Raw genomic sequence first — 72,089 nt, 5'->3', positions numbered from 1 at the left:
TTATTATAATATGGCATTGGGTATGTTTTTTGAACAAATGAAGGATTGGTTGTTTGATGGTCTTCCTCTGCCTGTTTGAATAATAAGTTATATACTTCAAATCTCAGCTCTGATGCCACCTTATGCTGGAAAGCTTCACTATGCTCTCCTCCTCTTGGGGTTAATATTTTTCTCATAGTACCTTCAGCCACAATGAACTAATGATTTCAGAGAGGAAACAGCCACTGGATGTATTCAGGTTTGGAACCTAAAGAACAAAATCACCATAATTTTAAAAAGCCCAACAAATGGGTGATGGGCACTGAGGGGGGCACTTGATGGGATGAGCACTGGGTGTTATTCTGTATGTTGGCAAATTGAACACCAATAAAAAATAAATTTATTATTAAAAAAAGGAAAAAAAAAAGGCCAACAACTGGATTGTTGCAGTAATGATCAGTCATGTTAATATGTGCATCATTCCCAAGATTTGTCACTTATACTACCACCATACTGCAAGGACAAATTATTAAAATAGATCAAAGTCCAATGTTTTATGTTTTATTTTTATGTTATTTCAAATTTGCAGGAAATCACTGATTAAAATAATAATAGTATAATTAAAACTCATATACCTTTTGCCTAGGTTCTCCAATATCTTTATATCCATTTACATTATCATTTCTCTCTCTATTTATCTCTCATCAGTTACACAGCTTATTATATTGTTTGTAAATATTTTATTATGTATTTCTTAAGAATATGAATATTCTTCCAACGAATCACAGTGGAAACTTCAGAAAATGTAACATGGATACAACACAATTATTCAAATATTTTGAATGCAGAAGTGTAAAAATGAAGAGCCTTTCAGTACAAGGAAATGATTCCTCCAAAAGACTGAATAGGTGATAACGCAGCATGGTGTGACAATCTGAGGAAAAACATTGGGAGAGCATACAAAAGTTTTCATTTGTAGAGTGAAGGGAAAAAAAACATTAGTACAAATGCTTTTTACTTTAGAGTTTCCTGAAAGACAGATCCCACATTCAACATTTTTTTTAGACCCCTTGTGACATCCTTATTTCTAAGACTATAAATTAAAGGATTTAAAACAGGGGTGAGTATGGTGTAAAAGACAGATACAATCATGTCCTTCTCAGGGGTGTGATAGGAGGTGGGGAGCATGTAGGTGTAGACAGAAGCACCATAGAAGGAGATAACCACCATCATGTGGGAAGAACAAGTGGCAAAAGCCTTCTTCCGTCCCTCTGCTGAGTTCATCCTGTGGATGGTAAAGAGGATGAAAGAATAGGAGCTTAAAATGACTGTCACAGTGATGAAGAGCATGAGGACACAGCACAGGTACATGAGTGTCTCATAGAGGGAAGTGTCTGAGCAGGAGAGCTTCATTACAGCAGGAACCTCACAGAAGAAATGGTGAATCTCTCGGGATCTGCAGAAGGGGAAGGTCATGGTGACGGGAGTGAGCATAAATCCATCTACAGATCCCAAAATCCAGGAGGAAGACACCAAGAGAAGACACACTCTATGGTTCATGAGGATAGGATAACGGAGTGGATGGCAGATGGCCACATAGCGGTCATAGGCCATGGCAGCTAGAAGAAAAAATTCTGAACCTCCTAGTGTCAAATAGAAAAACATCTGCATCCCACATTCAGGGGCTGAGATCTTATTCACACCCATGACCTGGTCCATGAGCATCTTGGGCACAGTGACAGAAATGTACATCACGTCCATGAGAGACAACTGGGTGATAAAAAAGTACATGGGGGTGTGGAGGTGAGCATCACAGTGTATCAGAAGGATCAGGATGGTGTTTCCAGAGAGGGCCATCAGGAAAGCCACGAAAATGACCACACAAAGGACAGCTGGGTGTTTGGATTGACTGAAGAGTCCCACTAGTTCAAAATCTGATCGTACAGTATAGTTGGCCATCCAAGTAGTGTTCTCCATTGGTTTTTACCTGGTTCACCAAGGAGAACCTTGGAGTTAATAGATTACTCATGAGATATGACCACCTGAAGTAAATGTTAGTGAGCTTGTATGTGTGTAGGGTGTGTGTGTGCATATATATGCTTGTGTGTATATGTTTGCATACATTATATAGTGTATATGCCACTATAATAGTGAATGAAGTTCTGCTCCTTTTTATAACAGACCCACCAGGGTATTATAGTAAATGAAATAAGTCAGACTGAGAAAGACAAATATACATAATTTCACTCATATGGAATCTAAAAACACAAATGAATAAATAACAAAAATAAAAACAGTATGAGACCTAGAAATATAGAGAAGAAATTGATGGTTACCAAGGAGGAGTGCTATGGGGTGATGGGCAGAATGGGTGACAGGGAATGGGATGTACAGTCTTCCAGTTATTGAATTAATAAATCACAGGAATAAAAGACACAGCATAAGGAATATAGCCAATAATATTGCCATAGAATTGTATGGTAACATATGGAAGCTACACTTGTTGTAGGCATAGCATAACATATAACTTCTTGAATATCTATGTTGTATACCTAAAACTACTGTAACATTCTTTGTCAAGTACATTTAAAAATTTTTTAACTATTGCTAATCTACAATAAGGTTGCCTCAGTTCAAAGTCATGAAGTTTCCTGATGATAGTATTTATCAATGAGTATGGAAATTTTCAGAATTGCTCCCATATAAAAACACATGCAAAAACATGAATCATTGAAAAAAAAGAAAAGAAAATCTCTTATTTATTGACCTTTTTGGTTATGAAAGTCAAAATTGAATCAGCTTTTCTGGTGTAAGGATCTAATTGGTTCTTAAAAAATCCTAGAGATACATTCTATTTAAGAAAGATTTAGAAAATAGTTGAAACATAGCTTTGGAGGATATTTATACCAAAAATTTCAACCCCCATTGTATGTACAATCAAGCCAGATTGTGATGCTCTGTGGTTGTTCAGAGTGATCCATGCACCCGTAGCAGCAGATCAGGGTCTTCACCAATGACTAACACCTTAGATATCCCAAGGCCATTGATTTAGGAGCTCTAACTTTGAGGTTGTACTGTGTGGGTTCAGATTATCCTCTATCCACAATTCTTTTGTCCACTTTACAGAAAAACAGGATAAGAAGGTTAGATCTCAGGTGTGTTCAGGATATTATATTTTAAATGATATAAAATAATGAAAGTGCTTGGAACATTACCAGTTACACATGAATAAGCACATATATTCTTAAAGAGTTAATATCTATAGTCACACAAAATCTATAAGAGATGGAAAGCATGGTTTGTGTTTTATAATATAAGATGGATTACTTCAGTTTGCCAGTTTTAGTATTTATTCATACACATAAGAATTGAGATTTGATCATTTCTGCAGTCCCAGACTTTATACACACACACACATATATATATGTGAATATATAAATACAAATAAATATACACGATATATTTATTATTTTTACCCAGTTAAGTAGATCTTTATGGAAAATCCTATCTTAGGTCTATCTAGTACATGCTTCTCCAACTTCATCTACTTAAATCTACCATTTGTTCTAAATCTCAGGAAGAAGAATCTAGGTATTAACAAGATCATTGCCATTTACAAGGCAAGGCTCAATTTCCTTGAAAAAAAATGCTTACTATAGACAATAAAGTAGATTATGTTTGTAAAAACAACGGAGTTGCAAGGAGTAACACTGAAGAACACTGAGCTTGTCTTGGCTATAATAGAACCCTCCCCTCCAATCTCACTACAGAAAGCCTGAAAGTATATGTGTTAAATGCTGATAACAAAAGAAAAATTAAACTGATTGTGCTAAAGGAGGTCACGGTCCATCTAGTCAAGCAAAAATACTGTGCCTGTGTGATTAGAGTAGAAAATTAAACTAGCTCAAAATAAATAAGAAAGCACAGCAGAAGTAAAACATATCTGCTCTTTCTGCAAAGGATAACTTCTTTTCTATTTTCACTTCTAGAGAACAAACATTTACAACTTCTCAATTACTGACATATTAAATGCTAAATTGTAAAACTCCTTAACAACAAAACAAGAAACATTGGCTCTTCTCTCTAGGAAGAATTTAGGAATGGTTATGATACAGGGATATTTCAGGAATAAATTCTGACTTTCAAAACACTCTATGCTCTTGTCATGATTCCAAAGACTATTACAATATTCAGCTTATTAATAGTCCCAAGTTCTGGGCTGCTAAAGTAGTGGACAATACCAAAGATTAATTTGATGTCTTAATATAAATCTGGTACACATTGCATCGAAAGATGTAATCTTATTCTCATTTTCCACCCCCACTGCCAGTGCCACTGGCCCATGAAAGCTGACCTTTGTGCAAAAGTTTAAAACACCCTAATTAAAATCAAAACATACCTGTTGTCCCAGTTAATGTTTGTGGCCAAATGAAGCAAATCTCTGCTGCTTTTGGGTAAATGGGAATCAGTGTGATCAAGCCCCTCTGAGCAGCTTACCTAGCACACCAGGCAGACAATTGAATGCTGTTTATATCATGCAAAGTAGCTGGCCACCTGCTCATTCTTATTTTCGCTAACCAGTTGATAGAGTTTGACGTAAACAGAACAGTGAATATTTAAATTGGAGAATTATTAATAGTGGTGGTAGGGGCACCTGAATGGTCTGTGGTAGAACAAGTGACCCTTGATCTTGGGGTTGTAAGAACCCCATATTGGGCATAGAATTTACTTTTGTTTTAAACAGTGGTGGTACAATATCAACTCTTTACCTGAAGCTGACAACATCCCAGAAATTGTTCTATTGTTCTATATCATTATATATTTTACCTTCCCCAGGTGTCAATGAAGTATTTAATTATCTTATCTTCTCCTTTTTACAAAATAAGTAATTCAAATTCCCAGGGGAAGCATTGTAACATAAGATTTTTTTTTTTAATTTTTTTTTTTCATTTATTTATGATAGTCACACAGAGAGAGAGAGAGAGAGGCAGAGACATAGGCAGAGGGAGAAGCAGGCTCCATGCACCGGGAGCCTGATGTGGGATTCGATCCCGGGTCTCCAGGATCGTGCCCTGGGCCAAAGGCAGGCGCTAAACCGCTGCGCCACCCAGGGATCCCCATTGTAACATAAGATTAACGAAAGAGCAAACTCTTGGAAACAAAGCAAAACAAAACAAAAACAGGGGAACCTGAGTGGCTCAGTCAGTTACGCGTCTGCCTTCAGCTCAGGTCATGCTCTTGGGGTCCTGGGATTGAGCCCCAACTTAGGCTCCCTGCTCAGACAAGAGTCTGCTTCTCCCTCTCCGTGTGGCCCTCCCCCTACTCGTGCCCTCTCTTGCTCTCAAATAAATAAAATCGTAAACAAACAAACAAACAAACAAAAAATCCACACCATTGGTGTAACTGCCTCACATCATACAACTCACCTGAAGGAGGATTTCTGTCACAGTCTCAAATCATGTGATGGAACCCAAAGCCTATAATGTTGCCTTACCTCTCTAGACACTATCTTCCCTCCACAGTCTACAATTTAGGTATTATCACCCACTGTCACTTGCATCTAAGAAACATCAATATAATTGAGACATTTGTTTCAGTTTTCGAACTACCAGAAATAATGCCCACACAAAGTAAAATCAGCCTCATTTCTTCTATAAAATTTCAGCTTCAATAAAACAAGCCTATTACTCAATAACGTGGGAGGGATGCGTATTCTCTTGTCCGTACATAAATGGAAATCAAAAAGCCATTTCCAGGGCAGCCCAGGTGGCTCAGTGGTTTAGCGCCACCTTCAGCCCAGGGCATGACCCTGGAGACCCGTTTCGTGCCCCCTGCATGGGGCCTGCTTCTCCCTCTGCCTGTGTCTCTGCCTCCCTCTGTGTCTCTCATGAATAAATAAATAAAATCTAAAAAAAAAGCCATTTCCTAGTATGCTTCAGTAAATTATTGCTACCTGAAAGATTCAATCAAAAACGGACAATTAAGACTACACTGATCTTGAGCACTAGAAATGTATGGAATTGTTGAACCATCGTAACATAAACCTGAAACAAATATAATGCTGTATGTCAATGATACTTGATTTTTTTAAAAATCACATTTGTTTTTCTTCATAAAAATAGATGACAGGAAAATTAGGGAAATATGGTCAAGAATTAATAGCATGTATCAAAAGGAGAACAAGTCAAATCATCAATTACCCTTTTGCTCCTGCAATTCTTTCTATAGGATTTAACTCAGCATGAGATGACACTGCAGCCCTTATCCATCTGGGTAATGGAGTATGACTGTGGTTGACTGTATAAACAGGACAGTGACATCATCCTGGTTTCACTATGTCCATTATGGGAGTTGATGAGGTTTGCCATTGATAAATTCCTTCTGGGACTTTAAAAAAAAAATGCAATTAAGAGACTTAACAACAACAACAAGGTAATAGGTATCTCTTTCACACTGTTCTGCTTCTCTCCTCATGTCTTTTTAAAATGTTTTCTTATTAACTGGAAATCTTGACCAATAGTAACAGTAATCTCAAATTTCACCATCATCAATAAATCTCATCTGCAAGATGTCGGTTTTATATGTGGTCTTAGCCTTTTTCACATTATAAAATATGTTCTTTACAAAGTGTATATCTATCCTCATTTAACTTTCAAAAATATTGCCTGAAGTATTAATGTACTTATCTGTTTCTTATCTGGAAGAAAAGAGAGTTGCATCTGCAACTCAAAAACTAATGTGTTGAGGATAGCACCCCTATCAGGGCTGGAATTGAGAATAAAATTGAAGGGATTTCCTTAACATTTTATCTCAATCACTCTTCATTAGATTACTGAAAAGTATAGATTATACATTTTCTTGTTACTCCATTGTAATCAGTGTTGCTTTAGTATTGCCTTTTAGGGAAATTGTTTATAATTTAAAAGTTGAGTGCTGGGCACTGGGTGGCTCAGTGGTTGAGCATCTGCCTTTGGCTCAGGTCATGGTCCTGGGGTCCTAGGATCGAGTCCTGCATCGGGTTCCCTGGCAAGGAGCCTGCTTCTCCCTCTGCCTATGTCTCTGCCTCTGTATGTGTCTCTCATGAGTAGATGGATAAAATCTTTTTTAAAAAAGTTGAGTGTTAATAATAAAAAATATGAAACATAAACCATTAAGAAGAAAGTTTAATCAATGTATTGTTTACCTAAAATTAAAATAACATTATATGCCAGTTATATTTCAATTATACAAAAGAATTCTTCTGAAACTTTTTCTATATATGTGTTCTGGACTACACTGATCACTGTCTCATGCTATCTTTTTTTTTTTTTTTAATGCAATACATCTACGAAGAAATGTAATTGATCAACTCTAGATTCAAAACAAAGGAACAAATTCCTGGGTATAGTACTTTCATTATCACAAGTACCTTATTTGCTGAGCTGATCTTTGCTGTTTTTAAAGAATATAAAATTATCCATTGAACAAAGGAAAGCTCATTTCTCAATACATTGACCTACTTTTCCCTCAATTTTCTTCATTTTAAAATGTTAATGAATACTTTTTTATTAATATATAGCCTTGAGGGCAGCCCCGGTGGCGCAGGGGTTTAGCGCCGCCTGCAGCCCAGGGTGTGATCCTGGAGACCCTGGATCGAGTCCCACGTCGGGCTCTCTGCATAGAGCCTGCTTCTGTCTCTGCCTGTGTCTCTGCCTCTCTCTCTCTCTCTCTCTGTCTCTATGAATAAATAAATAAAATCTTAAAAAATAAATAAATAAATAAATTTTAAAAAAATATATAGCCTTGATAGAACAATTGAATCATTACTCAAAATAATGACTTTTTTGTCTCTTCAGCTAAGTGTAGAATTTACATACAATGCTTATTTTAGGGACACCTGGGTGGCTCAGCGGTTAAGTGTCTGCCTTTAGCCAAGGGCTTGATCCTGGAGACCTAGGATCTAGTCCCACATTGCACAGCCTGCATGGACCCTGCCTCTCCCTCTGCCTCTGCCTATGTCTCTGCCTTTCTCTCTGTGTGTCTCTCATGAATAAATAAATAAATTTTTTTAAAAAAAATAATGCTTATTTCATTTTTTTTATTTTTTAAAAATTTATTTTTTATTGGTGTTCAATTTGCCAACATATAGAATAACACCCTGTGCTCATCCCGACAAGTACCCAACTCAGTGCCCGTCACCCAGTCACACCCACCCCCAGCCCACCTCCCCTTCCACCCCGCCGAATCGTTTCCCAGAGTTAGAAGTCTCTCATGTTCTGTCTCCCTTTCTGATACTTCCCACTCATTTTTTCTCCTTTCCCCTTATTCCCTTTCACTATTTTTTATATTCTCCAAATGAATGAGACCATATAATGTTTGTCCTTCTCCGATTGTCTTATTTCACTCAGATAATACCCTCCAGTTCCATCCACGTTGAAGCAAATGGTGGGTATTTGTCGTTTCTAATGGCTGAGGAATATTCCATTGTATACATAGACCACATCTTCTTTATCCATTCATCTTCCGATGGACACTGAGGCTCCTTCCACAGTTTGGCTATTGTGGACATTGCTGCTAGAAACATCGGGGTGCAGGTGTTCCGGCGTTTCATTGCATCTGTATCTTATTTTAATATAAATTCATTTTGCCAACATGTAGTATAACACACAGTATTCATCGCATCAAGTGCCCGCCTCATTGCCCATCACCCAATTACCCTATCCCTCCACCCTCCTCCCCTCCTGCAACCTTTTGTTTGTTTCCCAGAGTTAGGAGTCTCTCATTGTTTGTCTCCCTCTCCAATTTTTCCCACTAAGTTCCCCTCCTTTCCCTTATAATCCCTTTTTTCACTATTTCTTATATTCCACGTTTGAGAGAAACAATATGATGATTATCCTTCTCTGATTGACTTACTTCACTCAGCATAATATCCTCCAGGTCCATCCATGTTGAAGCAAATGGTGGGTATTTGTCATTTCTAATGGCTGAGGAATATTGCATTGTATACATAGACCACATCTTCTTTATCCATTCATCTGTCATGGACACCAAGGTTCCTTCCACAGTTTGGCTATTGTGGACATTGCTGCTAGAAACATCGGGGTGCAGGTGTTCAGGCGTTTCACTACATCCGTATCTTTGTGGTAAATCCCCAGAAGTGCAATTGCTGGGTTGTAGAGTAGCTCTATTTTGAACAACTTTTTTCTTTTAATTTCGAACTTCTTTAGGAACCTCCACACAGTTTTCCAGAGTGGCTGCACCAGTTCACATTCCCACCAACAGTGCAAAAGGGTTCCCCTTTCTCCACATCCTCTCCAACATTTGTGGTTTCCTGTCTTGTTAATTTTCCCCATTCTCAGTGGTGTGAGGTGGTATCTCATTGTGGTTTTGATTTGTATTTCCCTGATGGCAAGTGATGCGGAGCATTTTCTCATGTGCTTGTTGGCCGTGTCTATGTCTTCCTCTGTGAGATTTCTGTTCATGTCTTTTGCCCATTTCATAATTGGATTGTTTGTTTCTTTGCTGTTGAGTTTAATAAGTTCTTTATAGATCTAGGATACTAGCCCTTTATTTGATACGTCATTTGAAAATATCTTGTCCCATTCTGTAGGTTGCCTTTTAGGGTTTTTTTTTTTTTTATTGTTTACTTTGCTATGCAGAAGCTTTTAATCCTGATGAAGTCCAATAGTTCATTTTTGCTTTTGTTTCCCTTGCCTTCATAGATGTATCTTGCAAGAAGTTACTGTGGCCAAGTTCAAAAAGGGTGTTGCCTGTGTTCTCCTCTAGGCTTTTGATGGAATCTTGTTTCACATTTAGATCTTCCATCCATTTTGAGTTTATCTTTGTGTGTGGTGTGAGAGAATGATCCAGTTTCATTCTTCTGCACATGGCTGACCAATTTTCCCAGCACCATTAATTGAAGAGACTGTCCTTTTACCAATGGATATTCTTCCCTATTTTATCAAAGATTTGTTGACAAATAGTTGAGGGCCCATTTCTGGGTTCTCAATTCTGTACCATTGATCTACGTGTCTGTCTGGTTTTCTGCCAGTACCACACTATCTTGATGATCACAGCTTTGTAGTACAACCTGAAATCTGCCATTGTGATGCCCCCAGCTCTGCTTTTCTTTTTCCATGTTCCCCTGGCTATTCACAGTGTTTTCTGATTCCACACAAATTGTATAATTTTTGTTTCAACTCTCTGAAGAAAGTGCATGGTATTTTGATAGGAATTATATTGAATATGTAAATTGCCCTGGGTAGCATAGACATTTCACAATATTTATTCTTCCAATCCATGGGCATGGAATATTTTTCCATCTCTTTACCTCTTCCTCAATTTCTTTCAGAAGTATTCCATAGTTATTAGAGTACAGATCCTTTACCTCTTTCGTTAGGTTTATTCCTAGGTATCTTATGCTTTTGGGTGCAATTGTAAATGGGATTGATTCCTTAATTTCTCTTTCTTCAGTCTCATTGTTCGTGTATAGAAATGCCACTGATTTCTGGACATTGATTTTGTAACCTGACACATTGCTGAATTCAGTATGAGCTCTACCAAACTTGGGATGCAGTTTTAGGTTTTCAATATTCAGTATCATGTCATCTGTGAAGAGGGAGAGTTTGACTTCTTCTTTGCCAATTTGAAAGCCTTTTATTTCTTTTTGTTGTCTGATTGCTGAGGCTAGGACTTCTAGTACTACGTTGAATAACAGTGGTGAGAGTGGACATCCCTGTCATGTTCCTGATTTTAGGGGAAAGGCTCTCAGTTTTTCCCTATTGAGAATGCTATTTGCTCTGGGCATTTCATAATGGCTTTTATAATACTGAGGAATGTTCCCTCTATCCCTACACTCTGAAGAGTTTTGATCAGGAATGGATGCTGTATTTTGTCAAATGCTTTCTCTGCATCTATTTGAGAGGATCATATGGTACTTGTCTTTTCTTTTATTTTATTCTATCATATTGATTGTCTTACGAGTGTTGAACCACCATTACACCCCAGGGATAAATCCCAGTACGTCATTGAGAAAAATACTCTTAATGTATTGTTGGATCCTATTGGCTAGTATCTTGGTGCAAATTTTTGCATCCGTGTTCACCAGAGATATTGTCAATAATTCTCCTTTCTGGTGGTGTTTTTGAATGGTTTTGGGATCAAGGTAATGCTGGCCTCATAGAAGGAGTCTAAAAGTATTCCCTCCCTTTCTATCCTTTGAAACAGCTGTAGTAGAATAAGTTTTATTTCTTCTTTAAACATTTAATAGAATTCCCCTGGGAAGCCCTCTGGACCTGGATTTTTGTATCTTTTGAGGTTTTTAATGACTGCTCCATTTCCTTCTGGTTATTGGCCTGTTCAGGTTTTCTATGTCTTCCTATTTCAGTATTGGTAATTTGTAGGTTTCAAGGATGATATCCTTTTCTTCCAGATTGCCTAATTTGTTGACATATACTTGCTCACGATAAGTTTTTAAAATCATTAGTATTTCCTTGATATTGATTGTGATCTCTCCTCTTTCATTCATGATTTTATTAATTTGAGTCTTTTCTCTTTTCTTTTTAATAAGACTGGCTAAGTGTTTATTTATTTCATTAATTCTTTCAAAGAACCAGCTCCTGGTATTGGCACTCTCTTCTATACTTCTTCTGGTCGCTATTCTATTGAGTTCTACTATTTATTATCTCTATTCTTCTGCATGGTTTAGGTTTATTTGATGTTCTTTCTCCAGTTCCTTTAGGAGTAAGGTTAACTTGTGTATTTGAGTTTTTTTCAATTTGCTGATGGAGGCTTCTATTGCGATGTATTTTCCTCTTAGGGCTGCTTTTGCTGTATCCCAAAGGTTTTGAATAGTTGGACTTTCATTTTCATTAGTGTCCATGAATTCTTTTAGTTCTTTTCTAATTTCCTGCTTGACCCATTCATCTTTTAGTAGGATGCTCTTTAATCTCCATGTGTTTGAGTTTCTTCCAAATTTCTTCTTGTGATTAAGTTCTGGTTTCAAAGATTTGTGCTGTGAAAATATGCAGGGGACAATCCCAATCTTTTGCTATCAGTTGAGACTTGATTTGTGACCCAGTGTGTAGTCTATTCTGGAGAAAGTTCTATGTGCATTTGAGAAAAATGTGTATTCAGTTGCATTCAGATCAAATGTTCTGTATAAATCTATGAAATCCATTTGGTCCAGTGTATTATTCAAGGCCCTTGTTTCTTTGGTGATGTTCTGCTTAGATCTTTCATTTGCTGTAGGTGCTATGTTGAAGTCTTCAACAATTACTGTATTATTATCTATGTATCTCTTTAATTTGGTTTTTTTAAATAATAAATTTATTTTTTCTTGGTGTTCAATTTCCCAACAGACAGAATAACACCCAGTGCATATCACGTCAATGCCCCCGCCAGTGCCCGTCACCCATTCACCTCCTCCCTCTAACCCTCCTCCCCTTGCACCACCCCTAGTTCATTTCCTAAGGTTAGGAGTCCTTATCTTCTGTCTCCCGTTCTGATACTTCCTACCCATTTCTCTCCCTTCCCATCTATTCCTTTCACGATAATTTATATTCCCCAAATGAATGAGAACATATAATGTTTGTCCTTCTCCGGTTGACTTATTTCACTAAGCCTAATACCCTCCAGTTCCATCCATGTTGAAGGAAATGGTGGGTATTTGTCATTTCTAATGGCTGAGGAATATTCCATTGTATACATAGACCACATCTTCTTTATTCATTCATCTTGCGATGGACACCGAGACTCCTTCCACAGTTTGGCTATTGTGGACATTGCTGCTAGAAACATCAGGGTGCAGGTGTCCTGGCGTTTCATTGCATCTGCATCCTTGGGGTAAATCCCCAGCAGTGCAATTGCTGGATCGTAGGGCAGATCTATTTTTAACTCTTGAGGAACCTCCACACAGTTTTCCAGAGTGGCTGCAACATTTCACATTCCCACCAACAGTGTAAGAGGGTTCCCTTTTCTCCACATCCTCTCCAACATTTGTGGTTTCCTGCCTTGCTAATGTTCCCCATTCTCACTGGTGTGAGGTGGTATCTCATTGTGGTTTTGATTTGTATTTCCCTGATAGCCACTGATGGGGAGCATTTTATCATGTGTGTGTTGGCCATGTCTATGTCTTCCTCTGTGAGATTCCTCTTCATGTCTTTTGCCCATTTCATGATTGGATTGTTTGTTTCTTTGCTGTTGAGTTTAATAAGTTCTTTATATATCTCGGAAACTGCTCCTTTATCTGATAAGTCATTTGCAAATATCTTCTCCCATTCTGCAGGTTGTCTTTGAGTTTTGTTGACTGTATCCTTTGCTGTGCAAAAGCTTCTTATCTTGATGAAGTCCCAATAGTTCATTTTTTATTTTGTTCCTTTTCCCTTTGTGGATGTATCTTGCAAGGAGTTACTGTGGCCGAGTTCCAAAAGGGTGTTGCCTGTGTTCTCCTCTAGGATTTTGATGGAATCTTGTCTCACATTTAGATCTTTCATCCATTTTGAGTTTATCTTTGTGTATGGTGAAAGAGAGTGGTCTAGTTTCATTCTTCTACATGTGGATGTCCAATTTTGCCAGCACCATTTCTTGAAGAGACTGTCTTTCATCCAATGGATAGTCTTTCCTCCTTTATCGAATATTAGTTGACCATACAGTTGAGGGTCCACTTCTGGATTCTCTATTCTGTTCCATTGATCTATGTGTCTGTTTTTGTGCCCACACCACACTCTCTTGATGACCACAGCTTTGTAGTACAACATGAACTCTGGCATTCTGATGCCCCCACCTGCGGTTTTCTTTTTTAAAATTCCCCTGGCTATTCAGGGTCTTTTCTGAATCTACACAAATCTTAAAATAATTTGTTCCAACTCTCTGAAGAAAGTCCATGGTATTTTAATTGGGTTTGCATTAAAAGTGTAAATTGCCCTGGGTAACATTGACATTTTCACAATATTAATTCTTCCAATCCATGAGCATGGAATATTTTTCCATCTCTTTGTGTCTTCCTCAATTTCTTTCAGAAGTGTTCTATAGTTTTTGGGGTATAGATACTTTACCTCTTTAGTTAGGTTTATTCCTAGGTATCTTATGCTTTTGGGTGCAATTGTAAATGGGATGGACTCCTTAATTTCTCTTTCTTCAGGCTCATTGTTAGTGTCTAGAGATGCCACTGACTTCTAGGCATTGATTTTGTATCCTGCCACGCTGCCAAATTGCTGTATGAGTTCTAGCAATCTTGGGGTGGAGGCTTTTAGGTTTTCTATGTAGAGTATCACGTCATTGGTGAAGAGGGAGAGTTTGACTTCTTCTTTGCCAATTTGAATGCCTTTAATGTCTTTTTGTTGTCTGATTGCTGAGGCTAGGACTTCCAGAACTATGTTGAATAGCAGTGGTGAGAGTGGACATCCCTTTCTTGTTCCTGATCTTAGGGGAAAGGCTCCCAGTGCTTCCCCATTGAGAATTATATTTGCTGTGGGCTTTTCGTAGATGGCTTTTAAGATGTTGAGGAATGTTCCCTCTATCCCTACACTCTGAAGAGTTTTGATCAGGAATGGATGCTGTATTTTGTCAAATGCTTTCTCTGCATCTAATGAGAGGATCCTATCTCTTGTTGATATGATGAATCACATTGATTGTTTTACGAGTGTTGAACCAGCCTTGCATCCCGGGGATAAATCCTACTTGGTCATGGTGAATAAATTTCTTAATGTACTATTGGATCCTATTGGCTAGTATCTTGTTGAGAATCTTTGCATCCATGTTCATCAGGGATATTGATATAATTCTCCTTTTTGGTGGGGTCTTTGTCTGGTTTTGGAATTAAGGTGATGCTGGCCTCATAGAACAAATTTGGAAGTACTCCAACTCTTTCTATCTTTACAAACAGCTTTAGTAGAATAGGTATGGGTTCTTCTTTAAACGTTTGATAGAATTCCCCTGGGAAGCAATCTGGCCCTAGACTTTTGTGTCTTAGGAGGTTGTTGATGACTGCTTCAATTTCCTCCCTGGTTATTGGCCTGTTCCGGTTTTCTATTTCTTACTGTTCCAGTTTTGGTAGTTTGTTTTGGTATTTCCTTGGTGTTGGTAGGGATCTCTCCTTTCTCATTCATGATTTTATTAATTTGAGTCTTCGCTCCCTTCTTTTTAATAATGTTGGATACAGGTTTATCTATCTTATTAATTCTTTCAAAGAACCAACTCCTGGTTTTGTTGATCTGTTCCACAGTTCTTCTGGTCTCGATTTCGTTCAGTTCTGCTTGAATCTTTAGTAACTCTCTTCTTCTGCTGGGTGCAGGATCTATTTGCTGTTTTTTCTCTAGCTCTTTTAGGTGTAAGGTTAGCTTTTGTATTTGAGTTCTTTCCAGTTTTTGGATGGATGCTTGTATTGCAATGTATTTCCCCCTCAGGACTGCTTTTGCTGCATCCCAAAGATTTTGAATGGTTGTATCTTCATTCTCATTAGTTTCCATGAATCTTTTAAAATCTTCCTTAATTTACTGGTTGACTCTTTCATCTTTTCTCAGGATGGTCCTTAACCTCCATGTGTTTGAAGTCCTTCCAAACTTCTTGTTGTGATTTATGTCTAATTTCAAGGCATTATGGTCTGAGAATACGCAGGGGACGATCCCAATCTTTTGGTATTGTTTCATACCCGATATGTGACCCAGTATATGGTCTATTCTGGAGAAAGTTCCATGTGCACTTGAGAAGAATGTGTATTCAGTTGAGTTTGGATGTAAAGTTCTGTAGATATCTGTGAAATCCATCTCGTCCAGGGTATCATTTAAAGCTCTCGTTTCTTTGGAGATGTTGTGTTTAGAAGACCTATAGAGTGTAGAAAGCGCTAGATTGAAGTCACCAAGTATAAGTGTATTATTATCTAAGTACGTCTTAACTGTGGTTATTGATATATTTGGCAGCTCCCACATTCGGGGCATATATATTGAGGATTGTTAAGTACTCTTGTTGGATAGATCCTTTAAGTATGAGATAGTATCCCTCTTTATCTCTCACTACAGACTTCGGGGTAAATTTTAGTTCATCTGATATAAGGATGGCTACCCCTGCTTTCTTTTGAGGACCATTTGAATGGTACTTGGTTCTCCAACCTTTTATTTTCAGGCTGTAGGTGTCCTTCTGTCTAAAATGAGTCTCTTGTAGACAGCAAATAGATGGGTCCTGCTTTTATATCCAGTCTGAAACCCTGTGCCTATTGATGAGGTCATTAAGCCCATTCACGTTCAGAGTTACTATTGAAAGATGAGTTTAGTGTCATCATTTTGTCTATTCAGTCCTTATTTTTGTGGGTTGTTCCACTGGACTTCTTCTTAAAGGGGAATTTTAAGAGTCCCCCTTAAAATTTCTTGCAGAGCTGGTTTGGAGGTCACATATTCTTTCAGCTCCTGCCTGTCTTGGAAGCTCTTTATCTCTCCTTCCATTCTGAATGAGAACCTTACTGGATAAAGTATTCTCGGTTGCTTGTTTTTCTCATTTAGAACCCTGAATATATCCTGCCAGCCCTTTCTGGCCTGTCAAGTTTCTGTGGAGAGGTCTGCTGTTACCCTAATACTCCTCCCCATAAAAGTCAAGGATTTCTTGTCTCTTGATTCTTTAAGGATCTTCTCTTTATCTTTGGAATTTGCAAGTTTAACTATTAAATGTCGAGGTGTTGAACGGTTTTTCTTGATTTTAGGGGGGGATCTCTCTATCTCCTGGATCTGAATGCTTGTTTCCCTTCCCAGATTAGGAAAGTTTTCAGCTATGATTTGTTCAAATACATATTCTGGACCTCTGTCCCTTCGGCGCCCTCGGGAACCCCAATTAAACGTAGGTTTTTCTTCCTCAGGCTGTCATTTATTTCCCTTAACTTATCTTCATGGTCTTTTAATTGTTTGTCTCTTTTTTCCTCAGTTTCCCTCTTTGCCATCAACTTGTCTTCTATGTCACTCACTCGTTCTTCCACGTTGTTAACTCTCATCATTAGGACTTCTAGTTTGGATTGCATCTTATTCAATTGATTTTTAATTTCTGCCTGATTAGATCTAAATTCTGCAGTCATGAAGTCTCTTGAGTCTTTATTCTTTTTTCTAGAACCACAAGTAGCTTTATAATAGTGCTTCTGAATTGGCTTTCTGACATTGAATTGTAATCCAAATTTTATAACTCTGTGGGAGAGAGGACTGTTTCTGATTCTTTCTTTAGAGGTGAGGTTTTCCTTCTAGTCATTTTGGTCAGTGCAGAGTGGCCAAAAACAAGTTGTATTGGGAAAAGGAGAAAAAGAGAGAGAAAGAAGGAAAGAAAAGCGAAAAAGAAAAAAGAAAAAAGGAAGAAAAAAGAGAAAGAAAAAGAAAGAAAGGAAAAAATGGTGTGGGGAAAGCAAACAGAAATCAAAAAGAAAAAAAAAACACGGAGGAGTATCTTCTGATCTGTATACTTTAAGTCCCTTGATTTCCCCTGGTACTTGTCCGTCTAGCTGGTCTTCTGGGGGAGGGGCCTGTTGTGTTGATTTTCAGGTTTTAGCACCTGGGGGAGCTGCTCTGCCCCCTGCCTGGTGCAGGGCTCAGTGGGGGTTGTTTACCCCGTGAGGCCCCAGGAGGAACAACTGCAGAGGCTGCAGCAGCTTGGAGCCCTGGAGTCAGCTCCCACAGAACTACAGAGCTCTCAGGCTGCAGGGCCTGGAGGCTCCGGGGTGGCGCTGATCTGCTCAGCTCGGGGCAGGAGCGTCCTTGCTGTCCTGGGCCCTTCTGGCCTCTGCCTGTCCCGGGAGGAGGCCGGATCCTGGGCTGTGTCCCGGCGCCCTGTGCTCCGGGGTCTGCGCTGTTGGATCATGCTCCCGCCCAGCAGCCCCCTCCGGGGAGCCACCGCCCGAGCCCCTCCGAGCTGCTCCCGGGTCCAGCGGTGCCTGAGCTGCAGCCCTTTAGAGAGCTCCGCACACTCTCCCCGAGGCGCAGGTGTCTGTTAGTGTCCCAGGGAGCCTGAGGGCATCCCCGCCCTCCTGGGATCCTGCTCCAACTCCCTGCCAGCACCTTTCCACCCGGGAAGTTTGGTGAAGCTCCTGCTTCTCCGGGAGGGGGTTTTCCTGTCCTAGGGACACTCGCCCCGGCCTTATCCCGACTCCTAGTGGGGCCCCTCCCCGCTGGAGGCCTTTTGTTTCTTTATTTCTTTTTTCCCTGTCTTCCTACTTTGATAGAAGCTTGAACTCTTCTCTCTGTAGCATTCCAGCTGTTCTCTCTTCAAATCTCAGGCCTAATTCATAGATTTTCAGGATGATTTGAAGGTTATCTAGGTAATTTGGTGGGGACAGGTGTCTTGGGGACCCTACTCTTCCACCATCTTGCTCCCCCTCCTTAATTTGGTTTTTAATTGATTGATATAGTTGGCTGCTCCAACATTAGGGGCATAAATATTTATAATTGTTAAGTCTTCCTCTTGGATAAACCCTTTGAGAATGATATAGTGTCCCTCTGCATCTCTTATGAAATTCTTCGGAATAAAGTCTAATTTATCTGATATGAGGATTGCTACCCTGCTTTCTTTGAAGACCATTTGTATTGTAAATGCCTCTGCACCCCCTCATTTTCAGTATGGAGGTGTCTTTATGTCTAAAATGAGTCTCTTATAGACTGCATATAGATGGGTTTGGGGTTTCTTTTTTTTAGTGTGGTACCCTGTGACTTTGGATGGGATCATTTAGCCCATTCATTCTCAGAGTAACTGTTAAAAGATACGAATTTAGACAGAGTCAAAATGGCAGAGGAGTAAGGTCTTCAACTCACCTTGTCCCCCCAAATTACCTAGATAGCTTTAAAATCTTCCTGAACACCTACAAATTTGACCTGAGATTTAAAGAGAATAGCTGGAATGCTTCAGAGAGAAGGGTTTTCACTTCTAACAAGGTGGAAAAAAAATAAAAAAGAATCAAATGGGGGAAGGGCCCCTCAAGGATCCAGTCTAAGGGGGTGGCAAGAGCCTCCAGGATAAGAAAGCCCAGGCTCAGAGAAGTGGTAACTTTAAAAATCCATAACGGATTCTTCTAAGACAGAAAGGCACTCAGCAGGGAACTTGGGCAGAACTACAGGAGCCTCCAGTCTCCCAGAGTCACTAACAGAGGAAGTGCGCCCAGGGGAGAATGCAACACTGAATGTGGGCCAAGCTCAGTAAAGGGCCAGAGAGTGCACCTGGCGGGGAGAAGCTGGTTGGTCAGGTGGAGCTCCGGGTGGAGGGGGCTGCAGCCTGCTGCCTTCCGGAGCTGCAGCCCCAGGAGTGGGATTCCAGTAGCACAGGCCCCAGTTCCCAGGGTGCCGGGGGACACAGCCCAGTACCCTGTGCTCCTTCCAGGACAGGCGGAGGTGGAGAGGGCACAGGACAGTGAGGAATTTTCATTGTCTGCTCTCTGACCTTGTCAAAATCAGCTAGGGTAAAATTTACTCAGGTCGTGGTTGATATTTTTGACTTAGCCCACTCACACATCCACTCTGCACAGAGCAAAGTGACTAGAAGAAGAATTCACCACAAAAGAATCAGAAATAGTACTCTCTGCCACAGAGTTACAGAATATAGATTAAAATTCAATATCAGAAAGCCAAATCAGAAGCACAATTATAAAGCTACTGGTGGCTATGGAAAAAAGCATAAAGGGTTTTACAGATTTCGTTACTGCAGAATTTAGATCTAATCAGGACAAGATTAAAAAAAAAAAAACTAAAACGAAATTAAATGAGATGCAATCCAAACTTGAAGTCCTAACGACTAGGGTTAATGAGGTGGAAGAAAGATGAGTGACATAGAAGACAAGTTGATGGCAAGGAAGGAAGCTGAGAAAAAAAGAGAAAAGTAAGAAAACATGAGGAAAGGTTAAGGGAAAAAAAATGATAGCCTCAGAAGGAAAAATCTACCTATAATTTGGTTCCAAAAACGTCAAAAGGGCCAGAGGGTCAGAAAGTATAATGAACAAATCATATCTGAGAAATTCCCTAATTTGGGAGGGAAACAGGCATTCAGATCCAGGGTATAGAGAGGCCACCCGCCAAAATCAATAAAAACTGTTCAACACCTCGAGATTTAAGAGTGAAACTTGCAAATTCCAAAGATAAAGAGAAAGTCCTTAAAGCAGCAAGAGACAAGAGATCCCTAACTTATATGGGGAGAAATATCAGATTAACAGCCGACATCTTCACAAAGACCTGGCAGGCCAGAAAGGGCTAGCATGATATATTCAGGGTACTAAATGAGAAGAACATCAGCCAAGAAAACTTTATCCAGAAAGGCTATCATTCAGAATAGAAGGAGAGATCTTTATCTCTCCTCAGAGCTTCCAAGATAGACAGAAATGAAAGAATATGAACAAACTCTGTAAGGAATATTAAGGGGGTTTCAGACTACATAAAAAAGCAAGACCCATCTATTTGCAGTCTACAAGACACTAATTCTAGACCTAAGGACACCTATAGCCTGAAAATGAAAGGTTGGAGGCTCATTTACCATTCAAATGGTCCTCTAAAGAAAGCTGGGGCTAGCAATCCTCATACCAGATAAATTGAAGTTTATCCCAAAAACTGTAGTAAGATATGAAGAGGGACACTATATCTTACTCAAAGGGTCTATCCACAAGAAGACCTAATAATCATGAATATTTCTGCCCCTAATGTGGGAGCTGCCAAGTATATCAATCAATTAAAAACCAAAGTAAAGACATACTTAGATAATAAAACACTAATAGTATGAGACTTCACCACGGCACTTTCTGCAAATGACAGCTCTTCTAAGCAGAACATCAGCAAAGAAACAAGGGCTTTAAATGATACACTGGACCAGATGGATTTCACAGATATATACAAAACTTTGCATCTGAATACAACTGAATACACATTCTCCTCAAGTGCACATGGAACTTTCTCCAGATTGATGACATAGTGAGTCACAAATCAAGTCTCTAAAGACCCCAAAAGATTGGGATTGTCCCCTGCATATTCTCAGACCACAATGCTTTGAAACTAGAACTCAATCACATGAAGAATTTTGGAAGAAACTCACACGCATGGGGTAAAAGCGCATCCTACTAAAAGTTGAATGGGTCAACTAGGAAATTAAAGAATTAAAAAGATTCATGGAAACTAATGAGAGTGAAGATACAGCCATTCAAAATCTTTGGGACACAGCAAAAGCAGTACTAAGAGGGAAATACATTGCAATACAAGCATCCATCAAAAAATTGGAAAAAAACTCTCAAATACTGAAGCTAACCTCGCACCTAAAGCAACTGGAGAAAGAACAGCAAATAAAACTTACACCAAGCAGAAGAATAGAGATAATAAAGATTCGAGCAGAACTCAATGAAATAGAGACCAGAAGAACTGTGGAACAGATTAACAAAACCAAGAGTTGGTTCTTTGACAGAATTAATAAGATAGATAAACCATTAGCAACCTTATTTAAAAAAAAAAAGAGAGAGAAAAGATTCTAATTAATAAAATCATGAATGAAAGAAGAGAGATCACAACAAATACCAAGAAAATACAACCAATTTTAAAAACGTATTCTAAGCAGCTACACGCCAATAAATTAGGCAATCTAGAAGAAATGGATGCATTTCTGGAAAAACACAAATTACCAAAACTGGAATAGAAAGAAATAGAAAACCTTAACAGGCCAGTAACCAGGGAGGAAATTGAAGCAGTCATCAAAAACCTCCCAAGACACAAAAGGCCAGGGCCAGATGGCTTCCCAGGGCAATTCTATCAAATGTTTAAAGAAGAAACCACACCTAATCTACTAAAGCTGCTTGGAAAGATAGAAAGAGTTGGAGTACTTTGAAACTCATTCTATGAGGCCAGCATCACCTTCATTCCAAAGCCAGACAAAGACCCCACTAAAAAGGAGAAATATAGACCAATATCCCTGATGAACATGGATGCAAAAATTCTCAACAACATACAAGCAAGTAGGATCCAATAGTACCTTAATTTATTAACCATGACCAACTGGGATTTATTCCTGGGATACAAGGTTGGTTCAACATTTGTAAAACAATCAATGTGATAGATCACATCAACAAGAGAATAAACAAGAACCACAGGATCCGCTCAATAGATGCAGAGAAAGCATTTGACAAAATACAGCATCCATTCCTGATCAAAACTCTTCAGAGTGTAGGGACAGAGGTAACATTCCTCAGCATCTTAAAAGCCATCTACAAGAAGCCCATGGGGAAAACCCGAGAGCCTTTCCTCTAAAATCAGGAACATGACAGGGATGTCCACTCTCACCACTGCTATTCAACATAGTACTAGAAGTCCTGGCCTCAGCAATCAGACAGCAAAAGGTAAAAATATGCATTCAAACTGGCAAAGAATAACTCAACCTCTCCCTATTCACAGATAACATGATAATGAATATAGAAAACCCAAAACTGCATCCCAGTTTTGGTAGAACTCACTCAGCAATTTGGCAGTGTGGCAGGATACAAAATCAATACCCAGAAATCAGTGGCATTTCTATACACTAACAATGAGACTGAAGAAAGAGAGATTAAGGAATCAACCCCATTTACATTTGCACCCAAAACATAAGATACCTAGGAATAAACCTAACCAAAGAGGTAAATTATATATACCCTAAAAACTACAAACCACTTCTGAAGGAAATGGAGGAAGACACAAAGAGATGGAAAAATATTCCATGCTCATGGATTGGAAAAATTAATATTGTGAAAATGTCTATGCTACCCAGGGTAATTTACACATTCAATGCAATCCCAATCAAAATACCATAGACTTTCTTCAGGAAGTTGGACCAAATAATCTTAAGATTTGTATGTAATTGGAAAAGACCCTGAATAACCCTTAAAAAAGAAATGGACTATTAAAAAGGGGGCTATTAAAAAATAAATCCAGAACCGGGGGCATCACAATGCCGGATTTCAAGTTGTACTACAAAGCTATGATCATCAAGACAGTATGGTACTGGCATAAAAACAGACACATAGATCAGTGGAATGGAAATGAGTCCCCAGAAATGGCCCTCAACTCTATGGTCAACTAATATTCAACAAAGGAGGAAAGACTACCCACTGGAAGAAGGACAGTCTCTTCAATAAATGGTGCTGGGAAAATTGGACAGCCACGTGCAGAAGAATGAAACTAGACCACTCTCTTTCACCATACACAAAGATAAACTCAAAATGGATGAAAGATCTAAATGTGAGACATGTTTCCATCAAAATCCTAGAGGAGAACACAGGCAACACCCTTTTTAACTTGGTCACAGCAACTTCTTGCAAGATACATTCATGAAGGCAAGGGAAACAGAAGCAAAAATGAACTATTGGAACTTAATTAGGATAAAAATCTTCTGCAGAGCAAAAGAAACAGTCAGCAAAACTAAGAGACAACCTACAGAATGGGAGAAGATATTTGCAAATGACGTATCAGATAAAGGGCTAGTTTCCAAGATCTATAAAGAACTTATTAAACTCAACAGCAAAAAAACATACAATCCAATCATAAAATGGGCAAAAGATATGAAGAGAAATCTCACAGAGGAAGACATAGACATGGCCAACATGCACGTGAGAAAATGCTCCCCATCACTGGCCATCAGGGAAATACAAATCAAAACCACAATGAGATACCACCTCACACCAGTGAGAATGGGGAAAATTAACAAGGCAGGAAACCACAAATGTTGGAGAGGATGCGGAGAAAAGGGAACCCTCTTACACTGTTGGTAGGAATGTGAACTGGTGCAGCCACTCTGGAAAACTCTGTGGAGGTTCCTCAAAGAGTTAAAAATAGATCTGCCCAATGACCCAGCAGTTGCATTTGGGGATTTACCCCAAATATAAATGAAAGTGAAATTCATCCCAAAGTGAAATGCCAGAATACCTGTACCCCAATGTTTATGGCAGCAATGTCCACAATAGCGAAACTGTGGAAGGAGCCTCGGTGTCCAACAAAAGGTGAATAGATAAAGAAACTGTGGTCTATATATACAATAGAATATTACTCAGCCATTAGAAATGACAAATACCCACCTTTCGCTTCTACGTGGATGGAACTGGAGGGTATTATGCTGAGTGAAATAAGTCAATCGGAGAAGGACAATCATAATATGGTTTCACTTATACGGGGAACATAAAAAATGGTGAAAGGGATTATAGGGGAAAGGAGAGAAATAAGCGGGAAATATCAGAGAGGGTGATAGAACATGAGAGACTCCTAACTCAGGGAAAGTAACAAGGGGTAGTGGAAGGGGAGGTGCGAGGGGGGATGGGGTGACAGGGTGATTGGCACTGAGGGGGGCACATTGTTAAATGCACAAATAAAAAAGTTAAAATATAGCTTTGTAATTATTCTTAAAAAAACAATAGAAAATATGAATTTAGTGTCTTGTATTACCTATACAGTCCCTGTTTCTGTAGGTTGTTTCTTTCAGTTCCCTTCCTCTCTTACTGGTTCCCACCTTATGTTTCATGCAGACCTGGTTTTGTGGTCACATATTCTTTCAGTTCCCATCTATTTAAAGCTCTTTATCTCTCCTTTTTTAAGGATTTTTATTTATTTATTCATGAGAGACACACAAAGAGAGAGAGAAGCTGAGACTCAGGTAGAGGGAGAAGCAGGCTCCATGCAGGGAGCCCAATGCGGGACTTGATCTCGGGTGTCCAGGATCACACACCTGGGCTGCCCTTTATATCTCCTTCTATTCTGAATGACAGCTTCCCTGGATAAAATATTCTTGATTGCATGTTTTTCTTATTTAGTATCATGGCAGCCCTTTTGGCCTGTGGATCTCTGTGGACAGGTCTGCTGTCGATCTGATGTTTCTTCCCATATGAGTTACGTTCTTGTCTCGAGCTACTTTAAGTATTTTACCTTTGAAATTTGCAATCTTCACTATTATATGTTTGGGTGTTGATTGGTTTTTGTTGACTGGGTGAAGGGAGGGTCCTCTCTATCTGTTGAATATGAATGCCTTTTTCCTTCCCCAGATAAGGGAAATACTCAGCTATGATTCATCAAACATATTTTGTGGTCCTCTCTCTGTCTCTCTACCTCTTCTGGAATCCCAATATTATGAATATTATTCCTTTCCAACCTATCATTGATTTCCCTAAGCCTTTCTTCATGGGTTCTTAATTATTTTTCTCTTTTTTCCTGATCTTCCTTCCTTTCCATCAACTTGTCTTCTATGTCACACACTCTCTCCTCCTTCTAATTAACCCTAGCAGTTAGAACATCCAGTTTAGACTGCATCTTAGTTAAAGTATTTTTAATTTCAGCCTGATTAGGTTTTTATTCTGCAGTAAGAATCTTTAGAGTCCTTTATGCTTTTTCCAAAGCCACCAGTAATTTTATAATTGTACTTCTGAATTGTATCTCTGATATGTTATTTAAATCACAATCAAATAGTTCTGTGGCACAGAGTGTTACTTCTGGTTCTCTTTTGTGGTGAATTCTTCCTTCTAGTCATTTTGTCCAGTGCAGAATAGCTGTATGAGCTGGCTGAGTCAAAAATATCAACCACAACCTAAGCAAAATACACCTTGGACAATTCCAAAGAGGTCAGAGACCAGAAAATAAAAGAAAAAGAAAAATAGAACAAAATAAAACAAAAGGGCCATGATAGTGAAAAACAAAATTTAAAAAAATAGGTATAAAAAGAAAACGGTGGGGATGAAGTGGTGGTGGAGACAGAATATAGTCTCACAGAATAGACCTAGAGGGTGATCCTCTAGGTTCTGGGTGTATGTTGTTCTGTATGTTAGATGATGTTAAATTACAAATTTATATAAATCAGGACAACTTTATATAGAGACCCTTGACCACAAAAACAGAAACAAGTTAGTAGAGGGGGGCAGAGAGAACATAGTCTCACAGAATGAACCAACATGGTGTTCCACTTGGTTCTGGGTGTATTTGGTCTGTGTGTTACAAGGTATGAACTTCCACCATTATATAACAAAACAAGACAGAAAAAAACAAAAACCCATAACTTGTATATCTACCAAAGTTAAATTCAATACATTGAAAGGAATCCAAAAATGAAGAATATATCTAAGACTAGTGATTGTAGAAATATGAAGATCAAAAAGGAAAAAACTTAAAAATGAAGAGTTGGTAAAATGTTGTAGTTAAGGCAGGAAAAGAGAAAATATATTGCAAATTTTTAACATGAAAGGCATACAAACCATATGGAAAAAAATTCAAGTTCTATATACTACTTTCCCTCAGTCCTGGAGGGACTGTGCTGCTTGGTCAGTAAACTTGCTCTTCCCTTGTTCTTTCAGCTGGTCTTCTGGGGGAGGGGTCTTAGGTGATCTTAGGCACCTGTGCCTGGGCGGAGATGCCCTGCCCCTTGCCAAGTGGCTGGGTGAGTATGAAGCTGTTTGTCCTGTGAGGCCTTTGTTCTCTAGAGGCTGCACCTTTCCCAGGTGAAAGGCAAAAAGAAAAAAACAAAACAATGGCAGCAGCCCGATCTCCAGCCCCCAAGTCAAGAGTTCCCCACATGTACCAAACTGCCATCTCCCAGTGCACACTGACCTAGATCCTCCTGGAGGCAGGCGCAGAGGCACTGATCTGCACAAACTTCAGGAAGCCCAGAGGCAGGACATTCCTCACTCTCTCGTGCCCTCCCCCGTTCCACCTGTTTCAAAAGGAATGGAGGACAGCCTGCCTCTGTCTATTGCCCAGCTCTAGGGTAAAGGGAGCTCCAGTGCGGGCCTGTGTAAGCAGCCAGCTTCTCCCTGATGCCCTAGGCGGTTTGTGGTGTTCCAGCCCTTTACTGCGATCTGACCATGGTTTGTGGTGAGCTTTCTCCCAGGCTCCCCTATTCTTACTGTGTTTCCAGGAATATTGAGACTGCACTGCCCTTCCTTCAATTCTGCCCTATATCCCCACTAAGCACTTTTCAGCCAGAGAAGACTCTTTCAGGTGCAGATTTCTACAATTCCCAATTGACTGTTGCACTGCTTTCCTTCAGCAGCTTTCCATGGCTCCTTCCTCTTTCTCTGGCTCCCTGCTGTTCCTCTTCTTCACCTAGTTGTTCAGAACTGTTTGATTTTTTTTGGCTCTGTTTTAGGGGTGAGGCAAGCATAGGGCCCCCCTTGTACTCTGCCATCTGAACTCCTCCCTGACAGTAATGGTCTTATGAAGAAGCAGTCCTGTAGTGCTCATCACTTTGGGTCCCATATTAACTATAACTTGATGTTTCAGGTTTATCTCCTATATGTGATGTGTGTGCGCTGATGTTGTGACTGAGCCACTTTTTCTTTCAAACTACTTGATGGCAATGGCTCCCTTTGACTTTTGTGGGCAGTGCTTGGTGTCTGTGGTGTTAGTGGGCCATTCTGGGGATACCTTAGGCTTGAATTGAGCCAGACCAGGCATTTGTCATAGATGCAGAAACATCAAACTAGAGGGCACAACCTGCAGTCAGACTAGTCTGTCCTGAGCCCACAGCAGGAGCCACCCTCTGACTAGTGTGTGTAGTTGCCAATCCCTCTCATAGGGTCAGGCATCACTTTGGAGTGCTACTGGCCACAATCAATGCTGCTTACACAATGCCAGGCCTGCAATACCACCCTGGATGGGTTCTGGCCAAGAGTCCTAGAGAGATTAGATCCCCTGAAGTACAGTTTAAAGGGCCTTTGGGGTGCCATGTCAGGTTGATGGTGCTCACAAATGTTGTGAACCACACGTTCACCACTGTGGAGGGGCCATGCATTGTCCCTCAGGCTGAGGCAGACCATCTGTAGTGGTAGATTCCTGAAAGCATTGCATGGGTGGGTAGTGCAGGGGAGAGGTATTGCTAACAAGCCTGTATGCAGCTAATCATCTGTGAGAGGGACCCTTCAGTGCCAGGAGTAAAGTGGCCTGTCCAGAGTGGTGGTTTTACAGAAACACAATACAGTATAGGGACTGGTGAGGCAGGGCTGCAGTACTAGCATGCTAGGTAGCAAATATTGGCACTTTGTTGGTGGGTGACGAAGGGAAATGGTGCCTGCCAACATTTTTGTTCCTGGAGGAGATCTCCAGTGATTTCTGTCACTCAGGGACACACTCTGAGTTTCCTTCCTGTTTACCCCAGGCACCTCTTAAACTACTGCTTCCATGCTGTATCTCTGGGAGCCCAGCCCACTGATTTTTTTTATCCCAGATTTTAAGACCTACCAGTTGTTAAATCACAAAATTTGACCTGTCAGTTTTTAGTTTTAAAGTCAAAGATTACGGGTACTCATCTTCCTCATACAAGCTTACCAGTGCAGGTATTTGTTTCTCTTGCCTCCCCATGCCTGTGGCATCCTCCCTCCCTGAGACAGGCCCTGAGTCCATTTAGCTCCCTACCATTTCTCCACCTTTCTTACCCTCTTTAATGTGATTATTTCACTAAATTTAGTTGTGGAGTTTATCCTGCCAAGCTTTCTGTTGTTTTCTGAGGTTTTTACTCTGATGTGTTATCTAGTTGTATCACTGGGATGAAGTGAGCTTTGAGTCCTATGCCACCATCTTACCCAGAAATCTTAATTCTCTTCTTAATTTAAATAATTTTAGGGACGCCTGGGTGGTTCAGTGCTTGAGCGTCTGCCTTCAGCTCAGGGCCTTATCACAGGGTCCTGGGATTGAGTCCTGCATCGGACTTTTCCTTCTGCTTATGTCTCTGCCTCACTCTCTCTGTCTCTCATGAATAAATAAATAAAATCTTTAAATAATAATAATAATAATAATAATTAATAATAATAATAAATTTTAGAACAACTCTGTGAGGTATAACTCAAGCAGTTCAACCAAGGAAATTTAAAAATAAATGAATATTCAGGCAAAGTAGTTATTGCAAATAACTACTGACTTATAGAAGGAAGAATTTCGTTAGGTTTCTAATTAAAAATTAATGACTCAAGATACTGATGTGTGTTATAGAGCTGCAGCTTTCTGTGTGGTTAACAAACTGCTCCATCTGATCCCTTTAATTCCATTTATTATTCATCCTTTCCTTCACTGTGCATGAAATACCTAATATTATAGGCACTGTTTGGGGGAGAAACAAAAAAGCTATATAAGCCGGATTTCTACTAAAGAGTTGCTATATTTGGCATCTGCAGCTTTTATTTTTGTGATTTCTTTTTTTTAATTTTTTAATTATTTTTTTATTTTTGTGATTTCTTATAAAAATAACTTCTCTGCATGCAAGTTAATACATTCAATGCCTTAGACATAACTTTAGGGTTCTAAGGATGACCAGCAGGCATACTGCTAGCCTCCTGTATTACACCAGCTCTATACTAAAAGTTCCCTCCTGTAATACAAAGGTCTGCACCCTGAATGCCCTATGCCTTGCACCAGGTGTGCACCCCAAGGGTCCTGCCTTGAACTAGATATGCACCCCCTAGTGCCATCCTCCATTGCATAAGATCAATATTTCTCCAAGTACCTTCATCCCCATGTACAAAATCTATACCTCCTGACTTACACCAGCTCTGCACCTTCAGCTACTCTCCCTAAGGAAGCTAGTAGAATCCCTCTGTTCTGATGTCCCTAGTGGTGCTGCCTATGAAGCTCCCTTGTACAAGGAACATTTGAATAATTTGAAGTGTTTTAGTGAGAGGAGAGATGCTAATTTAGGTAAATGACAGTAGAAGATATTAAACGAGATTTCAGGTTTTCAGAGAACTTAAACTATATTAGTGCCATTAACAATATGAATATAGACGTTAGTTAGCATGAATTCTTACTTTCATCAATTCTCAATGAGCCACTATGTCTACAAGCCTTAGTGAATGGCTTCATTCAACACTCCCACTGAGTTACAGACTTAATGTGCATTTTTTATTTTAGCTTTCCATCAGCCCCTTAGGTGATTCCTTTTATAGTCTCAAGTTTGGGAGAAATAAGTAAAAGTTAAAGAGCATAAATCTCTTGTCTATTTATACAATTAATGAACGATAACCTCCCCAAGTCTGTTTCACATTTCACTTTAGACTGTGGCTAACATTCATCTTGACCTTTCTGAGATTTAAATATTTGATTCTTCATCATTTCCAGACTATATTTAGAAAAAAATGCTTAAATTAAACTTCACAGAATCAAACATGAGATGCTGATTTCATCCTTGTGGGGCTCTTTGGGAAAAAAGCATGTAATTCTTCTTCAGACCATGACATTTACCTATTTCTTGAATGTCCCTAGATGGGAAAGCCCTCTTCATAATTCTGTTTCATGTAGAGCTGCACCTGCACATGGCCCTGTACTTCTTTATCAGCTAGCTTTCCCCATGGACCTCATGTACATTTCCATACCATGTTGAACATTCTAGTGAGCCAAGTCACAGAAGATCTACAATTTCTCCCTCAGGCTGTGGTATCCAGGTGTTCTACTCGAAACTTGCTGAAGCCAAGTTTTTCCTTCTTGTTGCCATGGACTATGACACATACATTTCTATATGCAGACCTCTCCATCATCCACTACTGATAAACAAGAGAGTCTGTAAATGTATGGTGTTCAGATGCTAGTTCCCAGAAATGATTGATAGTTTGTTGCTTACTCTCATCCCCCTGAGTTTCCCTTTTTGTCAGTACAGAAAAGTCCTAAGCTTTATCTATGAGGCTTCCACCTTGCTGACACTCTCCCACTGTGATGTTCCTTTACATGATGTTCATGTATCTGTGTTGTGTTCTCATGCTTCTCATCATTGTCGTGGTACTCTCAAGTTAATATACTCTCATCTTGTGCCTCACTCACAAAATGAATGTGCTCCAGGAAGCACAGTTTCTAACCTGCTCCTCTCACATGATTCTAGTGATACCCTTCTTTGGTTCAGCTCTCTATATCTACATACTCCCTCCCTGTTTCCTACTATATGGCCAAGGAGGACATAATATAATTAGTTTTTTACATCATCATCACCCTTTGACTGAACCACTTCCCTCACAGTCTTATCAACAATGATGTCACAATGGGGTCTGAAGAACTTGATGTAATCAGGGATGAGCCTAAAAAAAAGTTGCTAATGGAAATGCTTGGGAATAGCCATCTCTCTCTCCCTATTTCTATTATCTCTCTTTTCTCTATTTCTTTTCTCATTTGTCTACTGGTTCCAGCCCCCAGACTGTGAATTCATCAGTATTTTTCCTCTTTCTCATGCATGTGGCATTTCTCCTACACACTGCTTAGTCCTCCTAATGTATCTAATTATATTCTATTGATACATAATTAACATACAATGTTATATTAGTTTCAGATGTACAATATAATGACTCATCAGTTGTATACGCTTCTCAGTGTTCATCAAGATAACAGACATGGAGAGAAATTGATGGTAGTACAAAAGTAGGGAACTTTAACTCTTCACTTACAACAATGGATAGATTATTCAGAAATAAAATAAATAAGAAAACAGTCTTTGAACAGCATATTGGCCCAGATGGGCATAACAGAGACACAGAACATTCTGTCCAACACTAACAGAATACACATTCTTTTCAAATTCACGTGGAATACTCTACAGAATAGATCACATATTAGGCCATAAAATAAGACTCAATAAATTTAAGATGATTGAAATCAAACCATGTATCTTTTCAACCACAACGCTGTGAGTCTAGAAAAAAATCACAACAAAAACCTAGAGAAAGCTCAAAATGAGGTTAAACAACCTGATATTAAACAAACAATGGGTCAAAGAAACAATCACAAAGAAATAAAAAATACATAGAAAAAGGAGAAACAAAGCCCAAAGTGAGTAGAAGAAAGGAAATAATGAGGATCAGAGCAGAATTAAATAATGTAGAGACTAAAAACCAAATAGAAAAAAAAACATTGAAACCAACAGTAGGTTCAATAAAAAGATAAGCCAAACTGATAACTCTTAGCCAAACTCATTAAGACAACTACAAAAAGAGGACCCTAATATATAACATCAGAAATTATCATAAATAATAACTACCAGAGAAATACAACGTATTATAAAAGAATAATATGAAAAAATATATGCCAACAAACTGGACAACCACTGGATGGTTGAATGGATGAATTCCTAGAAACATACAATCTTCCAATACTGAACCAGGAAGAAATAGAAATTCTGAGCAGCTGATTAAAAGTAAAGAAATTGAATTGGTAATCAAAAACTACCAAAAAATGAATGTCCAGGACCAGCGGATTCAAGAGTGAATTCTACCAGACATTTCAAGAGGAGTTAATACCCATTCTTATGAAAATATTCCAAAAAGTATAAGAGGAAGAAAAGCTTACAAATGCAATCTAGAAAGTCAGCAGTTTACAGATAACAAAACCAAAGGCACTACACACAAAAAAACCTACAGATCAGTAACTCTGATGAACAAAGATACAAAAATATAAGGAAAGCACATACAATAATACATTAAGAGATAATTCTTTTGGACTCATTCCTGGAATGTAAAGGTGGTTCAATATCACATATCAATCATTGTCACACACCATATAAACAAAATGAAGAGTAAAAATCATATGACACATCAATTGATGTAGAAAAAACTATTTGACAAACTGTAACATTCATCATGATAAAAACTCTTAATAAAATGAGGTTAGAGGAGGAGGCCTGGGTGGCTCAGTGGTTGGATGCCTGCCTTTGACCCAGGTCATGATCCTGGAGTCCCAGGATGGAGTCCCACATTGAGCTTCCTGTATGGAGCCTGCTTCTCTCTCTCTGCCTATGTCTCTGCCATTCTCTCTCTCTCTCTCTCTCTCTCTCTCCTCTTTCTCATGAATAATAAATAAAACATTATTAAAAATAAAATGCAGTTAGAGGGAATATGCTTCAATATAATAAAGGTTATATATGAAAATCCATAGCTATCATCATACTCAATGGTGAAAAACTGAAAGCTTTCTTTCTAAGGTCAGGAACAATACAAGATTGTCCACTCTTGCCACTTTCAGTCAACATAGTACTAGAAGTCCTAGCCACAGCAAACAGAAAAGAAAAAGAAATAAAAATATAACCATACTGGTAAAGAAATTAAAGTGTCACTATTTACAGATTACATGATAGTGTACATAGAAAATCTTAAATATTCCACACACACAAAAATAATAGAAGTATTAAACTAATTCAGTGAACTTGCAGGGTATAAAATTAATATCCCAAAATTGGTAGAATTTCTATGCAATAACAATAAAGTAGCAGAAAGAGAAATTTTTTTTGTTTTCAAGAATTTTTTTAATAATAAATTTATTTTTTATTGGTGTTCAATTTGCCAACATACAGAATAACGCTCAGTGCTCATCCCGTCAAGTGCCCCCCTCAGTGCCCGTCACCCATTCACCCCCACCTCCTGCCCTCCTCCCCTTCCACCACCCCTAGTTCGTTTCCCAGAGTTAGGAGAGAAAGAGAATTTTTTTAAAAACAACATACATTCCCAATGACCAATGATATCAAATAGAATAAAATATCTAAGAGTAAACTTAATCAAAGACATGAAAGACCTGTTCTCTGAAAACTATTTTTAAAAAAACGGTTGAAATAAATTGAAGATGACACACACAAATGAAAAGATATCCCATGCTCATGGAATTAATTAATTGGAAGAATTAATTGGAAAAAAAAGAAAAAAAGAATTAATTGGAAGAATTAATATTGCCAAAATGTCCATAATAACCAATATACAGATTCAATCCAATTGCTTTCAAAAAACCAACTACAGCATATAATTTTAAAATTTGTATGGAACCAGAGAAGACCACATGAAGCTAAAACAATCTTGAGAAAGAAGAAAGCTGGGGATACCACAATTCCAGATTTCAAGATATACTACAAATCTGTAGTATTCAAAATAATGAGGAAATGAAACAAAAATAGACACATATCAATGGAACATGATAGAGACAAGAAATAAACCCACACATCTATAATCAATCTATGAAGAAGTAGACAAGAATATACAATGGGGTAAAATTAGTATTTTCGACAAATGGTGCTGGTAAATCAAAATAGCTATATATAAAAGAATGAAACTGAACTACTTTCTAACACGATACACAAAAATAAACACAAAATGGATTAAAGACTTAAGTGAGAGATGTGAAACCATAAAAATCCTGGAAGATAAAATAGGCAGTAAGTTCTCTGACATTAGACATAGTAATTTTTTCTACATATGTCTTCTGAAATAAGGGAAACAAAGGCAAAAATAAACTATGGGGATTACATCAAAATAAAAAGTTTTGAACAGTAAAAGAAATAATCAACAAAGTAAAAACACAACCAATTGAATGGGAAAATAGATTGGTAAATGATATATTTGATAAGGGGTTCATGTCCAAAATATATAAATATTTCATACAATACCATAAAGCCAAATATTTCCATAAAGAAATGAGCAGAGTAGCTGAATATACACATTTTTTCAAAGAAGTCATACAGATGGTCCTTAAATATATGAAAAGATGTTTACAATCATTTATGATCAGGGAAATGCAAATCAAAAGTATAGTGACATATCACCTCATACGTGTTAGAATGGCTAAAATAAAAAATACAAGAAACAACAGGTATTGTTGAGGACGTAGAAAAAAAAAAGGAATACTTGTGCACTGTTGGTGGGAAAGCAAACTGGTGTAGCCACTTTGGAAAACATTATGGAGATTCCTCAAAAAGTTAAAACTACAACTACCATTCATCCAGCAATCACACTACTGGGTATTTACCCAAGTATACATAAACAAATGTAATTCAAAATACATAAAAAATACAAAATACATAAACAAATGTAATTCAAAGGGATACATGCACCCGAATGTGTACTGTAGCATTATTTGCAATTGCCAAGATATGGAAGTAGCCTAAAATCCACTGACATGTAAATGAATAAGAAGATTATATAACTATATAATGAAATACTATTCAGCCATAAAAAAGGATGAAATCTTACCATTTGTAGTGACATGATGGAGCTAGAGAGGATTATGTATGCAAATAAGTCACAGAAAGACAAATATCATATGATTTCACTCATATTTCAGAAACAAAACAATCGGGGGGGGAGGGGCAAAAGAGAGCAAACTAAGAAACAGATTCTTAACTATAGAAGAAAATCTGATGGTTACGGGAGAGTAGTGGGGATGGGTTAAATAGATGATAGGGATTAAGGACAGGACTTGTTGTGATGAGCACCAGGTCTTATATGGAAGAGCTGGATCATTATATTGTGTACCTGAAACTAATATTGCACTGTATGTTAACTAACTGGAATTTAAATAAAACAATGTTTTTTAAAAAAGATATAGAGCACTGGGTATTGTATGTTAGCAATGAATCACTAAATTCTACATATGAAACTAATATTACACTGTAGGTTAACTATCAAGAATTTATATAAAATCTAGAAACTACAAAAAATAAAGTACATAGTGTCTAAGAATTAATTTGCAATTTTAAAAAAGAAACATAAAATTTAAACAGAGTGATTGCTAATAAAGTCAGAGTCGGTAATCAAAATTTTCCAATGAACTAATTAAAGATCAAAAGGCTTTCATGGTGAATTCTACCAAACAACAAAGAATACCAATCCTTATCAAAAAGTCTCTAAAACATAAAAGAGGAGGGAACACTCCCAAATTCATTTTAGGAGAACGTTATCTTGATACCAAAGCAGGTAAGGACACCACATGAAAAGAAAACTACAGAGGACCTGTAATTTGAAAATTACAAATAACCTAAAAATAATTCATTTTTGCTAATTTGAGGGTGGCTCAATCCGTTAAGTGTCTGACTCTTGATTTCAGCTCAGGTCATGATGTCAGGGTGATGAGATGGAGCCCTGCGTTAGGCTCCACACTCAGTGCAGAGCTTACTGGAGATTCTGTCCCCATCCTCCTCTACTCCTCCACCACTGCTCTCTCTCTCTCTCTCTCTCTCTCTCCCTCCCTCTCTCATAAATAAATAAATAAATAAATAAATAAATAAATAAATAACCCCAGAAAATGATAGCCCAATACCCCTGAAAACATAAGTTCAAAAATTCTAAATGAAATATTAGCAAAACTATTACAACACTAAGTAGAAGATATGTTAGAAAAATCACTGAAGACACATTAGAAGAATCATACACTTTGATTGTGTGGGATTTGTTCCAGAGATAAGAGATGGTTGAACTGCAAACCAATGTGGTAAGCCATATTAGCAAAATGAAGGATAAAAATCAGATGATCATCTCAATAGTTGCAGAGAAAGCATTAGACAAAATTCAACATCCATTTATGATAAAATATAACAACAAAATGAGTATTGAGGAAATATGTCTCAACATAATAAAGTCTGCCTATGTCAAGACCACAGCCAACATTGTATAGAGAGGTGAAAAGATGAGAACTTTCCTCTAAAATTAGGAACAAGACAAGGATGCTCTCATTCAAAGCTTTTATTCAACATAGGATTAGAAATATGAGCCAGAGGAACTAGCCAGGACGGAGAAATAAAAGTTGTCCAGATTTTTAAGGAAGAAACAAAATAGTCACTATTAGCAGACAGCATGAGGTTATATATAAACACCCTGAAGACTACACTAAATATCTTATAAAAATAATACAGGAATTCATAAAGTGGCAGGATATAAAATAAAATACTGAAATACAGCTCTCTATCCTAATATGCTAACAGAAAGAGAACCTAAGAAAAAGATACATTTAGAATTGCATCAAAAAGGATAAAATACCAAGGAAAAAGTTTAAACAAACAGTTGAAGCACGTGTACACCAAAAACTATACAACTATATTTGTGAATTAATGTTGTTAAAATCTCCATAGCAACCTATACATTCTTTATTTTCTTACATGTTTAAAAGAAATATTTTTTATTTTTTTAATTGGAGTTCAATTTGCCAACAAATAGCATGACACCCATTGTTCATCCCGCCAAGTGCCACCCTTAGTGCCCATCACCCAGTCACCCAAAACCCCCACCCACTTCCCTTCCTGTAACCCCTAGTTCATTTCCCAGAGTTAGGTGCCTCTCATGTTTTCTAACACTCACCGATTTTTTCACTCATTTTCTCTCTCTTCCATTTATTCCCTTTCACTGATTTTTATATTCCCCAAATGAATGAGACCATATAATGTTTGTCCTTCCCCGATTGACTTACTTCACTCAGCATAATACCCTTCAGGTCCCTCCACGGTGAAGCAAATAGTGGGTATTTGTCATTTCTAATAGCTGAGTAATATTCCATGGTATACATAGACCACATCTTTATCCATTCATCTTTCGATGGACACCGAGGCTCCTTCCACAGTTTGGCTATTGTGGACATTGCTGCTGTAAACATTGGGGTGCAGCTGTCCCAGCATTTCACTGAATCTATATCTTTGGGGTAAATCCCCAGCAGTACAATTGCTGGGTCATACGGCAGATCTCTTTTAACACTTTGAGGAACCTCCACACAGTTTTCCAGAGTGGCTGCACCAGTTCACATTCCCACCAACAGTGCAAGTCGGTTGCCCTTTCTCCACATTGTCTCCAACATTTGTTGTTTCCTGCCTTGTTAATTTTCCCCATTCTCACTGGTGTGAGGTGGTATCTCATTGTGGTTTTGATCTGTATTTCCCTGATGGCCAGTGATGCAGAGCATTTTCTCATGTGCTTGTTGGCCACGTGTATGTCTTCCTCTGTGAGATTTCTGTTCATGTCTTTTGCTCATTTCTTGATTAGATTATTTGTTTCTTTGGTGTTGAGTTTAAGAAGTTCTTTATAGATCTTGGATACTAGCCCTTTATCTGATAGGTCATTGGCAAATATCTTCTCCGATTCTGTGGGTTGTCTTTTAGTTTTGTTGACTGTATCTTTTGCTGTGCAGAAATTTCCTATCTTGACGAAGTCCAATAATTCATTTTTGCTTTTGTTTCTCTTGCCTTCATGGATATATCTTGTAGAAAGTTACTGTGGCCGAGTTCAAAAAGGGTTTGCCTGTGTTCTCCTCTAGGGTTTTGATGGAATCTTGTCTCACATTTAGATCTTTCATCCATTTTGAGTTTATCTTTGTGTATGGTGACAGAGAGTGGTCTAGTTTCATTCTTCTGCATGTGGATGTCCAATTTTCCCAGGACCATTTATTGAAGAGACTGTCTTTTTTCCATTAGATAGTCTTTCCTCCTTTGTTGAATATTAGTTAACCATACAGTTGAGGGTCCTGGATTGAGTTCTGGATTCTCTATTCTGTTCCATTCTCTATTCTGTTCCATTGATCTATGTGTCTGTTTTTGTGCCAGTACCCCACTGTCCTGATGACCACAGCTCTGTAGTACAACCTGAAATCTGGCATTGTGATGCTCCTATGATTTTCTTTTTTAATATTCCCCTGGCTTTTTGGGGTCATTTCTGATTCCACACAAATGTTAAGATAATTTGTTCAAATTCTCTGAAGAAAGTCCATGTTATTTTGACAGGGATTGCATTAAATGTGTAAATTGCCCTGGGTAACATTGACATTTTCACAATATTAATTCTGCCAATCCATGAGCATGGAATATTTTTCCATCTCTTTATGTCTTCCTCCATTGCTTTCAGAAGTGTTCTGTAGTTTTTAGGGTATAAATCCTTTACCTCTTTGGTTAGGTTTATTCCTAGGTATCTTATGCTTTTGGGTGCAATTGTAAATGGGATGGACTCCTTAATTTCTCTTTCTTCAGTCTCATTGTTCGTGTATAGGAATGCCATTGATTTCTGGGCATTGATTTTGTATCCTGCCATGCTGCCAAATTGCTGTATGAGTTCTTGCAATCTTGGGGTGGAGGCTTTTGAGGTTTCTATGTAGAGTATCATGTCATCGGCGAAGAGGGAGAGTTTGACTTCTTCTTTGCCAATTTGAATGCCTTTAATGTCTTTTTGTTGTCTGATTGCTGAGGCTAGGACTTCCAGTACTATGTTGAATAGCAGTGGTGGGAGTGGACATCCCTACCATGTTCCTGATCTTAGGGGAAAGGCTCCCAGTGTTTCCCCATTGAGAATGATATTTGCTGTGGGCTTTTCGTAGATGGCTTTTAAGATGCTGAGGAATGTTCCCTCTATTCCTACACTCTGAAGAGTTTTGATCAGGAATGGATGCTGTATTTTGTAAATAGTTTCTCTGCATCTATTGAGAGGATCCTTTGCTTCTTGTTTTTTCTCTTGCTGATATGATCAATCACATTGATTGTTTTACAAGTGTTGAACCAGCCTTGCATCCTGGAGATCAATCCCACTTGGTCATGGTGAATAATCTTCTTAATGTATTGTTGGATCCTATTGGCTAGTATCTTGTTGAGAATTTTTGCATCCATGTTCATCAGGGATACTGCTCTATAATTCTCCTTTTTGGTGAGGTCTTTGTCTGGTTTGGAATTAAGGTGATGCTGGCCTCATAGAATGAATTTGGAAGTACTCCATCTCTTTCTATCTTTACAAACAGCTTTAGTAGAATAGGTATGGTTTCTTCTTTAAATGTTTGATAGAATTCTCCTGGGAAGCCATCTGGCCCTGGACTTTTGTGTCTTGGGAGGTTTTTGATGATTGCCTCAATTTCCTCCTTGGTTATTGGCCTGTTCAGGTTTTCTATTTCTTCCTGTTCCAGTTTTGGTAGTTTGTGGCTTTCCAGGAATGTATCCATTTCTTCTAGATTGCCTAATTTATTGGCAATAGCTGCTCATAATGTTTTGAAAATCGTTTTTATTTCCTTGGTATTGGTCGTGATCTCTCCTTTTTCGTTCGTGATTTTATTAGTTTGAGTCTTTTCCCTTTTGTTTTCATAAGGCTGGCTAATAGTTTATCTATCTTACTAATTCTTTCAAAGAACCAACTCCTGGTTTTGTTGATCTGTTCCACAGTTCTTGTGGTCTCTATTTCATTGAGTTCTGCTAGAATTTTTATTAACCCTCTTCTTCTGTTTGGGGTAGGTTTTATTTGCTGTTCTTTCTCCAGTTCCTTTAGGTGTGAGGTGAGATTTTTATTTGAGTTTTTTCCAATTATTTGAGTGAGTCTTGTATTGTATTGTATTTCCCCCTCAGGACTGCTTTTGCTGTATCCCACAGATTGTGAATGGTTGTATCTTCATTCTCATTAGTTTCCATGAATATTTTTCATTCTTCCCTGATTTCCTGGTTGACCCTTTCATCTTTTAGCAGGATGGTCTTTAACCTCCACATTTTTGTATTTCTTCCAAATTTCTTCTTCTGATGTAGTTCTAGTTCAAAGCATTATGGTCTGAAAATATGCAGGGGACAATCTCAGTCTTTTGGTGTCAGTTCAGACCTGATTTGTGACCCGGTATGTGGTCTATTCTCAAGAAAGTTCCATAGGCTCTTGAGAAGAATTTGTATTCAGTTGCGTTTGGATGTAAAGTTCTATAAATATGCGTGATATCCACCTGGTCCAGTGTATCATATAAAGCTCCTGTTTCTCAGGAGATGGTTGCTTAGAGTATCTGTCATTTGTAGAAAGCGCCATGTTGAAGTCTCCCAGTGTAAGTATATTATTATCTAAGTATGTCTTAACTTTGGTTAATTGATTGATACACTTGGCAGCTGTCACATTAGGGGCATAAACATTCATGATTTTTATGTCCTCTTTTTGAATAGATCCTTTAAGTATGATATAGTGTCCCTTTTCATCTCTTACTACAGTCTTGGGGATAAACTTTAATTTATCTGATGGCTACCCCTGCTTTCTTTTGAGGACCATTTGAATGGTAAATGGTTCTCCAACCTTTCATTTTCAGGCTGTACATGTCCTTAGGTCTCAAATGAGTCTCTTGTAGACAGCAAATAAATGCTCCGCATCAGTTGCCATCAGGGAGATACAAATCAAACCAGAATGAGATACCACCTCACAGCAGTGAGAATGGTGAATATTAACAAGACAGGAAACAATAAATGTCAGAGAGGTTGTGGAGAAAGGGGAATCCTCTTGCACTGTTGGTGGGAATGTGAACTGGTACAGCCACTCTGGAAAAGTGTGTGGAGATTCCTCAAAGAGTTAAAAATAGAACTGCCCTATGACCCAGCAATTGCGCTGCTGGGGATTTACCCCAAAGATACAGATGCAGTGAAACGCCGGAACACTTGCACCCCAATATTTATGGCAGCAATGTCCACAATAGCCAAACTGTGCAAGGAGTCTCGGTGTCCATTGAAAGATGAATGAATAAAGGAGATATGATATATATATATATGGAATATTACTCAGCCTATAAATGACAAATACCCACCATTTGCTTCAACATGGATGGAGCTGGAGGGTATTATGCTGAAGGAAATAAGTCAATCAGAAAAGGACAAACATTATATGGTCTCATTCTTTTAGGGAATATAAAAAATAGTGAAATTGAATAAAGGGGAAAGGAGGGAAAATGAGTGGGAAATATCAGTGAGGGTGATAGAACATGAGAGACACCTAACCCTGGGAAACAAACAAGGCGTGGTGGAAAGGGAGGTGGGCAGAGGGTTGGGTGACTGGGTGACGGGCACTGAGGGCGGCACTTGACAGGATGAGCACTGGGTGTTATGCTATATGTTGGCAAATTGAACTCCAATAAAAAATACAAAAAACAAACAAACAAAAAAAGCATCTCAAAGGCCTCGGTGGGTGCTGACACATGTGATTTCTGCTCAGTGCTCTGAATGTCAGAGTAAAGAAGTTCAATGAAGTGTGGGTAAATGGCAGCAGTAACTAGGACTCTCTTAAGGTAGCTAAACCCCGGTCATCAAATTAGTGATGGGAATGAATTGGTGAATGAGATTCCCACTGTCCCTACCTACTGTCAAGCGGAACCACATCCAAAGGAATGGGCTTGGTGGAATCAGTGGGGAAAGAAGACCCTGTTGACCTTGACTCCTCTCTGGCAAGATGAAGAGACATGAGGGGTGTAGAATAAGTGGGAGGCCTCTGTTGCTCCTCTGTCCCTGTGAGGGGGCACAGGTCCGCTGGCCTTGCCGGCTGCTGGTGAAATACCACTACTCTTACTGTTTTTTCACTGACACATGAGGCGAGGTGTAGGAAGGGAGAAAACTTAGGCAGCTCAGCTCCACTTGCTCCGGGGACAGTGACAGGTGGGGAGTTTGACTGGGGCCGTACACCTGTCAAACGGTAACTGCACGTGTCCTAAGGTGACCTCACAGAGGACAGAAACCTCCCATGCAGCAGAACAGCAAAAGCTCGCTGGATCTTGATTTTCAGTTCGAACACAGACTGTGAAAGTGCGGCCTCACAATCCTTCTGACCTTTTGGGTTTTAAGCAGGAGGTGTCAGAAAAGTTACCACGGTGGTAACTGGCTTGTGGTGGCCAAGAGTTCACAGCAGCCTCAATTTTTGATCCTTCAGTGTGGGCTCTTCCTATCATTGTGAAGCAGAATTCACCAAGGGTTGGGTTGTTTGTTCACTAATAGAGAACGTGAGCTGGGCTTCGATCATGGTGAGACAGGTTAGTTTTACCCTACTGATGATGTGTTGTTGCCATGGAAATCATGTTCAGTACAGTGGAACCACAGGCTCAGACATTTGGTGTATGTGCTTGGCTGAGGAGACAAGGGGCGGAACCTGTCATCTATAGGATTAGGACTAAAAAGGCCTCTAAGTCTGAATCCCACCCAGGCGGAACCAGACAGCAGCACCGAGGTGCCTTGGTTGGCCTCTGAGAGTCAGTTCTCCTCCGTCCTCGCTGGCAGACCTTCCCCGGGGCCTCTGGACTGGGTCCCGGAGGAGAGCCCTTCCACGTCCAAAAAGGGGTACCGTGAGACAGGGGGCCGCCCCCTCACCCTTCACCTCACATACCTTCATGGGGAACTTGGTGCTAAACTATCCATAGACATCTGCTTCTGGGTCGGGGTTTCCAACGCAGCAGAGCAGCTTCCTGGCTGGGATGTACTGAACGTCAGTCCTGGACACGGGGCTCTGTTGGCCGGCTGCCCCTAGCCAGGTGGGGCAGGGGCTGCAGCCTTCCCATCTGTAGCTCCAACTTCCTCTCCTGGGGCCACTCCCCGGGAGCATCCGGTGCTCCACACCTGTGAGCAGCAGGCAGGTCTCTCCCTTACGCGCCCCAGGCTGGCTGGGTGGAGGCCCCCGTCCGGTCCTCAAGGCGGGGTGATGCTCAAGGCGGGGTGAAGCCGGTTGATCCTACCGCGAGAGGGGGGCCCCTTGCCCCTGGAACTGGGACAGAGAAGGGGGGAGTGTGTGGGCCTTGGTCAACAGCTGCGTGGGCATCTTGGGGGGCGGGGTTGGCCGCGTGGGCCCTTTCCCAGAGGCGACACGAGGCCGGAGGGCAGCCGGCTCTGGTGCGTGTGCCCGGGAGCGGGTCGTCCCACCGTCCTTCCCTCTAGGAGCGCGGGGCCGGGGAGGCGGGGGCTGGGCGCACGCCCTTGAGCTCTTTCCTCCCACCCAGTGGACCGGGTGGGCCCGTAGCCCGGCCAGCCCCTCGAGCCGGGCCTGGGCTCGGAGCCCCCCTCCCCCCCCCAGGAGACTAGCGCCCGGTTGGCGTGAGGCCCGGTGCCCCTCGGTGCGCCCCAGCCTGGGCTCGGAGCCCCCCCCCACCCCGAGGAGACTAGCGCCCGGTTGGCGTGAGGCCCGGTGCCCCTCGGTGCGCCCCAGCCTGGGCTCGGAGCCCCCCCCCACCCCGAGGAGACTAGCGCCCGGTTGGCGTGAGGCCCGGTGCCCCTCGGTGCGCCCCAGCCTGGGCTCGGAGCCCCCCCCACCCCCAGGAGACTAGCGCCGGGTTGGCGTGAGGCCCGGTGCCCCTCGGTGCGCCCCAGCCTGGGCTCGGAGCCCCCCACCCCGAGGAGACTAGCGCCCGGTTGGCGTGAGGCCCGGTGCCCCTCGGTGCGCCCCAGCCTGGGCTCGGAGCCCCCCACCCCGAGGAGACTAGCGCCCGGTTGGCGTGAGGCCCGGTGCCCCTCGGTGCGCCCCAGCCTGGACTCGGAGCCCCCCCCCACCCCGAGGAGACTAGCGCCCGGTTGGCGTGAGGCCCGGTGCCCCTCGGTGCGCCCCAGCCTGGGCTCGGAGCCCCCCACCCCCAGGAGACTAGCGCCCGGTTGGCGTGAGGCCCGGTGCCCCTCGGTGCGCCCCAGCCTGGGCTCGGAGCCCCCCACCCCCAGGAGACTAGCGCCCGGTTGGCGTGAGGCCCGGTGCCCCTCGGTGCGCCCCAGCCTGGGCTCGGAGCCCCCCTCCCCCGAGGAGACTAGCGCCCGGTTGGCGTGAGGCCCGGTGCCCCTCGGTGCGCCCCAGCCTGGGCTCGGAGCCCCCCTCCCCCGAGGAGACTAGCGCCCGGTTGGCGTGAGGCCCGGTGCCCCTCGGTCTGCCCCAGCCTGGGCTCGGAGCCCCCCACCCCGAGGAGACTAGCGCCCGGTTGGCGTGAGGCCCGGTGCCCCTCGGTGCGCCCCAGCCTGGGCCTGCGGAGAGACAGGAGCTGCAGGTTTACGGGGCCGCCGCCGCCGCTGCCATCTCAGCTCCACTCCCTTCCGGAGAGCACGGGGTTCGCCTGGACAGGTTGACTGACACCCGTCGGTGTCCCCTCCTCCGCCGTCGCGGCCTGACCTGGGTCCCCGTGGGCAATGGAGCGTGTCCCGGAGCCCGCAGGCGCGAACCCGGGCCTTCGCGTCGGGCGTTCTCTGCCACGTCCCCTGGAGCGACGGGCCCCGCCTGAGCCTTGCAGGGAAGCCTGTGGAGGGCCCGACGGCCGGCATCGTGGGGTTCCGGTCCTGGGAGCCTATTTTCTCGTCAGGCCTTCCGAGGCCCGCTGCAGAGGTGGGGACCTGCCCGGCCTCGGGGGAAGGCACGGGTAGGGCACCACGGCGCTCCCGGCTCGTTCCCGGTGAGGTCCAGCCGTGGCGGGGGGCGCCTCTGCAGTGGTGCCCACCCCCTCGGGTCCCAAACCGGGGTCCAGGTGGCATGGGGCAGCCCTGAGGGCCCGGAAAAGGGCTTCTGCAAGGTGCCTCTGCAGAGCTTCGATGATTTGTCTACGTCTCAATTCAGAGAGGACTGGCAGACCAGCGGACCTGCGAACCGGGAGGACCTACCCTGCCCGCTCCACCTCCTGCAAGTCCACCCCCCAAAACCCCTGTAGGTCCCGCTGCCCCGACGCTCCACTCCGGGGGGTGGACCAGACGGCCCTGGGGGATGGCGGCAGGGGGCAGGGTCGCCGGGGCAGTGCTTGGGGCCAGTGGCCAGGCCACCCTCCCAGGAGGTAGCAGTGATCTGTGGCTAGTTCCTGGCAGCTGGTGCGGCTATTTTCTTGCCTGAAATGAGCACTTTTGGTTGCTTTCGTGGACACAGGGGTGACGTATATGGCTTTCAAGCCAATTCAAGGTTATTGGTTTATTTTAAAAAGACGTGTTTTTAGAGCTATTGATGCCATACATAATACAGATCACCAGCTTTATCCTCCCCACCCCCACCCCCAGTTGAAAAATCTCTTGGTTTTCCAGTCTCTCTGCCTTACAAGCCCTTGGGGTGGGCGCTGGGATGTGCTGTGCTCCCGTCACCATCCGTGAGTGTGTAATGGTGGTGATCGAAATCTACCCCTCCATCACCTTTGTAAAAAGAAACTGCATGTGCTGTCTGCACCCTGGACAGGCACAAAAAAGAAAACCATATCTACTTATGCCCCTGTTCCGCGCCCAAACAATGGAGGGTCCGGGCCCAAGTGAGGGGCCTACTGGGCTTTGATACTACCTCAATGGATTAGTTAAGTTATACCTGTTGTGTCAGTGTTCACCAAGGTTACTTAAAAGGGTCAATTTTGTCTTTCTTATATTGTTATCATTGTTAAGAGCAAATAGGTAAAATAAAGAAAAAGGCTTTTAGGTAAACCTTTAAAATAGCTTCCAAAATCTCTGGTGACCTGAAAGTTTGCAGTTGTGCTAGATTCATTGATAAGTTGGGTTGAATTCATTGGATGTCTAGGTGTTTTCCACATAAGATAAACTATCAAAGCATTAATTACTAAAATACCCAAGATGGGGTTTTTTCTTTCTTTCTTTTCTTCGTTTTCCCCCACCTTCCTTATTTTTTCCTTTTTTTCTTTTTGTCTTTTGTCTTATTCAGGAAAACTACAGATACTTGAGTGTGTTAGTAAACATGTTCCATGTTTTCTTAAAAATTGTATTATAAACATAACACACACACACACACACAGTGTTTCTAAAAACTATGACATGTATTCATATATTTTCCAATCTAAAGAATTCTGGTACAATAGATAGTGCTCCATTGGGTCACTACTGACTTTTCACCAGAGACTGAGGTTTCTAAGAGTTCAGATTCTGCCACATGCAACTGCTGGAATACGTTAAGGAAAACAACTCCGTGTGTGAGAAGATAGGAGGTGTATAAAAGAGGTACGAGGAATGAGAATACATTTTTTGTTGAGGGAGAAAAAAATAATTTTGTCCTGAAATTAGACTAGCTATTTAGAGAAAGAAAACTTAGGACTGACTCTGAATGAAAAAGGAACTTGGAAGAAGGAGTTTCTGAAGGAGGATTTTGGAAAATAATTTTATGCATGGTCCGGACGGACTGAGATTGGGAGAAGTGAGTTTTCCAAGTACATTGGGATAAGATTGAGATTTGGCTTTTCTCTCTGTGAAAACAACAAGGCTTTCTCGCATCGCAAGTCAATTCTTGACAAAAAATTGTAGACAGAAGAGATAAAACAATTTTTTTTTCTTTACTTGCTGAGAGAAATAAGGTTTTTATATTCCTTTTTATCTGGTCTTTAACTACTTAAGAAAGCGAAAACTTCTCAATATTCAAGGAGCTACATTTCGGTGACCTCTCTATAGCCACCTCTCATGGCTATCTTGGTGACACAGATCCAGAAGTTTTAAGTTTTGTAATGATCCATTATCCTATGTAGGCCTTGAAACCTTCTGATATGTTTGGTTTTTGGTTGCTTGCTTGGCTGGTCGGTTGGCTGGCTGGCCGGCTGGCTGGTTTTTTCCATTCCTTCATTCACTTATTTTCAACAGATTCCTGGGAAGTCCAACCCTAAATAGAGTCTCTTGACTAAGTCATGTAGTTTATTTAGTATGTTAAGTCACATGGGAAGCATTGTCCAACAAATCATGATAAGCCTTCTTAGATGATCTTAGATGTCCGAATGGCAGCTGTTACAAAAATTAAATGAAATCCCTACAGTTTTCATAGGTCCTGGCATAGTCTCATCACTCAATGTCACATTGTCACAATGATGCGTGTTACCAAAAATAATCAAATATTCTTATCAGCTGCATGGTCATGAACTCTCCTCATGTCTTTAACCTGGTCCAGTTTTGACTTCTGCATCCTTCATGGTTTTCATTCTGATGTTCTTGCAAAAATATGGTTTGGCTTCAAGAAGATTCACGAAAAGGACTTTTGACAAATACCAGTTTCTGGTCACCTTCAGATAACAAAAATAAAGTATGAATTTCCAGGACTCTTAGAAAAGCTGTATTTCAACAGAACAGAAAGTAATAACACGGAACTGAATGAATTCAGGAAAACGAGGATTGGTTGGTTTGTTGGCTTGTTTCTCTTTACAGAAAATGATGGCCCTTTTTAATAACTTTCCTTCAAAACATGGTTGATCCCCTTGTGGTTGCTCTTCCATATTGAAGGAAACTTTTTCTCTTCAGATATCTATAACTTACAAAAATTTGATAAAAATGTTCTTTTGTAAACAAGTTAAAATATGTATCTTTTCTCCTTACCTGTAACCCCCTAAGATCCAGAAACTCTCAGTGAGCATTCTTTCTTTTATGTCCATTGTAAATCATCTGTATGAGTTAGGTGTGAATCCGTTCTCGTGGTAACAAGACACCATCTGAAGGATCAGTTCTGTTACCAAGGCGTTGACTAGAATAGTGTCTTCCCCCTGCCCCCTGCCTGCACCCTGGATTTTATTTTTTAAAATAATCTCTACACCCAATGTAGGGCTCAAACTCACAACCCCTAGATCAAGAGTCGTGCTCTCTACTGACTGAGCAGGCCAGGTGCCCCTGGAGCATCATCTTGAAGACCCATGCATAGACTCAGATAGGATCAGACAGCTTTCAGAAACTCAGATTGATTTTATGGAGCCAATAAAGCCCCTTGGAAATGTTGGCCTGAGACCTTTCTTACAGAACTCCCCACAGCCTTACCAAGTGAGTCAAAAGTGACACCTCCTGGCAGATGAAATCTAGTCGAATGCTTAACTGACTGAGCGTCCCAGGTGCCCCTCAAAGCAGCTGGTTGAAATGCTGATGTTCTTCCTGTCTTTCCTTGATGGGGATGAGGACACCTATGCCTGCGCTCATTGACAATGTCTATGTTCCAGATTGCTAAACCCTGCTTTTTTCACACCACAGATGACAAGACCCCTATCTAGCCTGACTGTTGAACTCCCTTACTCTGAACCAAGGATAGGGGTTCCTGTTTTGTTTCAAGTTGTGGTTAAAAATAGACATCACCTACAATTGAGCATTTTTACCCTTTCTAACCATAGACATCACCTACAATTGAGCATTTTTACCCTTTCTAACCATAGAGATCAGTTAGATCAGAGATCTAACCTTCTATCCTCCTTGTGGCGTTATCTCTCCATTCCATCTCTTTGTAAAGAGATAGAAATTATGTACTTAATTTTTTTAGAAAATATTTTATTTATTGACTTGACAGAGAGCAGACACAAGTAGGGTGGGGGGAACAGCAGGCAGAGGGAAAGGGAGGAGCAGGTTCCCCACTAGCAGAGAGATGGATGCGATGTGGGGGGTGGGGACCTTGATCCCAGGACTCTGGAACACTACCAGAGCCTCAGTCAGATGCTTCACTGACTGAGCCACCCAGGCACCCCATACCTACTTCATTTTTTTAAAGTTCGTTCACTCATGTTTCATGATCTCTAGACCAACGTAGTGTCTGAACTAATGACCCTGACTGAGATGGAGAGTTGAGTGCTCTTCTGACTGAGCAGAGACAGGTGCTCCTTCCATTCTGTTTTTCTTTCAAGAATCCTGGGATCATGGCTCAGAGTCATTATTTGCCCAGTGAGACCTGCCCCCCACCACCCCTCCATGCAGAGGTACCATCTATTGGGCTGGTTGATGTTTGTCCATCTTCCTTCCTCCTTTTTGTGGACAGAAAGTGGCTGGAAAAAGAGCGTGACTATGTGGAATAAGACTGAGGATTTCCCTTGGGCAGTGGGTGAGAGAGGGAGGATAGGTTGAGGAGAATCAATCAACGGTTAGCTTTGCTTTAGAGGAAGGAGCGTGCTGGCTGGGCCCATGAGCCAGGGTGGATGAGTCAGAACTGTCCCCTGCCAGCCCTCCCTTAGCCCTTCATCCTTATCACTCCATGCTTGTGGTTGGCCTCTGAACCCTAAGACACCACCGTCAGGTGTTTAATTTGCCACTCAAAGCTTTGGTTAAGATGATAACTGATTTGTATCATTAGCTCCAGCATGCACTTAGGTGGTAGCCATATTTTCATAACTCAAATTTGAAAACTATAATCTAGTAATGACTTGCTGTACCAAGCAACTAAAAATTTCTTGGAGACTAACTTCTCTATAGAAAGAATATTCAATCACTCTAAAATTATGGAAAACAAACTTTTGTGACTATGATTTGATATCAATAATGCTTTACCCTCTATATTGCAAAGGCATTTATGTTTATAGCATTACAAAATTATACTATAACGGAGGTATAATTACTCACATTTGGGAAGTTACTTAAAAATAATGTGTGACATCCTCTATCTTCTCTTTGAAAATATATAGTGCCAGTCAGTAAATAGTAGTATAATAAACTGGTTTTCTCTAGGACTTGGTATCACTACTTCCAGTCCTAGAGCAAGGATCACAGAAAGTATTTTAACCCAAATACATCATTTTCACTGTAGAAAGACCCAGTCATGCAACCAATTCAGAATTCACACTTTTAGCAAATATCCATTTGGATATTACTAACTAGTGGCTTCAAATATATTATCTAACCTGTCGGTACCTTAATTTCCTTCTCTATAAAATGGGGATACTACAAATAACTGTCCTATAGTCAACAATACTATAGTGCACACTTAAAAAATTGCTAGGAGGTTCATCTCATGATAGGTATTCCTGCAACAATTAAATAAACTTAACAACCCCACCAACACCACAACAAAAATAATGTCTACTTCAAAGAGTTTAATAGGTTTGAATAAGTTAATATACATACTGTAATTAAAACATTGACTGGCATATAATGTAAAATAAATAAACAAATAAAATATTCCATTATAAAAAGCAGAGTATCGGTGAAAAACAATGCAAGTTTCTCCATTTAATCCATGTTGGCTTATTCCTAAATTTGATAATAATTTCTCTGGGGTTTTTAAAAAAGATTTTATTTATTTATTTATTTGACAGAGGGAGAGAGATAGAGAGAGAGAGAGAGCACGCACAAGCAGGGGAAGTGGTAGGTAAAAGGAGAGGCAGAAGCAGGCTCCCCACCCACTGAGCAGAGAGCCCAATGTGGGGATGAAGCCCAGGATCCTGGGATTATGACTTGAGCTGAAGACAGATGCTTAACTGACTGAACCACCCCAGTGTCCCAATTTGACAAAAATTTAAATCATAGTCCTTCATGTCCTTTGATACAAGAACACTGAGGGCTTGTTTTCATGAGCTAAAAATTATTTGGCCAAATGCTGCTTGAATCATGAACACAAACACATGAACACATTTGAAGTTTGCACATTTTAACTATTTCAATGCATAGCTACTTATTTAAAACTGCAAGCAAGTGCATATGAGTGCCAGAAACTCTTCCATTTGTTGTTTACATTCTAGATACAAAAAAACTTGGAGCATCAAATGTTCCTCTATGTCTAGTAATTCTGAGCATTATGTTCTATGTATAATATAATAACTATAATTTGACCAAGATTTTCCAGCTGAATAGTTCTCATAAATCTTTAATAGTATAAGCTACAGAAAATTGTGTTTTGAATGCTTTATTCAAAAAATGATTCTTCGAGACACCTGGATGGCTCAGCAGTTGAGTGGCTGCCTTTACTTTGGGGGGTGATCCTGGAGTTCCTGCATCTAGTTGAGTCCCAGAGTCCCACATCGGGTTCCCTGCAGGGAGGCTGCTTCTCCTTCTGCCTATGTCTCTGCCTCTATCTTTGTGTCTCTCAAGAATAAATAAATAAATAATCTTTAAAAAATCATTATTCTAAAACCTTTTTAATCTCATTTTTTGTTTGAGATAGAGTAAAAAATTAATCTTTGAAAAAATATGGTTCCATAACATATCTTGGTCTACTGTGCTCCTTTGTTTCCCGTGTGTACAGTGTTTTCAGTAAAATCATCAAATGAGTGAAAATATCAGTGAGAGTGACAAGACATGAGAGACACCTAACTGGGAAATGAACAAAGGGTAGTGGAAGGCGAGGTGGGCGGGGGGTTGGGGTGACTGGGTGATGGGCACTGAGGGGGGCACTTGGCAGGATGAGCACTGGGTGTTATACTATATGTTGGCAAATTGAACTCCAATAAAAAAATTAAAAAAAAAATAAAATCATCAAATGCATGTGTTATTCCCACGTAAAAAATTGAGGAGGGATAAACACACTCCTCAAATATTTTGGGAGTTAAAGAGTGTATACATATCTTATGTGTTTCATTTGACTGCAACAAAAACATTGTAACTAGTCTTCCAATATTGTTTCCCCAAATACTGCAAGATTCTTATTTTCTAGTCATGAAAAAATTGAGTGTATCAAGAAAAAAAAGGGAATGTTCCCTTTTGAAAACTTCTGATAATTCACAGCTAATTAGAAACTGCTAAACATGCACCAAGTTTGCGGTTTCATGGACCAGAATCAACAAGGCCCTGCTTACACCCTAAAATCCCATTATTCCACTTTGGATGGTCCATCCACTTAGATCCACACTATCAAGCTCATCGTCCTCATTCACCTGGTCTCCATACCTACGGTGTTGCTCTTCTCCAATTATTTCCAATTATTTAACTTTTCTAAAATCCAGGTCTGGTCATTTTATTATCATTTGTAAATACCTAGAGCACAAAGGGCGAGAAATGAGGGTACAAAGTGAACCTGGAAGGAGGTGCCATTGGAACATTTCCCTCCTGTTTGGCCAACCACCTGAACTTTGCTCATTGTGTTCCTTTTCTGTGTCATCATGTCCTTGAGCAAGAGCCCTGGTCCCACCCAGGTTCCTGTACTCGTATGAAGGTAGCATCTAGTCATTGTTCAACATTGAGATCTCGGGTCTCCTTTCAGCCTCTTTGTTCGGCTGAACTCACATGTCGTAGGTAGAATTGGTGTGTCCTTATCAGCTGCACCCTTTCCACATGAGGCTCAAAACAATTTATATATTTTATTACAACTGTTTGCACAAAACAATACCTACAGATTAAGTTCCATAGGGGCAGTAGACATTCATTATTTATATATTAAATTAGGTTAGCTATTTGTTATTTTAAATTATAATATGGCATTAGGTACTTAATTTAACAAATAAAGGACTAGGTATTTGATGGATTTCCTCCCCTTGCTTGTATAATAAGTTACATACTTCATTTCTCAGCTCTGATATCCCTTTATGCTCAAAAGAAGCTACCATAAACTCTCCTTCTTGGGGTTAATATTTTTCTCACAGTACCTTAGACCACAGTGTACTAATGATTTCAGAGAGGTAAGAGCCACTGGATATCTTCAGAGTTGGAACCTAAAGAACAAAATCACCCTAATTGAATACAGGCCAACAATTGTATTATTTCACTAGTGATCAGTCATATTAATATGTGCATGATTCCCAAGATTTGTCACTTACACTGCCACCATGGTGCAAGGACAAATTTTTTAAATAGACAAAAGTCTGATACTTTCTGTTTTATTCCTAAGTAATTTCAAATTTATAGAGAATTAGTATGAATAGTATGCTTAGTAAGAATAATAATAATAGCACAATAAAGAATTAATATATCTTTTGCATGGATTCATGTATCAAAATTATATACCATTTGGTTTGTCACCTCTCTCTCTTTCTCTCTCTCTCTCTCTCTCTCTCTCTCTGTCTCATGAGTTGCACATCTTATGATCTTTATTTCTAAATATCTTGTTACATATTTGTTAAGAATATGAGTATTTTCCAGCTGAATCACAGTACAATTATAAACTTCTGAAAAATGTAACATGGATAGAATACAATTGTACCAATATTTTGAATGCAGAAGTGTAAAAATTAAGAGTTTTCCAGTACAAGGAAACATTCCTCCAAAAGGCATGAAAGATGATAACACAGCCATGGTGTGAGAATCTGAGGAAAAACATTGACATGGGATCTTAAAGTTGTAATTTGTAGAGTGAAGAAAAAAAAAAGTACAAATATTTCCTATTTTATAGGTTCCTGTAAGACAGATACCACATTCAACATTTTTTTAAGAGCCCTTGTGACATCCTTATTTCTAAGACTATAAATTAAAGGATTTAGAACAGGAGTGAGTATGGTGTAAAAGACAGATACAATCATGTCCTTCTCAGGGGTGTGATAGGAGGTGGGGAGCATGTAGGTGTAGACGGCAGCACCATAGAAGAGGATGACCACCATCATGTGAGAAGAACAAGTGGCAAAAGCCTTCTTCCGTCCCTCTGCTGAGTTCATCCTGTGGATGGTGAAGAGGATGAAAGAATAGGAGCTTGAAATGACTGTCACAGGGATGAGAAGCATGAGGACACAGCACAGGTACATGAGTGTCTCATAGAGGGAAGTGTCTGAGCAGGAGAGCTTCATTACAGCAGGAACCTCACAGAAGAAATGGTGAATCTCCCGGGATCTGCAGAAGGGGAAGGTCATGGTGACGGGAGTCAGCATAAATCCATCCACAGATCCCAAAATCCAGGAGGAAGACACCAAGAGAAGACACACTCTATGGTTCATGAGGATAGGATAACGGAGTGGATGGCAGATGGCCACATAGCGGTCATAGGCCATAGCAGCCAGAAGGAAGAATTCTGAGCCTACTAGAGTTAAGTAGAGAAACATCTGCATCCCGCATTCAGGGACTGAGATCTTATTCACACCCATGACCTGGTCCATGAGCATCTTGGGCACAGTAACAGAAATGTACATCACGTCCATGAGAGACAACTGGGTGATAAAAAAGTACATGGGGGTGTGGAGGTGAGCATCACAGTGTATCAGAAGGATCAGGATGGTGTTTCCAGAGAGGGCCATCAGGAAAACCACGAAAATGACCACACAGAGGAGAGTTGGGTGCTTGGATTGACTGAAGAGTCCCACTAGTTCAAAATCTGATCGTTCAGTATAGTTGGTCACCCACATGATGTTCTCCATTATATTTTACCTGGTTCACCAAGAAGAACTATGGAGTTAATAGATCACTAGTGGAATATGACTACCTGAAATAAATGTTTACTGAGCTTCTGTGCGTTTGCATGTCTTTACACATAGTAACCCAGTGTGCTAATAAGGGGAATTTCCTGTACATTGTAGGATTGTGAACTACCCATAATAGAACAAATTTACTAGAAATGTAGAAACTCACACTGTTAATCAAAAGTATTAGTACCTTAAGGGTGCCTGAGTGGCTCAGTCAGTTAAGCCTCCTACTCTTGATCAGGTCATGATCACAGGGTCATGAGATCAATACCCGGATTGGACCCTACATTTTGCAAGGGGTATGCTTGAGCTTCTCTTTCTCCCTCTCCCTCTGCTGTCCGCCACCCCCCATTTTCTGTGTCTCTCTCTAAAATAAATAAATAAATATTTAAAAATATATCCATACCTTCATAATTCCACTACTGGGTATGCATTTACCAAAAGAAAGTAAAAACAGTAATTCAAAAGCATAATGCACAACTATAATTATTTTATTTTTTTCAAATATCGCTATAATTTTTTAAAGTTTTAATTTAATATCCAGCTTAAATAAAACATCTTGTGTAATAATTGTTCCAGGTGCACAATATAGTGATTCAACAACTCTGTATAACACCGGTCCTTATCACAACATGTGCACTCCTTGAGTCCCATCAACTGTCTAAACCATCCCCCTTTGATCTTCCTTTGGTAGCCATCAGTTTTTTCTCTATAGTTGTTTCTCTCTCATTTTGCTTCTTTGTTTTGCTTATTAAATTCCACATATAATTGAAACAATATGGCATTTGTCTTTCTCTGATTGACTTATTTTGTTTACCAGTATACTCTCTAGCTCCATCCATGCCATTGCAAATGGCAAGGTTTCATTCTTTTTAATGTCCAGGGAATATTCCATTGAATATGCATTCCTATGCTTCAGGTAGTATTATTCACAATAGTCAAGATATGGAAAGAACCTAACTGTCCATCCATAGATGAATGGGGAAGGGGAGTGTGTGTGTGTATGTGTATTGCACACAGACAGTGGAATATTATGAAGCCATAAAATCCATAATATTGTGCCCTTCGTGACAATGTGGATGGACCTATATGGTATTAAGCTAAGTGAAGTAAGTCAGACTGAGAAAGACAAATACCACAGACCCCACCTCCATATATGGAATGTAAAAACAAATGAATGAACACTGTCTTGATGATCACACCTTTGTAGTACAACCTGAAATCTGGCATTGTGATGCCCCAGCTATGGTTTTCTTTTTTAAAATTCCCCTGGCTATTCGGAGTCTTTTCTGATTCCACAAAAATCTTAAAATAATTTGTTCTAACTCTCTGAAGAAAGTCCATGGTATTTTGATAGGGATTGCATTAAACGTGTAAATTGCCCTGGGTAGCATCGACATTTTCACAATATTAATTCTGCCAATCCATGAGCATGGAATATTTTTCCATCTCTTTGTGTCTTCCTCAATTTCTTTCAGAAGTTTTCTGTAGTTTTTAGGGTATAGATCCTTTACCTCTTTGGTTAGGTTTCTTCCTAGGTATCTTATGCTTTTGGATGCAATTGTAAATGGGATTGACTCCTTAATTTCTCTTTCTTCAGTCTCATTGTTAGTGTCTAGACATGCCACTGACTTCTGGGCATTGATTTTGTATCCTGCCACACTGCCAAATTGCTGTATGAGTTCTAGCAATCTTGGGGTGGAGGCTTTGGGGTTTTCTACATACAGTATCATGTCATCGGCAAAGAGGGAGAGTTTGACTTCTTCTTTGCCAATTTGAATGCCTTTAATGTCCTTTTGTTGTCTGATCGCTGAGGATAGGACTTCCAGTACTATGTTGAATAGCAGTGGTGAGAGTGGACGTCCCTGTCTTGTTCCTGATCTTAGGGGAAAGGCTCCCAGTGGTACTGGCACAAAAACAGACACATAGATCAATGAAACAGAATAGAGAATCCAGAAGTGGACCCTCAACTTTATGGTCAACTAATATTTGATAAAGGAGGAAAGACTATCCACTGGAAGAAAGACAGTCTCTTCAATAAATGGTGCTGGGAAAATTGGACATCCACATGCAGAAGAATGAAACTAGACCACTCTCTTGCACCATACACAAAGATAAACTCAAAGTGGATGAAAGATCTAAATGTGAGACAAGATTCCATCAGAATCCTAGAGGAGAACACAGGCAACACCCTTTTTGAACTCGGCCACAGTAACTTCTTGCAAGATACATCCACGAAGGCAAAAGAAACAAAAGAAAAAATGAACTATTGGGACTTCATCAAGATAAGAAGCTTTTGCACAGCAAAGGATACAGTCAACAAAACTCAAAGACAACCTACAGAATGGGAGAAGATATTTGCAAATGACGTATCAGATAAAAGGCTAATTTCCAAGATCTATAAAGAACTTATTAAACTCAACAGCAAAGAAACAAACAATCCAATTATGAAATGGGCAAAAGACACGAACAGAAATCTCACAGAGGAAGACATAGACATGGCCAACATGCACATGAGAAAATGCTCCGCATCACTTGCCATCAGGGAAATACAAATCAAAACCACAATGAGATACCACCTCACACCAGTGAGAATGAGGAAAATTAACAAGGCAGGAAACCACAAATGTTGGAGAGGATGTGGAGAAAAGGGAACCCTCTTGCACTGTTGGTGGGAATGTGAACTGGTGTAGCCACTCTGGAAAACTGTGTGGAGGTTCCTCAAAGAGTTAAAAATAGACCTGCCCCACGACCCAGCAATTGCACTGCTGGGGATTTACCCCAAAGATACAGATGCAGTGAAACGCCGGGACACCTGCACCCTGATGTTTATAGCAGCAATGGCCACGATAGCCAAACTGTGGAAGGAGCCTCGGTGTCCATTAAAAGATGAATCGATAAAGAAGATGTGGTTTATGTATACAATGGAATATTACTCAGCTATTAGAAATGACAAATACCCACCATTTGCTTCAACGTGGATGGAACTGGAGGGTATCATGCTGAGTGAAGTAAGCCAGTCGGAGAAGGACAAACATTATATGTTCTCATTCATTTGGGGAATATAAATAATAGTGAAAGGGAATATAAGGGAAGGGGGAAGAAATGTGTGGGAAATATCAGAAAGGGAGACAGAACGTAAAGACTGCTAACTCTGGGAAACGAACTAGGGGTGTTGGAAGGGGAGGAGGGCGGGGGGTGGGAGTGAATGGGTGACGGGCACTGGGGGTTATTCTGTATGTTAGTAAATTGAACACCAATAAAAAAATAAAAATAAAAATAGACCTGCCCTACGACCCAGCATTTGCACTGTTGGGGATTTACCCCAAAGATACAGATGCAATGAATCGCAGGGACACCTGCACCTCAATGTTTATAGCAGCAATGTCCACAATAGCCAAACTGTGGAAGGAGCCTCAGTGTCCATCGAAAGATAAATGGATAAAGAAGATGTGGTCTCTGTATACAATGGAATATTACTCAGCCATTAGAAATGACAAATACCCACCATTTGCTTCAATGTGGATGGAACTGGAGGGTATTATGCTGAGTGAAATAAGTCAAGTGGAGAAGGACAAACATTATATGGTCTCATTCATTTGGGGAATATAAATAATAGTGAAAGGGAATAGAAGGGAAGGGAGAAGAAATGGGTTGGAAATATCAGAAAAGGAGACAGAACATGAAGACTCCTAACTCTGGGAAACAAACTAGGGGTGGTGGAAGTGGAGGAGGGCGAGGGATGGGGGTAAATGGGTGACGAGCACTGAGGGGGGCACTTGATGGGATGAGCACTGGGTGTTATTCTGTATGTTGGCAAATCGAACACCAATAAAAGATAAATTTATTATTTAAAAAAAGAAATGAATGAACAAACAGAAAGCAGAATTGGTTCCATAAATACAGAGAAGTAAGTGCTTGTTGTGAGAGAAGAAAGTGGTGGAGCAATGACTAAATGGGTGAAGAAGAATGGGAGATACTGTCTTGCATTTATGGAATAAGTAAGTCACAGGAATAAAAGCCACAGCATAAAGAATATAGTCCATGACACTGTATTTTTGATTTTTTTCCTTCTTTCATTTTTATTTGTTTTATTATCATTTTTAGAAAAATGTTAATATGGTTGACATTTTTCCACAAGAAGTATATACACTGTTATGTTCATCACAACTATAGCTACCATCTGTCTTATTATTTTTCTATTACAATATCATTGACTATAATACTTATGCTCTCCTTTTTATTCCTGTGACTTATTATTCCATACTTGGGGGCCGGTATCCCCTCCCCTTCACCAATTTTGCCCCACTCTCTGTCACACTGATAGTGTGGTTTCATGACAGATGGTAGCTACACTCATTGTGAGCATATAATAACTTTCAACCTTGTGAATCACTATGCTGTAAACTGAAAACTAATGAAGCACTGTGTGTCAAGCATATTCAAATGAAAGCATTTTGAAAGAATATTGATAACTTATAATAAGATTTCCACAGACCAAGGTTTTGAGATTTCCTAATGATAGTGTGATTTATCGGTGAGTATGGAAATTTGCAGAATCACTACTCTTTGAAAACACAAAAAGTAAATCATTTGAGAGAGAGAGAGAGAACAGTGTGCCTGGGTAGCTCAGTGGTTGAGCTTCTGCCTTTGGCTCAGGTTGTGATACTGGGGTCCTGGGATCGTGTCCTGTATCGTGTCCTTCTCCCTCTGCTTATGTCTCTGCTGTTTTCTCTATGTCTCTCATGAATAAATAAATAAAATCATAAAAAAATAAATAAATAAAACCCCTAATTTCTAGAGAGTTCTGTTATGGAAGTCAAAATGGAATCAACCTCTCTGGTTTAAAAATCCAACTGAAATTTAAAAACTTTTAGAGATATATTCTATATAAGAAGGTTTATAAAATAACTGAAACAGAATTTGGGGAATTTTCATACCCAAAGTTCCAATGTCCTCTGTCTGAACAATCAGGCAGATTGTGATGCCCTGTAGTTGTGTGGAGTAGGCCATGCAGCCACAGGAACAGATGGGGTCTTCACCAATGGCCAGGCCCTTAGATATCTTAGGGACATTAATTTAAGAGTCCATAGTTTGAGTCTGGGCCATGACTGTGGGTCCAGATTATCCTCTACCTACCATTCTTTTGTCCACTTTACATAAAAAGAGGATAATAAGGTTAAATCTCAAGTATGTTCAAGATTAAATTATATAAAATAATAAAAGTGCTTAGAAATGATCAAATACAGATGAGTAAGTACATAAATTGTTAAAGAGGTAAGACCTACGATAATTAGTGTGCAGATTCTCTGTAAGAGACGACTGTTACCATTTTCGTTTTGTGATATAAGATGAATTACTCCTGTTTGCCATGAATTACTCCTGTTTGTTCATACACGTAAGAATTTGGTTTCGACGGACACCTGGGTAGGTCAGCGGTTGAGCCTCTCTGCCTTTGGCTCAGGGAGTGCTCCCAGATCTGGGGATCGAGTTCCACATCGGGCTCCCTATGAGGAGCCTGCTTCTCCCTCTGCCTGTTTCTGCCGCTCTCTGTGTCTCTTATGAATAAATAAAATGTTTAAAAAAAGAATTTGGATTTGATAATTTTTACAACTTCACTTACTTAAAGCTCCTACTCTTTATTCTAAATTTAAGGAGGAAGATCTAGCACTTAGAAGATCATTGTCATTTACAAAGGAAGTCTTTAGTTGTCTTCACAAGCATCATCAACTTTATTGTCTGTAGCAACCAATCTTTCATGGAAACTGAGATGCAGAGAGAAAAACCGAGCAACACTGAGTTGTTTCTGACTCCAATTCAATCCCCCTCCTTTATCTGGCTAATCAAAGCCAACATCTGTGTTAAATGCTAAAGACCAGTAAAATAAAATTGAAATTGGTTACACTGAAGGAGGTCACAGTCTGTCTGCTCAGACAAAAATATTGTGTGTATGTGTGTGTGTGATTTAAAGTAGAATTTTAAAACAGCTCAAAATAAATAAGAAAGAACAATAGAAGTAAAACATATCTGTCCTTTCTGAAAAGAATCAGTAATAACTTCTATTACATTTTCTCTTATGAAAATGTAAACCTTTAATAGCTTTGAAATTTTTTGGTTTCTGACATGTTAAGTGTTAAATTTTAAAATTCCTTACCAACATGAAAAGAAATATTGGCTCTTCTCTCTAGGAAGAGTTTAGAAATGATTGTGATATAGGGATATTTCAGGAATATCTCCAACTTTCAAGACATTCGATGCTCTTGTAATGATTCCAGAGACTAATCACATATTCAGTGCATTAGGAGCCCCTAGTTCTGGGGTGCTAAAGCAGTAGACAACACTGGAGATTAATTTGATGCCTTATATAAATATCCAACAAATCTGGTACACATTGCATTAAAAATTATCACCTGTCAAATTCCACACCTACTGGTAGATGAAACCCCTAGCCCCTGTGCAAAGTTAAAACAGCCCCAAAGAAAAACATACATGCTTTCTGAGTCAATATTTTGGCCAAAATGAAACAAATCATTATTGAAATTTTGGAAATGAGAATGACTGTGATCAAGCTGCACTGAACAGCCCACTGGCACACCAGACAGAGAATGCTGTCTGCATCTTATAAGGTAATTGACCTCACTGCTCATTCTTATTTTTCTGTATCCAATTTCTTGAGTTTACTATACATAGAATACTGCACTACTTACTTTGGGGACTTAGTAATGGTAGAATAACATGAAATCTTTATTTGAAGCTGACAGCATGCCAGGAACTGTTCTATTGCTTTACCATATTTTATCTTCCTCAAGAGTTATCTTACACATCTTATTTTCTCCTTTACAAATTAAATAATTCACATTCCCAGGTCATTTGCTTAGCATCACCTAAATTACCTGGAGGGAGGACTTGGGTCTCAATTCAGATGTTGGGGCCCAGAGCTCGTAATGCTGCCTTAGCTCTCTAGAACACTATCATCCCTCCACTGTATACAATTTGGGTATAGCTCCTCACTGCCAGTTTCATGTAAGAAACATAAAGATAATTGAGACATTTGTTTAAGTTTTCTAACTATCAGAAATCACTCCCACCCAAAATAAAATCAGTCTCATTTCTTTTGTAAAATTACAGACACAAGAAAACAAATACATCATCCAATAATATAGGAGGAACGTGTATTCTTTTGTAAACACATAATGGGAATAAAAACCCATTTCCTAATGTATTACAGAAAGTTATTGTTACATGAAAGATTCAATCCAAAAAAAGGTGATTAAGAATACACTTATCTTGATGAGCACAGAGAAATGTATAGAATTGTCAAATATATTATACAACTGGAACTAATATAACGTTGTGTGTTAATTATTCTTGAATTTAAAAAATCATCTTTGCTTTTCTTCATAAAAATAGATGACAGCGAAAAATTGAGGAAATATGGTCAAGAATTTACAGCATTGGGATCCCCGGGTGGCTCAGCGGTTTCACGCCTGCCTTCAGCCCCCGGCATGATCCTGGAATCCCAGGATTGAGTTCAGCATCGGGCTCCCTGCATAGGGCCTTGCTTCTCCCTCTGCCTGTGTCTTTGCCTCTCCCTCTCTCCCCCCACCCCTCTCTCTCTCTCTCTGTGTGTGTGTGTGTGTGTGCCTCTCATGAATAAATAAATAAAACCTTTAAAAAAAGAACTTACAGCACATATCAAAAGGAGAACAGGTCAGAAACAGTAATTACCCTTTTGCTCCTGTAGCTCTTTGTATATGATTGAACTCAGCATCAGATGACGCTGCAGCCCTTATCCATCTGGGTAATGGAATGTGGCTGTGGTTGACCTTTTAAAGATAGACAGGAGAGTGACATCACCCTGGTTTCACTACGCCCATTATGGGAGTTCATGAGGTTTACTTTTGATCAATTCCTTCTGGGACTTTGAAGAAGAGTGCAATTAAGAGACCCAACAACAACAACAACGTAAAGGTAATAGGTATCTCTGTTGCACTGTTCGAGTTTTCTCCTCATGTCTTTGAAAAATGTTTTCTTATTATTAGCTGGAAGTCTTTTATTTTATTAACTGGAAGTCTTAACCAATATTAAAAGTAATCTCAAATTTCACCATCATCAATAAAATCTTGTCTGTGAAATAGATGCCAGGTTAAATATGGCCTTAGCCTTTCCCATATCATAAAATGTGTTTCTTATGTTGTGTATATCTATTCCACTTAATTTCAAAAGTATTGTATGAGGAATTGATACAGTTCTCTTGTCTTTCACTGATGCAGCCTCTGAAGCCCAAGGACTAAATGATTGTCAACCTCTTTGGTTAAGTTTATTTTTAGGCATTTTGTTATTTTTGGAGCTATTGTAAATGGGATAGTTTTCTCAATTTGTCTGTTACTTCAGTACTAGCTCATAGAAATGCAACAGGTTTCTGCATGTTGATTTTGTATCCTAAGACCTTACTGAGTTTGTCAGTTCTAGTAGTTTTTATGGTGGAATCTTTAGAGTTTTCCACAAATAGTCTCATGTCATCTGCAAATAGTGAAATTTCCCTTCTTCCTTTTATTTATAGGCCTTTTATTTCTTTTTGTTGTCAGATTGCTATGGCTTAGACTTCCAGTACTATGCTGAATAAAGTGGTGAGAGTGGACTTCTTTACTTTCCTGACCGTAAGGGAAAAGTTCTCAGTTCTTCACTATTAAGTAGTATATAAGCTGTGGGCTTTTCATATATGGCTTTTATTATGTTGAGGCATGTTCCCTCTAAATTACTTTATTGGGGGTTGTTATCCTGAATAGATATTATAGTTTGTAAAATGCTTTTTCCACATCAATGGAAATGATCATAATAGTTTTTAATCTTTCTCTTGTTGGTTAATGTGACATACTTATTGATTTGCAAATATTGACCACCTTTATCTAGAAACTTTTGGCATCTATGATCTTCAGAGATATTGGCCACTATTTCTCTTTATTTTTGTCATGTTTTACCTAGGTTGGTATCTGAGTAATGCTGGACTCAGAACAAATTGAAACTCTCCTTATTCTCTCTCTCTCTCTCTCTCTCTTTCTTTCTCTCTTTCTTTTTCTTTTTTTTTTTTGGAATAGTGTGAGAGCAATAGGTATTAACTCTTCCTTATATGTTTGGTAGGATTCAACTTAAGATTGATTGATTGATTTTGAGAGAGAGAGAGACTACGAGCTGGGGAAGGAGTAAAGGGAGAGGGAGAGACAGAATCTCAAACAGACTCCTCATTGAGTGTGGAACCCATTATGGGGCTCAATCTCATGACCCTGAGATCTTGACCAGAGCCTACAGCAAGAGTCAGACACTTTACTGACTCAGCCTCCCAGGTGCCTGGTAAACTTCACCTTTAAAGTCATCTGGCTCTGGATTTCTGTTAGCTGGGAAGAGCTTCATCACTGATTCTATTTCATTGATGGTATTTCAGTGCTGTTCAAATATTCTATTTCCTCCTTATTTAATTTTGGGAGGATGTATGTTCCTAGGAATTTATCCATTTCTGTTACATTTCCTAATTTGTTGGTATATAATTTTTCATACTATCCTTTTATAATCCTTTGTATTGGTGTGGTGTTGGTTATAATTTCTCTTCTTTCATGTCTGATTTATTTGTGTTGTGTCTCTCTTTCTTTCTTTTTGCTTCTAATGAGTCTGGCTAAGAGTTTATCAATTTTGTAGGTCTTTCAAAGAATGAGCTCCTAATTTAATTTATTTGTCTATTGTTTTGTTTCTAATATGTTCATTTCAGCTCTCATCTTTATTATGCCCCTCTACTGGTTTTGGGCTTTGTTTGCTTTTCTTTTTCTAGGCTCCTTTTTTGTAAGGCTAAGTTGTTTATTTTAAGATTTTTCTTCTTGGTTTTTGAGATAGGCCTTATTTCACTAACTTCCCAGTTAGAGGGGCACATAGGTAGCTCAGTTAAGCATCTGCCTTTGGTTCAGGTCATGATCTCATGGTCCTGGGATCAAGTCTCATGTCAGGCTCTCTGCTCAGAGGGGAGTCTTCTTCTTCCTCTCTCTCTCTGCTCCTCCCCCCTGTTTTGCTCGCTCTCTCTTGCTCTCTCTCTCCTAAATCTATAAAATATTTAAAAAAACAACTTGGAAAAGAGAAGAGTTTTGCTACATCCCAAAGGCAATGGGCTGTTGTGTTTTTCTTTTCATTTATATTCAAGTATTTTTTTATTTTGAATTTGATACCATTATTTAGTAGCAGATTATTTAACCTCCATATTTTTGTGGTGATTTCGATATTTTTTATAAATTTATTTTCTATTGGTGTTATATTTGACAACATATAGAATAACACCCAGGGCTCATCCCATCAAGGGCCTCCCTCAAGCCCGTCACCCAGTGACCCCCACCCGGACCACCTCCCCTTCCACCACCCCTAGTTCGTTTTCCAGAGTTAAGAGCCTTTCATGTTCTGTCGCCCATTCTGATATTTCGACTCATTTTTTCTCCTTTCCCCTTATTTCCCTTTCACTATATTTATATACCCCAAATGAATGAGACCATATAATGTTTGTCCTTCTCCGATTGACTTATTTCACTCAGCATAATAACCTCCAGTTCCATCGACGTCGAAGAAAATGGTGGGTATTTGTGGTTTCTAATGGCTGAGGAATATTCCATTGTATACATAGACCACATCTTCTTTATCCACTCATCTTTCAATGGACACTGATGCTCCTTCAACAGTTTGGCTACTGTGGACATTGCTGGTATAAATATCAGGTGCAGGTGTCCCGGCGTTTCATTGCATCTGCATCTTTGGGGTAAATCCTCAGCAGTGCAATTGCTGGGTCCTAGGGCAGGTCTATTTTTCATTCTTTGAGAAACCTCCACACACTTTTCCAGAGTGGCTGCACCAGTTCACATTCCCACCAACAGTGCAAGAGAGTTCCCCTTTCTCCATATCCTCTCCAACATTTGTGGTTTCCTGACTTGTTAAATTTCCCCCTTCTCAGTGGTGTGAGGTGGTATCTCATTGTGATTTTGATTAGTATTTCCCTGATGGCAAGTGATGCAGAGCATTTCCTCATGTGCTTGTTGGCCATGTCTATGTCTTCCTCTGTGAAATTTCTCTTCATGTCCTTTGCCCATTTCATGATTGGATTGCTTGTTTCTTTGCTGTTGAGTTGAAGAAGTTCTTTATAGATCTTGGAAACTAGCCCTTTATCTGATATGTCATTTGCATATATCTTCTCCCATTCTGTAGGTTGTCTTTGAGTTTTATTGATGGTATCTTTTGCACAGCAAAAGCTTCTTATCTTGATGAAGTCCCAATAGTTCATTTTAGCTTTTCTTTCTTTTGCCTTCGTGGATGTATCTTGCAAGAAGTTACTGTGGCCGAGTTCAAAAAGGGTGTTTCCTCTGTTCTCCTCTAGGATTTTGATAGAATCTGTCTCACATTTAGATCTTTCATCCATTTTGAGTTTATCTTTGTGTATGATGCAAGAGACTGGTCTAGATTCATTCTTCTGCATGTGGATGTCCAATTTCTCAGCACCATTTAGTGAAGAGACTGTCTTTTTTTCAGTGGATAGTCTTTCCACCTTTGTCGAATATTATTCACCATAAAGTTGAGGGTCCACTTATGGATTGTCTATGTATTACATTGATCTATGTGTCTGTTTTTGTGCCAGTACCACACTGTCTTGATGACCACAGCTTTGTAGTACAACCTGAAATCTGGCATTGTGATGCCCCCAGATATGGTTTTCTTTTTTAAAATTCCCCTGGCTATTCGGGGTCTTTTCTGATTCCACACAAATCTTAAAATAATTTGTTCTAACTCTCTGAAGAAAGTCCATGGTATTTTGATAGGGATTGCATTAAACGTGTATATTGCCCTGGGTAACATTGACATTTTCACACTATTAATTCTGCCAATCCATGAGCATGGAATATTTTTCCATCTCTTTGTGTCTTCCTCAATTTCTTTCAGAAGTGTTCTATAGTTTTTAGGGTATAGATCCTTTACCTCTTTGGTTGGGTTTATTCCTAGGTATCTTATGCTTTTGGGTCCAATCGTAAATGGGATGGACTCCTTAATTTCTCTTTCTTCAGGCTCATTGTTCGTGTATAGAAATGCCACTTACTTCTGGGCATTGATTTTGTATCCTGCCACGCTGCCAAATTGCTGTATGAGTTCTAGCAATCTTGGGGTGGAGGCTTTTGGGTTTTCTATGTAGAGTATCATGTCATCGGCGAAGAGGGAGAGTTTGACTTCTTCTTTGCCAATTTGAATGACTTTTATTTCTTTTTGTTTACTTATTGCTGAGGCTAGGACTTCTAGTACTATGTTGAATAGCAGTGGTGAGAGTGGACATCCCTGTCTTGTTCCTCCTCTTGGGGAAAGGCTCCCAGTGCTACCCCATTGAGAATGATATTTGCTGTGGGGTTTTCGTAGATGGCTTTTAAGATGTTGAGGAATATTCCCTCTATCCCTACACTCTGAAGGGTTTTGATCAGGAATGGATGCTGTATTTTGTCAAATGCTTTCTCTGATTCTATTGTGAGGATCCTAGGGTTCTTGTTTTTTCTCTTGCTGATATGATGAATCACATTGATTGTTTTACAAGTGTTGAACCAACCTTGCATCCCAGGAATAAATCCCAGTTGGTCATGGTGAATAATCTTCTTAATGTATCGTTGGATCCTATTGGCTAGTATCTTGTTGAGAATTTTTGCAACCATGTTCATCAGGAATATTGGCCTATAATTCTCCTTTTTGGTGGAGTCTTTGGTTTTGGAATTAAGGTGATGATGGCCTCATGGAACGAGTTTGGAAGTACTCCATCTCTTTTTATCTTTCCAAACAGCTTTAGTAGAATAGGTATGGTTTCCTCTTTAAACGTTTGATAGAATTCCCCAGGGAAGCCATCTGTCCCTGGACTTTTGTGTCTTGGGAGGTTTTTGATGACTGTTTCAATTTCCTCCCTGGTTATTGGCCTGTTCAGGTTTTCTATTTCTTCCTCTTCAAGTTTTGGTAGTTTGTGGCTTTCCAGAAATGCGTCCATTTCTTCTAGATTGCCTAATTTATTGGCATATAGCTGCTCATAATATGTTTTTAATTTTTTAATTATTTTTTAATAATAAATTTATTTTTTATTGGTGTTCAATTTGCCAACATACAGAATAGCACCCAGTGTTCATCCCATCAAGTGCCCCCCTCAGTGCCCGTCACCCATTCACCCGCACCCCCCCACCATCGTCCCCTTCCACCACCCCTAGTTTGTTTCCTAGAGTTAGGAGTCTTCATGTTCTGTCTCCCTTTCTGATATTTATAACCCATTTCTTCTCCCTTCCCTTCTATTCCCTTTCACTATTATTTATATTCTCCAAATGAATGAGACCATATAATATTTGTCCTTCTCCACTTGATTTACTTCACTCAGTATAATACCCTCCAGTTTGGTCCACATTGAAGCAAATGGTGGGTATTTGTCATTTCTAATGGCTGAGTAATATTCCATTGTATACATAAACCACTTCTTCTTTATCCATTTATCTTTCGATGGACACCGAGGCTCCTTCCACAGTTTGGCTATTGTGGATATTGCTGCTATAAACATCGGGGTGCAGGTGTCCCAGCGTTTCTTTACATCTGTATCTTTGGGGTAAATCCCGAACAGTGCAATTGCTGGGTCGTAGGGCAGGTCTATTTTTAACTCTTTGAGGAACCTCTACACAGTTTTCCAGAGTGGCTGCAGCATTTCACATTCCCACCAACACTGCAAGAGAGTTCCCCATTCTCCATATCCTCTCCAACATTTGTGGTTTCCTGCCTTGTTAGTTTTCCCCATTCTCACTGGTGTGAGGTGGTATCTCATTGTGGTTTTGATTAGTATTTCCCTGATGGCAAGTGATGCAGAGTATTTTCTCATGTGCTTGTTGGCCATGTCTATGTCTTCCTCTGTGAGATTTCTGTTCATGTCTTTTGCCCATTTCATGATTGGATTGTTTGTTTCTTTGCTGTTGAGTTGAATAAGTTCTTTATAGATCTTGGAAACTAGCCCTTTATGTGATACGTCATTTGCAAATATCTTCTCCCATTCTGTAGGTTGTCTTTGAGTTTTGTTGACTGTATCCTTTGCTGTGCAGAAGCTTCTTGTCTTGATGAAGTCCCAATACTTCATTTTTGCTTTTGTTTCTTTTGCCTTCGTGGATGTAACTCATAAGAAGTTACTGTGGCCGAGTTAAAAAAGGGTGTTGCCTGTGTTATCTAGGATCCTGATGGACTCTTGTCTCACATTTAGATTTTCATCCATTTTGAGTTTATCTTTGTGTAGGGTGCAAGAGAGTGGTCTAGTTTCATTCTTCTGAATGTGGATGTCCAATTTTCCCAGCACCATTTATTGAAGAAACTGTCTTTCTTCCAGTAGATAGTCTTTCCTACTTTATCCAATATTAGTTGACCATAAAGTTGAGGGTCCACTTCTGGATTGTCTATTGTATTCCATTGATCTACGTGTCTGTTTTTGTGCCAGTACTACACTGTTTTGATGACCACAGCTTTTTAGTACAACCTGAAATGAGATACCACCTCACACCAGTGAGAATGGGGGAAATTAACAAGGCAGGAAACCACAAATTTTGGAGAGGATGCGGAGAAAAGGGAACCCTCTTACACTGTTGGAGGGAATGTGAACTGTACAGCCACTGTGGAAAACAGTGTGGAAGTTCCTCAAAGAGTTAAAAATAGACCTGCCCTACGAATCAGCAATTGCACTGCTGGGGATTTACCCCAAAGATGCAGATGCAATGAAATGCCAGGACACCTGCACCCCCATGTTTATAGCAGCAATGTCCACAATAGCCAAACTGTGGAAGGAGCCTCAGTGTCCATCGAAAGATGAACGTATCAAGAAGATGTGGTTTATGTATACAATAGAATATTACTCAGCCATTAGAAATGACAAATACCTACCATGTGCTTCAACATGGATGGAACTGGAGGGTATTATGCTGAGTGAAATAAGTCAAGCGGAGAAGGACAAATATTATATGGTCTCATTCATTTGGGGAATATAAATAATAGTGAAAGGGATTAGAAGGGAAGGGAGAAGAAATGGGTTGGAAATATCAAAAAGGGAGACAGGAAGACTCCTAACTCTGGGAAACGATCTAGTGGTGGTGGGAGGGGTGGAGGGCGGGTGTGGGGGTGAATAGATGACAGGCACTGAGGGGGGCACTTGACGGGATGAGCACTGGGTATTATTCTGTATGTTGGCAAATTGAACACCAATAAAAAATAAATTTATTATTAAAAAACTTTTAAAAAATTAAAAAATAGAAGTCCTAGCCGCAGGAATCATGCAACAAAAGAAATAAAAGGCGTTCAAATTGACAGAGAAGAAGTCAAACTCTCCCTCTTCACAGATGACATGATACCTAATATAGAAAACCTAAAATTGCATCCCAGTTATTGTAGGACTCATACAACAATTCAGCCGTGTGTCAGTAACAAATCAATGCCCAGAAATCAGTGGCATTTCTATATACTAAGAATGATACTGAAAAAGAGAGATTAAGGAGTCAATCCCATTTACAATTACACCCAAAATCATAACACACCTAGAAGTATACCTAATCAAAGAGGTAAAGAATGTATACCCTAAAAACTGCAGAACACTTCTGAAGGAAATGGAGGAAAACAAAAAGAGATGGAAAAATTTTCCATGCTCAGGGATTAGAAGAATTAATGTTGTGAAAATGTCAATGCTACCCTTGGCAATGTACACATTTAATGCAATCCCTATCAAAATACCATGGACTTTTTTCAAAGAGTTGGAACAAACCATCTTAAGATTTGTGTGGAATCAGAAAAGACCCCGAAAGCCAGGGCAATATTAAAAAGGAAAACCAGAGCTGGGGGCATCACAATGCCAGATTTCAGTTTGTACTACAAAACTGTGGTCATCAAAACAGTGTGGTACTGGCACAAAAACAGACACGTTGATCAATGGAACAGAATAGTGAATCCATAAATGGGCCCTCAACTCTATGTCAACTATTATTTGACAAAGCAGGAAAGAGTATCCACTGGAAAAAGATAGTCTCTTCAATAAATGGTGCTAGGAAAATTGGACATCCACATGCAGAAGAATGAACTAGACCGTTCGCTTACACCCTACACAAAGATAAACTCTAAATAGATGAAAGATCTAAATGTGAGACAAGATTCCATCAAAATCCTAGAGAAGAACAGAGGAAACACCCTTTTTGAACTTGGCCACAACTTTTTGCAATATGCATTTACGAAGGCAAAGGAAAGAAAAGCAAAAATGAACTATTGGGACTTCATCAAGATAAGAAGCTTTTGCACAGCAAAGGATACAGTCAACAAAACTCAAAGACAATCTACAGAATGGGAGAAGATATTTGCAAATGACTTATCAGATAAAGGGCTAGTTTCCAAGATCTATCAAGAACTTATTAAACTCAACAGCAAAGAAACAAAGAATCCAATCATGAAATGGGCAAAAGACATGAACAGAAATCTCACAGAGGAAGACATAGACATGGCCAACAAGCACATGAGAAAATGCTCTGCATCACTTGCCATCAGGGAAATACAAATCAAAACCACAATGAGATACCACCTCACACCAGTGAGAATGGGGAAATTTAACAAGGCAGGAAACCACAAATGTTGGAGAGGATGTGGACAAAGGGGAACCCTCCTGCACTGTGTGTGGCAACGTGAACTCGTTCAGCCACTCTGGAAACTGTGTGGAAGTTTCTCAAAGAGCTAAAAATACATCTGCCCTATGACCCATCGATTGCACTGCTGGGGATTTACCCCAGAGATACAAATGCAGTGAAATCCCAGAACACCTGCACCTCAATGTTTATAGCAGCAATGTCCTCTGTAGCCATACTGTGGAAGGAGGCTCAGTGTCCAAGGAAAGATGAATGGATAAAGAAGATGTGGTTTATTTATACAATGGAATATTACTCAGCCATTATAAATAACAAATTCCCACCATTTGCTTCAATGTGGATGGAACTGGAGGGTATTATGCTGATTGAAATAAGTCAAGTGGAGAAGGACAAACATTATATGCTCTCATTCATTTGTGGAATGTAAATAATAGTGGAATTGAATAAAGGAGAAGGGATAGAAAAGGAGTGAAAATATCAGTGAGGGTGACAAATCATGAGAGACACTTAACTCTGGGGAAAAAACCAAGGGATATTGGAAAGGGAGGTGGGCGGGGGATTGAGGTGACTGGGTAATGGGCACTGAGGGGGGCACTTAGCAGGATGAGCACTGGGTATTATGCTATATGTTGGCAATTTGAACTCTAATAAAAAAATTATAGTGGAAGTTTTTTAAGATCCAAATATTTTAAAGAGGGAGTTATGGTGTACATATGACTTTTTGTATGTAAAGGCATAGACATTTATATGACTCCATATATTTGTCAAAACTCATAGACTTGTACACCATGTGAATTACATCATATCTACTTAAAAATTAAATACATAAGAACTTGAAACTAATTATTACTGTGAAGATAAAGTAAAATTAAAAGTAAAATAGCCACACATTAAAAAATATAATCAACTGAGTCTTCAAAAACATATAATTTTAAGAAATTAGTGGCTACATCACAGATATAAACTCAGATACTAAGTCCAGAATAATACATTCGATTTTGTGTGAAAATATCCATTTTGAAAATTGTAAAATTTATAAAAATGCATTAACTAATTATATATGGAAATTTCAAAGAAATTTCAC

General features: G+C 39.8%; 2 protein-coding genes and 1 pseudogene across 2 annotated transcripts; 1 reads left to right on the top strand and 2 right to left on the bottom strand.

Moving 5' to 3' along the window:
• Positions 1-993: 993 nt before the first annotated feature.
• On the bottom strand, positions 994-6,453 carry LOC144288388 (olfactory receptor 2T29-like). Its single transcript, XM_077855897.1, has 2 exons — positions 6,417-6,453; positions 994-1,958 (listed from the first exon to the last, which is right to left on the bottom strand). Exons 1-2 carry the CDS (start codon positions 6,451-6,453, stop codon positions 994-996), a joined length of 1,002 nt encoding a protein of 333 aa, XP_077712023.1.
• A 34,829-nt stretch (positions 6,454-41,282) lies between these two features.
• Positions 41,283-42,852, top strand: LOC144289234 (28S ribosomal RNA; annotated as a pseudogene).
• A 10,463-nt stretch (positions 42,853-53,315) lies between these two features.
• Positions 53,316-54,278, bottom strand: LOC144288387 (olfactory receptor 2T29-like). The gene has a single exon (XM_077855896.1). The coding sequence runs from the start codon at positions 54,276-54,278 to the stop codon at positions 53,316-53,318; it is 963 nt and encodes a 320-aa protein (XP_077712022.1).
• Between the last annotated feature and the right edge of the window lie 17,811 nt (positions 54,279-72,089).

Source organism: Canis aureus, chromosome 18, assembly GCF_053574225.1.
Source record: "Canis aureus isolate CA01 chromosome 18, VMU_Caureus_v.1.0, whole genome shotgun sequence".
In the NCBI taxonomy this organism is placed as follows: Eukaryota; Metazoa; Chordata; class Mammalia; order Carnivora; family Canidae; genus Canis; species Canis aureus.
The sequence above is the reverse complement of the archived record's forward strand: the minus strand, read 5'-3'. Positions and strand labels throughout refer to the sequence as shown.

Bases quoted from the DNA above. Each gene is read 5' to 3' on its own strand.
- LOC144288387 (XM_077855896.1), bottom strand. From the start codon at position 54,278: ATGGAGAACATCATGTGGGTGACCAACTATACTGAACGATCAGATTTT.
- LOC144288388 (XM_077855897.1), bottom strand. From the start codon at position 6,453: ATGAGGAGAGAAGCAGAACAGTGTGAAAGAGATACCT. The intron at 1,959-6,416 runs ATTACCTTGTTG...CCAGGTAAAAAC, and splicing joins ACAGTGTGAAAGAGATACCT to CAATGGAGAACACTACTTGG.